Raw genomic sequence first — 72,089 nt, 5'->3', positions numbered from 1 at the left:
GGACCCTGCAGTGGTTCTTCGGCACGAAGCACGAAGACATGTGGAAGCTGCTCTTCAAGAACCATAAGTCATGGCCAGAGACAACCGAAGACCTCGGCTACGACACCACCCACACTGCAACCCCTGTAAGTTCTTTGATAACATTACTTTGTGAGCCCAAGGAGCACACTAAAATCTCCATTTTCTTCTGTAGGGCTGGACAAAGAAAGCGGAACGGATTCACTGTCCGGCTCTGCTGCCCGAAGATGAAGCTAATCCTCTGTTGACGAGGATGCTAGTGCCGGCCATACCAGGCACTTGAAAAGAAGGCTAAGGAGAAGGGCAAGGAGTCCAAGAGTGGCCTCCGCCGTAAAGACGCCTTGGACGTAGTGTCCCAAGACACCAAAACTCTCTCCTCCCCTGATGAAGAGGAAGAGGAGGAGGAAGAGAGCGATCCCCCACCCAAGGGGGAGAAGAAGAAGAGCGCAGCTTCCGCCGATCTAGAGGCAGAGGTGTCCAAGAAAGGGAGGACCTCCGTTACGGATGACTCCGAGTCGGACGCAGATGAGTGGCGCCCCAGGACGAAGCCCCTGGCCGAATCATAAGTACTCAAAGGTATATATATATATGTCCGGCTTTTCTGGCTTATAGTTGTAATGCATTTAAATTGTATGCTGCAGTCCGGTTAAGGTCCTTCCCAAGTGATCCTCCTCTTCCGGGAATTCACTTGTTCCGAACAGGATGGAGAGTGATTTGCCTCCACCAGCTTCCTCCCCAAACATCGCGGATAACACCGAGGTGTCATCCCAAAGGACCCTTCCGGACCAGGGAGAGGTGCCGGAGGATGCCAAGAACATGGGGGGACCGACGCCCATGGAGACTGGAGATGGGGGCCATGTCCAGTTTGGCCCCCAACCAAATGTCATTCTAGAAACCCACACGGTTCTGGAGTCAGAGGAGCAACCCTCTTCGCGAGAAGGGGGTGCGCCTACTATACTCGTGACCTCTGTTAATGCGGAGGCGACGGACACTTTGGTGAGAGCGCTTTAAAGCGCCACCATTGTGGAAGAACATCGTACCCTTATGGATATGGTGATTGAAAAAGTCCAGTCCGTGAAAAGCGGACTCAGTGAAGCCTACACTAGCCTTTTAAGAGGCTTTGAGGTATGTGCTTTGCAGTATCTTTTAACTATATAAAAAGAATGCCTGTGTATAGATAGTAGCCCAGAGAATCTATTCGGTGTTTGGAAACAAGAACCGAACAGAGGATCTAATAACTCACGCAGGAGGTTAACATACATATCTATTTGAACCAACCGGCTACAAAACACGCGTCACCTGCCCATGCCGCCGAAGCATCCGAGCTAAGGCGGAAGTTAGAAGAAAAGCAAGGCATTTAATACCGAAGCACGTCTAAAACGATGCCAGCTATGATGTAGTATCTCAATGAGTTTCATAATTATGTTTATAGCTGACACGTCTGAGGTCGAGGCGTTCAAGAGTGTGCTGGCCGGGGCCAAGAAGGAGGCGGAGGAGGAATGAGCCACCCGCCTTAAACATGAATCGCGTGTGGAGGAAGTCCAGCAAGATCTCAAGGATGTGTAAGTGCATCTAGTGCCCCTTCGTGATTTTGGTGTATTGAAGACATATAGGTTAAGGGACTGATGTGTTTGTGAGTGTACACATGTCTATAAGTCCATGAGGAGTTTGATATTTACAGAGAAAGTCGACCCCTAAAAATGAAGTTCTTCGATTGAAGACTTTTGATTTCTGAAGACTTTCTGGAGACTATGAAAGAGAAGAAATTGGTGGGACCGTGAAGACTTGGTATTCATTCGAGGAACATGAAGTGTGAAGACTTTTGTTTTCATAATTTCTTTTTTCTCTTTCTTGAGTCATAGGAAACACCGTACTGTTAAAGGGGGTCGAGGTAATACTAAGGAGAATTTTCCAAGTGATGTTCAACTCAAAATCCTACACCTACCAATCCCTTCGAGTGAAGCCATTGGAAATGTCATGCAGTTCAGTCAATTTCTTCAGTGACAGTGACGAAGTTCTTCTGGTGTCTGAGGAATTTGTTCTGACTGAGGAGTTAGGAATTCGCCAGTGCGGATTTCCTACAAGTGAGGGACATGATATCCCTGAGGAATTTGATAGTGAAATTTCTGAGCGTTCCTGTGCTACGCGGTAGCTGTCCCAAAATATCTTCCCACCTAACGGTCATATCATTGAAGGGCATTTATGTATTATCATGTTGGGCTGCTCCCTAGTCTATAAATAGCTGCCCCTACAAACACTAGGTGGTTGGCTGCTTCGAGAGAAACTGACAACTGTCATTTGAGAGCATGCCATCCTCCGAGGACTTTGAGCGAAAATCATCAAGTGAGGAAAACCCAAGCCCAAACACCTACAAACCCAAAGTGATTGAGCATCACTGAAGAGATTGATCCTGCATGGATCCGACACTTGTTACCTTTGAAGACGGTGCATCTTCCAGACGGTTAGGCGTCATGGTCTAGAGCATTCAAGAGGAAATTGTGGATAGCTGAGTGACCGAGTTTGTGAAGGTTTAGAAGTCACCTGAAGACTTACCACGAGTGATTGGACGAGGTCTGTGTGACCTTAGTTCAAGGAGAATATGATGAGGACTGTGTGTCCTCAAGTTTAAATACCTAGCCGCTCCAGCCAGATGTACAAGTGTGACAGCAGTTCGAACTGGTCTACCAAATCACTGTCTTCACCAAGCCTACTGGTTCTATTTCTCAACTCTTCCATTTCCTCATTACTGTGTTGTGTGATTGTTCATATCTGTTCGAAGGCTTTGAGTGAAGACTTTCTCAATTTCCTCAGTTCAATTTCTTTAGTCTGTTTGTCTTCATCCCATTTTGTCCTATGCTTACGCTTTCTGTACTCTCTGTCTATTTTCATTTCATCATGATATCCATGTTTATGTTATGTCATGTATGCATCTGAGTATTTATTCCGCCGCAAGTAGTTGTTTTCTTAGCTATTTCCTCACCCTGAAATTCCTCAGGGAAGAATTTATAAATATTGCCTATTCACCCCCCTCTAGTCGACTTAACACACTTTCGATTGGTATCAGAGCAAGGTACTCCCTTGTTCTGTGTGATTTTGGTTTAACCGCTTGGAGTTTTAGTTATGTCGACCGCAGGTATGATCAAGATTTCTGCTTGGTGTCCTACCTTCGATGGGACGGACTACCCCTACTAGAAGAATAAGATGCGCATGCATCTTGAGGAAATTGATAATGATCTCTGGTCGTTGTCAAAAATGGCGTTCCCTCTGTCACTCCTACCTTCGATGGGACGGACTACCCCTACTGGAAGAATAAGAACACTCAAACCAACAATTATGATCACACATGCGCTAGAACCATGAACACAAAGGAAGGTACACGATACACAATCAACTAGGGACGATACAAAGGTAGCCGGTCTTCTCCGTGAGGAGGTCTTGAGTTCTTCTCCAAAAGGGATCTTCTCTGTAGAGGCCGCGATCTCTCTCGTGGAGTAGATCCGATATGGATGAGTGTAGCTCTATCTCTCAGATGAGCTAAACCAATGCTAACCCTAAAACGTAGGTGGAGGGGGAGTATATATAGTCTAAGGGGCGAAGGGGTACATGGGCCTCGGCCCAGAAGCACTGCACGCAGCCAGGGAGGGCCGGATGTCCGGGCGTCGGGCCGGATGTCTAGGGCTTGACAGGGAGCTGGATGTCCGGGCTGACGGAGCTGGTCACGGTGCTCTCTGGAATGGCTTGTCCGGATTTCTGGGGCGAGGCTGGATGTCCAGGTGTTGGCGAGGCGCCGGATATCCGGGGTTGATGCCGGATGTCCGGGGCCTGTAGCACTTCGGCTGCAGGGCTGCTACTGTTGTTGATATCTTCAGGGGCCGGATGTCCGGGCCAGGGTCGGATGTCCGGGTCCTCGGAGATGTCTCCGTCTTCTTCCGCCGTCGCTTCCATGCTTCCCTCGCGGATGGTGTAGTTGTTCCTTGGCGCTTGCACTCCTCCTCGTCGTCCGTAGTGTTACGACAATACCTATGCATGCACACGAGAGGGGTGTCAAGTAGTATACCATCCTCGAAGGGGTCAAGTGAGCATGTGTAAAGGAGATGATTCACCTTTATGTATGTGAAGTAGATGTCGCACGTGTCACTTGCCAAACGGACTCTTGACATGGTGATGTCCATAGAATGCTCCGCATCACCATGTCCGATGGAAGCCATTCCTTGACCACGTTGACCACGCCGCGCCGAGAGCACCAGGGCGTTGGACGACGGCGAGGCCTAGCAAGGGGACGACGCGGAGCCGGGGAAGACGCGGCAGTGGATGCCCACGCGTAGAGTAGTATGAGGGTTCACTGGTTCGCTGCGGTGTGAGGCTGCCGTTGCCGCAGAATAACAGGGGTGTGGTGAGTAGAGGGATGGCTTGGCCAGCGGTGGGAGTAGTAGGGGGCGGTGAGGCCTCCTCCACATCGCAGCCGGCCACGGGAGGAAGGAGCACGAGGCACGACCGGCACTGGTTTGGGCGGCTGGAGCAAGAAGACCAGAGGTTGAAGAAGCACTACGGCCGTTGGATGGACATCCTACGGTCACTGGAGCTAGAATAGTGCATATTGACTAAGTTGACAAAGCCCTCCATCCCCGTCAACTTAGTAGGCCCACAAGTCAGCCTGCCACTATACTGGGTCCCAACTAACAGGGGGAGTATTCATTCTTTTGTGCGTAATAAGGAGGCACTTCCTTGCGTGCCAAGATATAGCTGGTGGGTCCGAACTGTCAGCGGCGGTAACATTTTTTTCACGAAATACAGAGGCCCTTTCGGTGGGTCCCTGATGTCAGGCGGAGGAATCATTATTTTGCGCGTAATAAGGAGGCATTTCCTTGTGTGCGGCCGTGGACCCAGTTGTCGGCCTCTCCACGTATAGTCCACTTCAGATGCATGTCGGTCGTAGACCACGTTGACCAGGCCGTGCCGAGAGCACCAGAGCGGTGGACAACGGCGAGGCCTAGGAAGGGCACGACATGGAGGCATGGAAGACTCGGCAGTTGTTTCCCACGTGGAGGGGAGTATGACTGTACGAGGGTTTACTGGTTCGTCTGCTGTCGCCGGAGAATAACAGCAGGTGTGGGTGAGTAGAAGGATGGCTAGGCCAGCGATGGGAGTACGGTGGGGTGGTGAGGCCTGCACGGCAGCAGAGCCAGCCACGGGGAGGAGGGAGCAGGCAGTCCCGCTGGCGCTTGTTTGAGCGGCTGGAGCACGAAGAGCGGAGATTGAAGAAGCACGACGGCCGTTGGATGGCCATCCAACAGTCACAGCTTGTGTGTCAACCTTTTTTTTAGGAAAGCCTCAAATCTGTGGAAAACAGCATATAGCCCATATGCCATTATTTCTAATAATTTACAGCCCATTTGCTAATTATTAAGTTTTTTTTGGACCCCATATACTTTTTGTTAGCATTACAACCCATATTGTGGCCATGGTTAAAAAATTATATGAAATTTTGCATATTTCGGTGCGGTCCGAACTATTTTTAATCCCGAAATTTCAACTCACATTCAAACTGATTTAAAAAATAAATGTATATCAATATAAAATCCAACAAATTCTCCACGCATAAAAATTAATGTACTCCCTCCGTCCGGAATTACTTGTCGAAGAAATGAATGTATCTAGACATATTTTAGTTTTAGGTACATCCACTTTTATCCATTTGTGCGACAAGTAATTTCGGACGGAGGGAGTAATTTAAAATCTCGAAATGAAAAAAAAGATATTTGAAACTAATTGCCGTTTTAATGTGTTTTAAAAATGTACAACCAATTTCTCATTACCGATGGGCCATTTTCTCAGCCAGCCGAATGAAAGCTCTCCTTGTCTTGAAAGATTTGCAGCCCAACAGGCCTGACAAAGTGACTTACTTGGCAAATAAATAAACTGGGCTGTGGCCATGGACCTAGCTGTCAGCCTCTCCACGTACTGTACTCTTCCGATGGAATGTCGTTGACCCTGTTGACCATGCCGCGCCGAGAGCACCAAGGCGGTGGACGACGGCGATGCCTAGGAAGGGGACAACACGGAGCCGGGGAAGACGCGGCAGTGGATGCCCACGCGGAGAGGAGTACGAGGGTTCACTGGTTCGGCTGCGGTGTGAGGCTTCCGTTGCCGCAGGGCCTGTCTAGCGGTGGGAGTAGTAGGGGCGATGGGGCCCCAACGGCAGCACAGCCGGCCACTGGAGGCAGGAGTATGCGGTCTCCCCGGCGCTGGTTTGGGCGGCTGGTGCAAGAAGAGCAGCGATTGAAGAAGCAGCAGGACCGTTCGATTCAAATCCAACGGTTACTGCTGCTAGAATAGTTTGTTGACTAAGTTGACAAGCCCTGTGTACGCGTCAACTTAGTAGGCCCACAGGTCAGCCTCCCAACCGGTGCACCTGTGATGTCAGTGGGAGGAATCATTTTTTTCGTGTAATAAGGAGGCAGTTGATTGTGTGCGGCCAGGCCAGCGGAGGGAGTAGGGTAGGCCGGGGAAGCCTGCGCAGCATCACAATGGGCCATGATACGTCTCCAACGTATCTATAATTTTTGTTTGGTCCATGCTATATTATCTACTGTTTTGGACTATATTGCGCTTTATTTTCCACTTTTGTATTATTTTTGGGACTAACCTATTAACCGGAGGCCCAACCCAGAATTGCTGTTTTTTGCCTATTCCAGTGTTTCGAAGAAACGGAATATCAAACGGAGTCCAAACGGAATAAAATCTTCGGGAACGTGATTTTCTCACCGAACATGATCCAGGAGACTTGGACCCCGCTCCAAGGAACAAAAGAGGCGGTCACGAGGGTGGGGGGCGCCCCCCCAGGGTGCGCCCCCCTGCCTCGTGGGCCCCTCGTTGCTCCTCCGGCATACTTCTTCCTCCTATATATACACACGTACCCCCAAACGATCAAAACAGGAGCGAAAAACCTAATTCCACCGCCGCAACTTTCTGTATCCACGAGATCCCATCTTCAGGCCTGTTCCGGAGCTCCGCCAGAAGAGGGCTGTCATCACGGAGGGCTTCTACATCATCATAGCCTCTCCGATGAAGTGTGAGTAGTTTACCTCAGACCTTCGGGTCCATAGTTAGTAGCTAGATGGCTTCTTCTCTCTCTTTGAATCTCAATACAAAGTTCTCCCCTCTCTCGTGGAGATCTATTCAATGTAATCTTCTTTTTGCGGTGTGTTTGTTGAGATCGATGAATTGTGGGTTTATGATCAAGTCTATCTATGAATAATATCTGAATCTTCTCTGAATTCTTTTATGTATGATTGGTTATCTTTGCAAGTCTCTTGGACTTATCCGTTTGGTTTGGCCAACTATATTGGTAGTTCTTGCCATGGGAGAAGTGCTTAGCTCTGGGTTCGATCTTGCGGTGTCCTTACCCAGTGACAGAAGGGGCAGCAAGGCACGTATTGTATCGTTGCCATCGAGGATAACAAGATGGGGTTTATTTCATATTGCATGAATTTATCTCTCTACATCATGTCATATTGCTTAAGGCGTTACACTGTTTTTAACTTAATGCTCTAGACGCATGCTGGATAGCGGTCGATGAGTGGAGTAATAGTAGTAGATGCAGAATTGTTTCTATCTACTTGTCACGGACGTGATGCCTATATACATGATCATGCCTAGGTATTCTCATAATTATGCACAATTCTATCAATTGCTCAACAATAATTTGTTCACCCATCGTAGAATACTTATTGTAGGATCTAGAAGTAGATGTGTCTAGAGGGGGGTGATTAGACACTTAATGCCAAAGTTGCAATTTTTAAGCTTTTTCGGTTTAAGTGGAGTTTAGGCACAATTTCAACACACACAATACATATCAAGCAAGCATGCAAAGAGTATATGAGCAGCGGAATGTAAAGCATGCAACTTGCAAGAATGTAAAGGGAAGGGTTTGGAGAATTCAAACGCAATTGGAGACACGAATGTTTTTCCCGTGGTTCGGATAGGTGGTGCTATCCTACATCCACGTTGATGGAGACTTCAACCCACAAAGGGTAACGGTTGCGCGAGTCCACACAGGGATCCACCCAAGGGTAACGGTTGCGCGAGTCGACATAGGGCTCCACCCATGAAGGGTCCACGAAGAAGCAACCACCCACAAAGGGTCCACGAAGAAGCAACCTTGTCTATCCCACCATGGCCATCGCCCACACAGGACTTGCCTCACTAGCGGTAGATCTTCACGAAGTAGGCGATCTCCTTGCCCTTACAAACTCCTTGGTTCAACTCCACAATCTTGTCGGAGGCTCCCAAGTGACACCTAGCCAATCTAGGAGACACCACTCTCTAAGAAGTAACAAATGGTGTGTAGGTAATGAACTCCTTGCTCTTGTGCTTCAAATGATAGTCTCCCCAACACTCAACTCTCTCTCATAGGATTTGGATTTGGTGGAAAGAAGATTTGAGTGGAAAGCAACTTGGGAAGGCTAGAGATCAAGATTCATATGGTAGGAATGGAATATCTTGGTCTCAACACAGGATAGGTGGTGCTATCCTACATCCACGTTGATGGAGACTTCAACCCACAAAGGGTAACGGTTGCGCGAGTCCACACAGGGATCCACCCAAGGGTAACGGTTGCGCGAGTCGACATAGGGCTCCACCCATGAAGGGTCCACGAAGAAGCAACCACCCACAAAGGGTCCACGAAGAAGCAACCTTGTCTATCCCACCATGGCCATCGCCCACACAGGACTTGCCTCACTAGCGGTAGATCTTCACGAAGTAGGCGATCTCCTTGCCCTTACAAACTCCTTGGTTCAACTCCACAATCTTGTCGGAGGCTCCCAAGTGACACCTAGCCAATCTAGGAGACACCACTCTCTAAGAAGTAACAAATGGTGTGTAGGTAATGAACTCCTTGCTCTTGTGCTTCAAATGATAGTCTCCCCAACACTCAACTCTCTCTCATAGGATTTGGATTTGGTGGAAAGAAGATTTGAGTGGAAAGCAACTTGGGAAGGCTAGAGATCAAGATTCATATGGTAGGAATGGAATATCTTGGTCTCAACACAGGAGTAGGTGGTTCTCTCTCAGAACATATGAGTTGGAATGGTGTGTGTGTTCTGATGGCTCTCTCATCGACTGAGAAGGAGGTGGAGGGGTATATATAGCCTCCACACAAAATCCAACCATTCCACACAGTTTTCCAATCTCGGTGGGACCGAATCAATAAACTCGGTCGGACCGAAAATGTAAACCTAGTGACCGTTAGAGATTTCGGTGGGACCGACTGGATCAACTCGATGGGACCGATGTGCTAGGGTTAGGGTAAATCCAAAACTCGGTGGGACCGATTTGGGTAATAAGTGAAACTGAGATTTGGTCAAGCAAACTCAGTGGGACCAATTGCATATCTCGGTGGGACCGAGAATATTGCAATGGGTAACAGAGAGTTTGCAAGCCCATCTCGGAGAGACCGAGATCCCATCGGTGAGACCGAACTGATTAGGGTTTGGCAGTGGCTTATGATAAGTGAAACTCGGTGGCGCCGGATAGGAAGAATCGGTAGGACCGAGTTTGGCTTAGGGTTTAGGTCGCATGTGGAAGTGGGAAAGTAGTTGAGGGTTTTGGAGCATATCACTAAGCACATGAAGTAAGAGGCTCATTAAGCAACACCTCATCCCTCCTTGATAGTATTGGCTTTTCCTATGGACTCAATGTGATCTTGGATCACTAAAATGTAAAATGAAGAGTCTTGAGCTTGAAGCCTTAGCCAATCCTTTGTCCTTAGCATCTTGAAGGAGTTCCCACAACCTTTAATCCATGCCACTCCATTGTTGAACTTATCTGAAACATGCTAGATAGAAATGTTAGTCCAACAAGAGATATGTTGTCATCAATTATCAAAACCACCTAGGGAGCACTTGTGCTTTCAATCTCCCCCTTTTTGGTAATTGATGGCAACATACATCAAAGCTTTAGATAAAGATATAAAGAACAACAAGTAAAGCTTTGGAAGAACATGTAGCAAGCATAGGCTCCCCCTACATGTATGCACTCATGTAAATATGAAATATAGAGGCATGTGAGAGCATAACCATGACAGAGTAGGCAATGTGTTACATGTATCTTGGCCATATGCATCAGAGCAAAAGATTATCAGGAAAATACCTTCATGCTCATGAGTCCTTCTTGCAAACAGTATGTACATAAGCAAGAACTCCTCATACTCATGATTTTGATGCATATACTTACCTTGTGGTCTTGAGTTGGCTTAGGATGGAATGAACCTGCACAAACAAGGTTAGATAACGCAGGTACGTCCACTAGCCAGAGCAAACAAAGGAAACCACAAGAGTACCAAGACTGGGATGACATGTAGAGAGTGAGTACAAGGTACCACATTGGATTCAACATGTCCCCAAGAATAAAGATATGCAATGAATTTGACTGATTTCTTTCCCTTAGGTGTCTTGCTCCCCCTGAATCGTACATGGGATATTGGGAGAAGATAGGAAACAGAAAATCAGAGATGAAAGATATGAATAGAACTTAATTCAAATGAGTTCATACGAACATGTCTTTCCCCCAAAAAGACATGTGGCATCTCTCCTCTTGAACATCGAGCATCTGGGATCCTTGAGTATTCTCTCCCCCTTGGAGATTTCTTTCTCCCCCTTAATATATGGGATCCTTGAGTATTCTCTCCCCCTTAGTACTTTCTCCTTTGTAGGTGATAAGCTTTTGATGTGATCTCTCTCTCCCTGATGATAAGCTTTGATGTGATCTCTCTCTCCCCCTTTGACATCAATTTCCAAGAAGGTTTTTTCTGGAATCCGTCGAATAGGGTTGGTCCTTGAGATGCAGTACAAAGCAGGGAATAAAACTGTGATGCTTATAGAGGACAAGATTCATTGAGTGGAGCTGGATCAGAAGAAATATAGAATATGTGGCAAACCGTTTTTCCTGTTGCGAAATCGGTGGCACCGAGTGGCATGTTTCGGTAGTACCGAAGGGATTCGGTTGGACCTAAAATGACAATTCCGTGAAACCGATTTCATCACAGAGAAAAACACTTGTCACCTCGGCTCACTAGTCAAGTAAGATCTCACAATGATTTGCAATGAATTAGCTGAAAGATTTGCAAGGAATTTGATGCAGAAATATGCATAACAAAAACCAAAAAGAAAAGAGTGAAAGTTTCTAGATGAAGTTTTTTTTTGTTTTAAAGAGAAGGAAACAAATATGCAAGGGACAAATGCAATAACTCAGAAAAGAACACAAGAGAACTTCATCTAGAATTGGGCGGTGACATAGTCACCTATGTTAGAGTATATTGACTTAGGAGTCAAGTGAGAGCACTTGATCATAGGTCATACTCATCGTTTAAGCTCAAAATGGGGTTACCATTTTTCGTTTAAGCATCTTGATGTATTCACATCTTGTTGAGTTGCTTTGACTCATGTCTTGGAGTAAAGCTTCTCTAAGATGGAATAACATACCTTGGGTGGTGGTGTGGTTCTTGATCATGTAGTTGAACTTGTGTGAGTGCTCAAGGTTAATGTAGCTCATCAAGAGTTGGGAGCACCACTTGGAGTTTGAGTTCATCTACCTACATAGGTTAGTTCTTGCAAGGAAGAGCACTTGTGTATCCAAAAATGATAATCATGAAGCTTAACATAGAATTTGTCAAAGGATATGTTTGAATGATTTTGTGCTTCCTTGTCTTCAACCACCATTGTGTAGAGTCTTGGTGATGTAGAGATTGCTCAAGATGTGAGTGAGTCGCAATCTCATGGAATTAGATTCAACCAAGCACCTACATGGGTTAGACAACATGCAAGGTGCAAATATATCCAAGACATAAGATAGTTATCATAAGAGATATATCATGGATTAGTCATAAGCTCATGTCTTGCATGTATCCAATGGAGTTTCTACTCCAAGTTCGAAGCATCAATGATGTTCAATTCTCCTCTCAACCTGCAAAACACTTTCTCATCAAGCGGTTTAGTGAATATATCCGCTAATTGCTTATCGGTGCGAACATGCTTAAGGTTGATGTCACCCTTAGCAACATGACCTCGAATGAAATGATGACGAACTTCAATATGCTTAGTTCGAGAATGTTGTACAGGATTATGACCAATTTTGATAGCACTTTCATTGTCAGAAAGCAGTGGAACATGTTTCACATAAATCCCATAATCTTTAAGAGTTTGGGTCATCCAAAGTAATTGAGCACAACATGAACCAGCGGCAATGTATTCCGCTTTGGCGGTGGATAAGGATACCGAGTTTTGTTTCTTGGAAGACCAAGACACAAGAGATCTACCAAGAAATTGACAAGTACCCGAAGTGGACTTTCTGTCAACCTTGTCTCCGGCATAATCTGAGTCAGAATAGCCAACAAGATCAAAAGAAGACCTCTTAGGATACCAAATGCCAAAATTTGGTGTATGGATTAAATATCTCACTATCCTTTTCACAGCCTTAAGATGACAATCTTTAGGAGCAGCTTGATATCGTGCACACATGCACACACTTAGCATAATATCGGGACGTGAAGCACATAGGTACAACAATGAACCAATCATAGATCGATAAACCTTTTGATCAATAGGTTCACCATCTTTGGTCAAATCATTATGTCCACTAGTAGGCATGGGTGTAGACATACCTTTGCATTTTTGCATATTGAACTTCTTGAATAAGTCCTTGGTGTACTTTGTTTGAGAGACAAATGTTCCTTCCTTAGTTTGCTTGATTTGCAACCCGAGAAAGAATTTAAGTTCACTCATCATAGACATCTCAAACTTCTCTGACATTAGCTTTCCAAACTTTTCACTAAAGAGAGGGTTAGTTGAACCAAATATGATATCATCAACATAAATTAGGCATACAAATAGTTCTCCATTAACCCTTTTAGTAAAAAGAGTAGAATCAATTTTACCAATTTCAAAACCACTTGTAGTAAGGAACTTGGTCAAGCATTTGTAGCATGCTCTAGGAGCTTGTTTAAGACCATAGAGAGCTTTGTGAAGTTTGTAAACATGATTTGGTTTCTTAGGATTGATAAAGCCGCGAGGTTGTTTGACATAAACTTCCTCCTCTATTTCACCATTTAGAAAAGCACTTTTAATGTCCATTTGGTACAAGGTGATATTATGGTGATTAGCATAGGCAAGTAAGATGCGAATGGACTCAAGTCTAGCAACGGGAGCATATGTCTCACCATAGTCCATACCTTCGACTTGTGTGTACCCTTGGGCAACGAGACATGCTTTGTTGCGAACCACTTGTCCATCTTCATCTTGCTTGTTGCGAAACACCCATTTGGTACCAATGATGTTGTGGTTGTTGTCGGGCTTCTCAACCAATGTCCAAACTTGGTTTCTCTCAAAATTATGTAGCTCTTCATGCATAGCGTTTATCCAATCCGGATCTTCCAATGCTTCTTCAACCTTCATTGGTTCAATGCTAGAGATGAATGAATAGTTTTCACAAAAGTTAGCTAAACGAGTTTTTGAGCGAGTGATTCTCCCGGTTTGTATATCATTGAGGATTTGCTCGACGGGATGATCTTTGGCAATTCTTGCTCGAACTCGTGAGAGCTTTTGCTTGGGTCTTCATTTAACATCTTCTTCATCTTGTTCTTCTTCTTGGCCTTCTTCATTGTTGACGTCGTCGTTCTCTTGTCGTGGTGGAGAAGGAGGTTGTTGATGTTCATCTTGACGTACTTCCTCGTTTCCTTCATCTTGGTGTGTCCCACTTGTGGATGCTTCCGTGTCGATTCTTGGTTCACCTTGTCGTGAAGTAGAAGCTTCCACTTGGACGGATGAAGTACTCTCCTTCACCTCCGTTGGACGAATTTTGCCAATGGACAAGTCTTGAATTGCTTCTGAAGGGTCTTTGTCTCCTACATCAATTGGCAATTGCTCTACTTGCGAGGCATTAGATTCATCAAACTTCACATCTACCGTCTCTTCAACCTTTCGGGTGAAATTGTTGTAGACACGGTAAGTGTGAGAGTTTGAGCCATAACCAAGTAGAAAACCTTCATGAGATTTAGGAGCAAACTTTGAATGATGATGCTTATCAAGAATGTAGCACTTTGAGCCGAATACTCGAAAGTATCCAACTTGAGTCTTGTTACCGTTGAGGAGCTCGTATGCCGTCTTGCCGAGTAGCTTGTGAAGATATAAGCGATTTGTTGCGTGACAAGCTGTCACAACCGCTTCTGCCCAAAAGTGTTTTGGCGTCTTGTATTCATCAAGCATCGTTCTTGCCATTTCGATGAGCATCCGGTTCTTCCTCTCAACAACTCCATTTTGTTGAGGTGTGTATGTAGCCGAGAACTCGTGTGAAATCCCTTCTTCGTCAAGAAAGGTGTCCACATTTGCGTTCTTGAACTCCGTTCCGTTGTCACTCCGAACCTTCTTGATCTTCACATCAAACTGATTTTGGGCCTTCCTAGCGAAGTTTCTGAAGATCTTCTGGACCTGCGACTTGTCATTAAGAAAGAACACCCACGTAAATCTTGAAAAGTCATCAACTATAACTAGACCAAAAGAATTTCCACCCAGACTCTTGTAGGCGTTGGGACCAAAAAGATCCATGTGAAGTAGCTCGAGTGGCCTCCTTGTGGTCATGACGTTCTTCACGGGATGTCTTCCTCCAACCTGTTTACCTGCTTGACAAGCACTGCAAAGTCTATCCTTATCAAATATGACATCGTTAACTCCAAGGATATGATTTCCTTTAATAAGCTTGTCAAGGTTTCTCATGCCAACGTGACCTAGTCGTCTATGCCACAACCAACCTTTTGAGGATTTAGCAACAAAGCAAGTTTTAGGTTGTGCCTTTTTAGAGAAATCGACAATGTAAAGATCACCTCTACGCATACCCGTAAAGACCATTTTATGATTGTCTCGACAAAATACTTGGCAATCTACCTCAGTAAATAGGACATTCAAACCGAAATCAGCAAGTCTAGATACTGAAAGTAAGTTGTAGACAAGAGATTCAACGAGCATGACATTTTGAATGGAACTATCATGTGAGATGGCCACCTTACCAAGGCCAACCACTTTACCCTTTGAATTATCACCAAAGGTGACATATTTTCGAGGGCCGTCATTTTCAGCAAGCTCACGAAACATCTCTTCATCTCCGGTCATATGATCAGTACATCCAATATCAAGAACCCATGCCTTTCCTCCTGATTCATATCCCCGAAGATTTGCCATAAGACCAAAGTGTCTCATTGCATCATCAAGATCGAAGTCACTATCATCATCATCATAATATTCGTGTTCATCATGATCTTGTGACTCATCATTTCCTAGAGAGGGTAATTCATTAGATAAACGACCATCAAGGTGGTTACTTTTATGAATTCTTATAGCTTTGAATATGATATCATTAATGATTCCAACATCTCCTTTAGCATGCTTAAGATTGGTATGTTCAAAAAGACATTTACCAAAACTAGGATCACTAGAGTTCATATTACTCAAGACAATAGATTTATGGAGAATTTCATCCAAAGTTTTGAAGGAATAATCGGGAAATTCTTCCTCAAGAAATTTCCATATGGTATAGGCACAATTGTGAGCAGGCAAACTAGCAATCAAATTTTTGGGCAATCCTCTAATGATGAGCTCAATAGTTCTAAGATTGCGAATCATGTCAATATCTTCATCTAGGGTAGGATGCAAAGGATCAATATGAGGTGCACAAGGGTTAGCAATATACTTTTTCAAATGATATTGATTGAAGATTACAAGCATCTCATTTTTCCACTCATGGAAATACTCTCCATCAAGAATAGGCACTCTATATCTAAGACTCCCTAATGTAGACACATCCATCTTCCTCCAATGGTGATTAAACCAAGGCAATGGAGACCAAAGCTCTGATACCACTTGTAGGATCTAGAAGTAGATGTGTCTAGAGGGGGGTGATTAGACACTTAATGCCAAAGTTGCAATTTTTAAGCTTTTTCGGTTTAAGTGGAGTTTAGGCACAAATTCAACACACACAATACATATCAAGCAAGCATGCAAAGAGTATATGAGCAGTGGAATGTAAAGCATGCAACTTGCAACAATGTAAAGGGAAGGGTTTGGAGAATTCAAACGCAATTGGAGACACGAATGTTTTTCCCGTGGTTCGTATAGGTGGTGCTATCCTACATCCATGTTGATGGAGACTTCAACCCACAAATGGTAACGGTTGCGCGAGTCCACACAGGGCTCCACCCAAGGGTAACGGTTGCGCGAGTCCACACAGGCTCCACCCACGAAGGGTCCACGAAGAAGCAACCACCCACAAAGGGTCCACGAAGAAGCAACCTTGTCTATCCCACCATGGCCATCGCCCACACAGGACTTGCCTCACTAGCGGTAGATCTTCACGAAGTAGGCGATCTCCTTGCCCTTACAAACTCCTTGGATCAACTCCACAATCTTGTCAGAGGCTCCCAAGTGACACCTAGCCAATCTAGGAGACACCACTCTCCAAGAAGTAACAAATGGTGTGTAGGTAATGAACTCCTTGCTCTTGTGCTTCAAATGATAGTCTCCCCAACACTCAACTCTCTCTCATAGGATTTGGATTTGGTGGAAAGAAGATTTGAGTGGAAAGCAACTTGGGAAGGCTAGAGATCAAGATTCATATGGTAGGAATGGAATATCTTGGTCTCAACACATGAGTAGGTGGTTCTCTCTCAGAACATATGAGTTGGAATGGTGTGTGTGTGTGTGTTCTGATGGCTCTCTCATCGAATGAGAAGGAGGTGGAGGGGTATATATAGCCTCCACACAAAATCCAACCGTTACACACAGTTTTCCAATCTCGATGGGACGGAATCAATAAACTCGGTCGGACCGAAAATGTAAACCTAGTGACCGTTAGAGATTTCGGTGGGACCGATTGGATCAACTCGGTGGGACCGATGTGCTAGGGTTAGGGTAAATCCAAAACTCGGTTTGACCGATTGGGACCGATATGCTAGGGTTAGGGTAAATCCAAAACTCGGTTTGACCGATTACTCAAACTCGGTGGGGCCGATTTGGGTAATAAGTGAAACAGAGAGTTGGCCAAGCAAACTCGGTGAGGCCGATTGCATATCTCGGTGGGACCGAAAATATTGCAATAGGTAACAGAGAGTTTGCAAGCCCATCTCGGTGAGACCGAGATCCCATCGGTGAGATCGAACTGATTAGGGTTTCTGGCAGTGGCTATGACAGGTGAAACTCGGTGGCACCAGATAGGAATAATCGGTAGGTCCGAGTTTGGCTTTGGGTTTAGGTCATATGTGGAAGTGGGAAAGTAGCTGAGGATTTTGGAGCATATCATTAAGCACATGAAGCAAGAGGCTCATTAAGCAAAACCTCATCCCTCCTTGATAGTATTGGCTTTTCCTATGGACTCAACGTGATCTTGGATCACTAAAATGTAAAATGAAGAGTCTTGAGCTTGAAGCTTTAGCCAATCCTTTGTCCTTAGCATCTTGAAGGAGTTCCCACAACCTTTAATTGTTGAACTTATCTGAAACATGCTAGATAGAAATGTTAGTCCAACAAGAGATATGTTGTCATCAATTATCAAAACCACCTAGGGAGCACTTGTGCTTTCACTTATGCTGTTGAGAGAAGCCACTAGTGAAACCTATGGCCCCCAGGTCTATTCTCATTGTATCAATCTTGATCACTTTTATATTGTTTTCCAATTTACTTTTCCTTTACTTTTTATCTTGCATCTTTATATCAAAAATACCAAAAATACTCTATCTATCAGATTTCACTCTCGTAAGTGACCGTGAAGGGCTTGACAACCCTTAACCGCGTTGGTTGCGAGTAGCTATCGTTTTGTGCAGATACGAGGGACTTGAGCGTAGCCTCCTACTTGATTGATACCTTGGTTCTCAAAAACTGAGGGAAATACTTACGCTACTCTGCTGCATCATCCCTTCCTCTTCGGGGAAAACCAACGCAAGCTCAAGACGTATCAAGAAGGATTTCTGGCACCGTTGCCGGGGAGTCTACGGAAAAAGTCAATATACCAAGTACCCATCACAATCCCTATCTCCCGCGTTACATTATTTGCCTCCCGTTTTCCTCTCCCCCCAATTCACCCTTGCCGTTTTATTTGCCCTCTCTCTCTATCCTCCCTCTTTGTTTGCCTCTTTGTTTGCTCGTGTGTTAGTTTGTTTGCTTGTTTGTCGCGATGGCTCAAGCAAGATTTGCTGATCTTCACCTTAAAAGGTTAGAGGAGATCGAAAACAACGTTAGGAAGTTTATGGTTTTGCAATTTGAGCATAATAATTTCTTTAGAAATGAGCTTAAGGAACAAAAAAGCTTTATGAGTTATATGAATAAAGAGCTTGATGATATGTCTAAAGAAGTTGAGGGTATAAGATCCCAAATTGCTCGTCTAGAAAAGATGACTGCTGAAATTTCGGATATGCAAGCCACCTTAGTCAACAGGATGGCCGCTAAACCAAATACTTATGAAAATCAAGATGAAGATCTAAAAGTTATTGATGTGTCTCCAATTAAATCTTTGTTTTGCAATATGAATCTTGATGAAACTGATAATGATCTTCCTTTACCTAGAAGGCGTTCTAAAAATTCGGAGTGTTTAGATCTTAATGATGAAATTGATGAAAGTGGGATGGAAAGAAATAAAAATTTAGATGTTGCTAAACCCACTATATTGGATTTCAAGGAATTTAATTATGAAAATTGCTCTTTGATTGATTGCATTTCCTTGTTGCAATCCGTGCTAAATTCTCCACATGCTTATAGTCGAAATAAAGCCTTTACCGAACATATTGTTGATGCCTTGATGCAATCCTATGAAGAAAAACTTGAGTTGAAAGTTTCTATCCCTAGAAAACTCTATGATGAGTGGGAACCAACTATTAAAATTAAAATTAAAGATTATGAGTTTTATGATTTGTGTGATTTGGGTGCTAGTGTCTCTACTATTCCCAAGACTTTGTGTGATCTACTAGATTTCCATAATTTTGATGATTGCTCTCTAAACTTGCATCTTGCGGATTCCACTATTAAGAAACCTATGGGAAGAATTAATGATGTTCTTATTGTTGCAAATAGGAATTATGTGCCTGTAGATTTCATTGTTCTTGATATAGATTGCAATCCTTCTTGCCCTATTATTCTTGGTAGACCTTTCCTTAGAACGGTTGGTGCGATTATTGATATGAAGGAAGGGAATATTAGATTTCAATTTCCATTAAAAAAGGGAATGGAACACTTTCCAAGAAAGAAAATGAAATTACCATATGAAACTATCATGAGGGCCACTTATGGATTGCCTACCAAAGATGGCAATACCTAGATCTATTCTTGCTTGTCATGTCTAGCTAGGGGCGTTAAACGATAGCGGTTGTTGGGAGGCAACCCAATTTTAGTTTTATTCCTTGATATTTGCTCCTGTTTAGTAATAAATAAATTATTTAGCCGCTGTTTAGATTGTGTTTTTTTGTGTTTAATTAGTGTTTGTGCCAAGTAGAACCGTTGGGAAGACTTGGGGAAAGTCTCGTTGAACTTGCTGTAAAAAAACAGAAACTTTGGCGCTCACGAGAACTGCTGTCATTTTTATTTGAAGAGCGATATTTAGTTAATTATTTTTGCAGATGATTAATAGATAAATTCCTCACTTCCATAAATTTATTTTATAATTTTTTGGGTTCCAGATCTTGCGCTAGCTACAGATTACTACAGACTGTTCTGTTTTTGACAGATTCTGTTTTTCGTGTGTTGTTTGCTTATTTTGATGAATCTATGGCTAGTAAAATAGTTTATAATCCATAGAGAAGTTGGAATACAGTAGGTTTAACACCAATATAAATAAATAATGAGTTTATTACAGTACCTTGAAGTGGTCTTTTGTTTTCTTTCGCTAACGGAGCTCACGAGTTTTCTATTTTGAGTTTTGTGTTGTGAAGTTTTCAAGTTTTGGGTGAATTCTTTTGATGGATCATGGAACAAGGAGTGTGATGTAGGGTGAGACCCTAGATGCCCGATCTTTCACGAAAGGAGAGGATCCCAAAGAGAAACATGAAGAACACGAGGGGATTCACGAGGGAAAACACGAGAGAAACACTCAAACCAACAAGATTCGATTACACATGTGGTAGATCCTCGAAACACAAAGAGATACACGATGATCCAAGGTCAACAAAGGACGATACAAGTAACCGGTTCTTCTCCTAAAAGGAGCTCTTGATGGGGCCGCCCAAGAGGGGGTCTTGAATCCAAGTTGATCTTCTCCGAAGAGGGGCCGCGGTCTCTCTCGAGGAGGAGATCGGGATGGATGAGCGAAGCTCTATCTCAAAGTATGAGCTAATCCAACGCTAACCCTAGCTAGGATGAATGGGGGGTCTATTTATAGTCTAAGAGCAAAAGGGGGCGAAGTGAAGGAGTACATGGGCCTCGGGCCCGAATCTGGACGCTGCCAGGTACCGGACGTCCGCTTGGGACCGGTCGTCCGGTGTCTCAGGAGCTGCCGGACGTCCGGTGACCTCCGGTCGTCCGCTCGTTCTGCTCTGTGATGGGGGTGCCGGACGTCCGGTAGCTCCGGACTTCCGCTGATATTGGCTCGGGTGCTGGTGCACCGGTCGTCCGATCCGGACCGGACGTCCGCTCGTTCGCTTCGGGTGCAGGGGCACCGGTCGTCCAGTCTGGGCGGGAAGTCCGCTTGCTGGGGTTCGGCTGAGGCTTCAGGCGCTGGACGTCCGGTCCCGGCCGGTCGTCCGGTGGTTGGGACTTTTCCTGCATCCCTTCTTCTTCTCTGTCTTCTCGTCCATCTTCCTCTTCTTCTTGTCCTTGCTCCTTAGTTTCTCCATTTGTACCTGAGTATGCACAAAGTATCCATATGAGGTAGTAGCCATGCTTCATGCGCATCGAAGTGGAATTGTGAGAGGAGAGATGTCACCTCGGTTTCAAGGGCTCTTGCACGTGATTGAGTCATGGGTCTGGTAGGCAATTGATGAGACGATGGTAGGTCCATGGGGATGACCTTGGGATGCTCCGCATCATCTCCCCTCCCTTGGGGAAGATCCGTCCTTGGATCAAAATCTTCATCACCATGGAAAGGAGAGAGATCTTTGACATTGAAGATGTTGCTCACGTTGTACTTGTCGCGTGGAAGGTCGATCTTGTAAGCGTTGTCGTTGTAGCGTGCAAGCACCTTGAAGGGTCCATCCGCTCATGGATGAAGCTTGGATTTGCGTTCTTGTGGGAAGCGGTCCTTGTGAAGGTGTAGCCACACTTGATCACCAATGTTGAAGACCATAGGTTGCTTGTTGAAGTTGAGCTTGGTCGCAAGGCGTTGAACTTGGCGCGCGATGGTGTTTCTTGTATATTCATGCATCTTCTTGAGATGTGTCACACGCGCACTTGCATCCAAATTTATGCGCTCTTGGAGTGGTAGAGGAAGAATATCCAATGGTGACAAAGGGTTGAATCCGTAGACGACCTCGAAAGGGGACTTGACGGTTGTTGAGTGTCTTGCTCGGTTGTATGCGAACTCGGCGATGGGTAGACACTCCTCCCACTCCTTGATGTTCTTCTTGATGAGTACTCGAAGTAGAGCGGAGAGTGTGCGGTTTTTCACCTCCGTTTGTCCATTGGTTTGAGGATGGTATGCCGTGGAGAAGAGTAGCTTGATTCCGAGCTTGGCGCATATAGTCTTCCGAAAGTAGCTAAGGAACTTGACGTCGCGGTCCGAGACGATAGTCTTTGGCACTCCATGAAGGCGCAAGATTTCCCTACAAAACAAATTTGCAATATGTGAAGCATCGTCTATCTTGTTGCAAGGAACGAAATGAGCCATTTTGGAGAAACGGTCCACGACAACAAAAACGGAATCCTTGCCATTTCGAGTTCTAGGCAAACCAAGCACAAAGTCCATGCTAATATCTTCCCATGGTTGGTATGGAATCGGTAGAGGCATATAGAGGCCATGAGATTGAGCTTTGGACTTAGCTTTGCGGCATGTCGAACATTGGTTGGTGAAGCGATTGACGTCCTGAAACATCTTTGGCCAAAAGTAGCTCTTCGAGAGCGTGGCGAACGTCTTATCGCGTCCAAAGTGTCCCATTAATCCTCCTCCATGCGATTCCTGCAAAAGCAATAAACGAAGGGACGGCTTGGGGATGCAAAGTTTGTTAGCTCGCATAAGGTAGCCGTCTTTGATGTAATAGCTCTCCCACGATGTATTCGACAAACACTTGGCATAAGGGGTGGCAAAAGTTTCATCATGCACATACAAATATTTGATATGCTCGAAGCCAATGACATCTAACTCGAGTTGCGTGACTAGCATGCATATGCGGGAAAGAGCATCCGCGACGATGTTTTCTTTACCCTTGATGTACTTGATGACATAGGGAAAAGACTCAACGAATTCACTCCATTTAGCATGAAGCTTGTTCAACTTAGTTTGACCATTGAGATACTTGAGGGTCTCATGATCGGTATGAATGATAAACTCGTGGGGACGAAGGTAATGTTCCCATTCATGTAAAATGCGGACTAAAGCATATAGCTCTTTGTCATAGATGGGATAGTTGAGTTGCGCTCCGGAAAGTTTCTCACTAAAGTAAGCTATGGGGCGCTTCTCTTGCGTTAACACACCTCCTATGCCATTACTACTAGCATCACAATGAATCTCAAAAGGCTTGTCGAAGTTGGGTAAAGCAAGAACGGGAGCATGAGTAAGCAAATTCTTAAGCTCATTGAAAGCAATATCTTGAGATGGTCCCCAAACAAAAGGCGCGTTCTTCTTGCTCAAAGCATGCAAAGGTGAAGAAATGGTGCTAAAATCCTTCACAAATCTACGGTAGAAACCGGCTAAACCAAGTAAACTACGGACTTGTTGCAAATTGGTTGGTTGGGGCCAAGTTTTAATAGCATTGATCTTGGAATCATCTACATGAACACCCTTAGAAGAGACAAAAAATCCTAAGAAAACTAGCTTATCAACACCAAAAAGGCATTTCTCCATATTAGCATAGAGACGCTCTTTCCTAAGAGTTTGCAAAATGGTGCGGACATGGGTGACATGCTCTTGGATAGATTTGCTAAACACAAGAATGTCATTGAAGTAAACCACAACAAATATACCAATGTAAGGGCGAAAGACATGATTCATAAGGCGCATAGAAGTGCCCGGTGCTTCCGAGAGACCCATAGGCATGACTAACCACTCATACAAACCAAACTTGGTTTTGAATGCGGTTTTCCATTCATCACCCTCTTGTATGCGGATTTGATAGTAACCACTCTTAAGATCGATTTTGGAAAATATAGTGGCACCACTAATATCATCTAGCATATCATCTAGGCGTGGAATGGGGTACCTATATCTAACGGTGATAGCATTGATAGGTCTACAATCGGAGCACATGCGAAAGCTACCGTCATGTTTTGGCACAAGATGACCGGTATGGCACAAGGACTCAAACTTTCACGCACATGTCCATGGTCTATGAGATGCTTTACTTGCCTTTGTATTTCTTTGGTTTCTTCGGGGTTGATGCGGTATGGAGCTTTGTTGGGAAGCGGCGCTCCGGGGATGAGATCAATTCAGTGCTCAATGCCTCGTAGTGGAGGTAGACCCGGAGGTAGCTCATCGGGAAAAACATCTTGGAATTCCTACAATAGAAAAGATAACACCAAAGGTAGATCGTGAGAGTTGTTAGTTTGTGTGACCTCGTCCTTGCACAATAGGACATAGTGTAGGACACTTGATGGGTTCTCACACACTTCTCTCATCTCACGTTTGGTGGCAAAGAGAACTAAGGTTTTCTTGTCGCTCATCGTGGAGTCACTCAATTTGGGCTTGTGGCGCTCACTCTCTTTTTGGTGGGTCGCTCTCTCACTATTTTCTCCACGATGGGTGGCTTGCTTGTCGGCGAGCACTTGGCTTGGAGATATAGGACGTAGCACGAACTCTTTCCCTTTCATCTTGAAGCTATAGTGATTTATACGCCCATTGTGAATGACACCTCGGTCAAATTGCCATGGCCGTCCAAGGAGGAGGTGGCAAACGGTCATCGGAAGGACATCACATTCCAATGTGTCTTCATAGGCGCCGATCTTGAAAGAGACTTGTACTCTATACTCGACTTGTATGGTGCCGGTGTCGCTTAGCCATTGAACCTTGTAGTGTTGAGGGTGCTTCATCTTGACCAACTGGAGCTCGGAGCATAGTTCTTCACTTTCTAAGTTGTGGCAACTCCCTCCATCGATGATGACCTTGACGGATCGTCCATTGATGTCGGCCTTGGTGTGAAAGATATGGCATCTTTGATCTTCGTCTTGTTGATTTTGAAGAGTCAAGACCTTGGAGACAAAAAGAGCGGGGCTTGAATCTTCATCGCAAAAGACTTGGTCATCTTCATCTTCATTGTGCACTTGTTTGTGCATGGCCACTTGCTCAAAAGCTTCCATTTCTCCTTCACTCATGGAGTCATAGGTTCCGTCGTCGTTGAGGATCATGGTGCGCTTGTTTGTGCACTCGAAGGACTTGTGGCCTCGGCCGTTGCATGTGAAGCATTTGATAGAACTTGTCTTGATGGTCTCATCGGGTGGAGTAGATGATGATGGAGCTTTCTTGAAGTTTTTTGTAGTAGGTGGACGACTTGAGCCTGTCGAAGCTTTCTTGTAACTTGACTTGTCGCCGTTGCTTGTAGAAGGCTTGGTTGAGGTAGAAGGTGTTGGAGTCGTTCAAGCTTGATTGTTGGAGAGGCCATAGGACTTGGATGAGAACTTGGCATACTTGAAGTCGTCTTGTACTTGCCATTCCGCTTTGGTAGCTTGATGCACTAGCTCGATGAGGTTCGAGTATGGTTGGAAGTCGGCGATCTTATTGATAGGATGATTGAGTCCATTCAAGAACCTTGCCATAGTTTGCTCATCATCTTCTTTGACATTGGCTCGTATCATGGCAATCTCCATTTCCTTGTAGTACTCTTCAATGCTCTTGGTGCCTTGCTTGAGTTGTTGAAGTTTCTTGAAGAGGTCGTGGTTGTAGTAGTTTGGCACGAATCATGCTCTCATGACATCCTTCATTTGTGCCCAAGTGGTGATGGGTGGTTCACCTCTTGCCTCGCGGCGCTCAATGACTTGTTCCCACCAAATGAGGACATAGTTTTGGAACTCAAGGGATGCCATCGCGATCTTCTTCTCTTCTTCATAATTGTGCAAATGGAAGATCTTGTCAACTTTCAATGCCCATGAAAGGTATTCTTCGGGATCGTTGCTTCCGTTGACTTGGGCATGGTGAACTTGAGCTTGTCGTAGCGTTGCTCTTCATTGTGTTGGGGTCGGGGATGATGACGCCCATGTTGTAGATGATTGTCCAACTCGTGGTGCTCTTGACGAAGTTGGAAGTCTTCCTCATGTTGCTCTTGGCGAGGATTGGGTCCACTGTCTTCTTGTTCTCGATGGACTTGAGGGGGAGCTTGTCTATCTTGACGAGGCTCTTGTCTATCTGGACGAGGAGCTTGTTGACGCACACGTCTTTGGAAAATTCTTTCTTGAGCTTCATCGCGAAGTGCTCTTGATGTAGTCGAGCTTGTCGGCCTCGGTCGGCTACGGCACGACTTGATTCATGAAGGGCACGTTGCGCTTCTAGTGCTTGAGCTTAACGTAGTTGTTGTTCTTGGCGTTCCGCCTCGGCGTCTTGTGCATCTTGATGTTGTCACGCTCGCTCCTCTTGTTCGTGTTGACGTTGGCGTTGCCGCTCTCAAGCTAGCACAAAGGCTTGTTCGCCTTGATGTCGTCAATGTTCTTCCGAGTCGGTGTCTCGAAGTGGATTGAGGTTTGCTTGACGCTCGTTGCGCGCGGCTCGTCGAAGAGTGTTCGATGTCGGTGTACTTGAACCGGAGATGGTGTCATCGGAGTGTCGACTTGAACGGCTCCTTCTTGAAGTGGAAGAAGAGCTGTTGAGCAACAAAGCGTGAATCTCGTCCATCCTTGCGTCATTCTCTTGCTTGTGATCATCGAGATTGTTGTCAAAGTAATCCCTTGTACGTTGCTCGGTAAGTCGCAAGTCAGCGGCAAGGTTGTCGATGCGTTCACTCATAGCTTGTTGCTCTTGATGCAAAGCACGCTGTGCACCAAAGAGGTGACTCTTGGTGATGAAGGAGTTCATGTCGTCGTCTTGCTCCATGAAGAGCGGGTTCATAGAAGTACTTGGCCTATCCATCATTCCAAGACAAGTATGAGTGGAATAAAGGGAAGAACCAATATGAAATGTACCTTGACCGATGTTGACAATGGATCAAAGATGACTCCAATGTGTAACAAGGAAATAGCACAATTGGTACCAATTCTTGTCGGTTCTCACACCTACACAAGTAAAAGCTTATGGTGGAGCTTGGTTAGGATGGTGGCACAATTTTTAATGTGAATGTAAGAAAGATTGAATAATGTTGGAGAAGATTCGCAAGATGCAATGTAACAAGTAGACCAAGCATATATGGTACACAGAAACACACACACAAAAAGATAAGTGGGCTTGTGCAACCAAGGGTGAGCCAAAATGTGGAATCCACAAAAATGCTCTTGTTGCACAACACTAGAGATACGCTAGCACGATTGCACGATAGGAGGATACAAGAACTTGTGCACAACCTACTTAGAAAAAATGCAACGACTTCTATCCCAAATATGTTTTATGCATGGTGTTGCTATGATATGATCCAACATGATCGAGTATGACAATCTTAATGTTGTATGATGCTATGGTTCTTGCTTAAAATCTCTTTGCTTATCTTTCCTCTTTGCTTAAAAGCTTGGTTGGCTCTTTGATGTTTGAGCTCTTTTCTCATGCAATGCTTGACGAACCAATATAGCAAGTGAGTATGCGATGACAGTTTTGTGACACAAGAGATGATACCAATATAGGCAACAATGATGTATGTATGTATTCTATGGGAAGTATGATCACTAATGTGCACAAGTCTCGTTGCCGGCAATACTCAATGGCTAGTCTCGATGGGTAAGCAATGCAAAGGAGTAAGGCGATGATGGCTAACAATGTGATGGCAAGAGTGATATGTCCAATACCAAGATGAGGTTACCGGTCTTGCTTCCGGTATGGTGTCAAAATGGTGGAACGAATATCAAGTCGTTGTCGAGGTGGTCGTTGTTGATGACCGGTATTGATGACGCGTCCGTGGCGAAAATGAGCGGCGGTGATGTCGATGTCGGACCGTACCTAGATAGCCAAAACACAAAAGGATATGGTACCGCAACTCAAATTCTCAAAACCAAGGGCGACCAGAATCGTCGGAGTAGGTGGCGGTTAGGTGGTGGTGTGGGTAGGGATATTGGGATGGTTTCGTGGAAGTTGGAGGTGGTGTAGCGGATGATGTTGTGGAAGTAGCGGTTGTCCGGGCATGGACGGATGTCCGGTCGCCGGTCGTCCGGTAACATCGGACGTCCGGTGCTTCCTGGGTCGCCGGACGTCCGATGATGTCACGGTCGTCTAGTGGTCGGGGTCAACGCGAGATTTTAGATCCGGGAGGTGATTTTGGGGGGAATTTGGGAGGGATTTCAAGGTGGAGATGGTGGGGGAAGGCTAGATCTACTTGCAACGCAACAAATTCACAGATCAAAACCAACAAAACATCATCAAAACACACAAAACACAAGAAAAATTTATGGGGCTATTTTTGTGGGGATTTTAGGATTAGGAGGAAAAACAACAAAATCAAGCTAGAAAAACGAAGAGGGGGCTCCGAAATCGTGATCAACCTTGCTCATGATACCAAGATGATGGTATCAAGAGACAACCTGGCTCTGATCCAAGATGATGTTGGGTGAGACCCTAGATGCCCGATCTTTCACGAAAGGAGCGGATCCCAAAGAGAAACACGAAGAACACGAGGGGATTCACGAGGGAAAACACGAGAGAAACACTCAAACCAACAAGATTCAATTACACATGTGCTAGATCCTCTAAACACAAAGAGATACACGATGATCCAAGGTCAACAAAGAATGATACAAGTAACCGGTCCTTCTCCTAGAAGGAGGTCTTGATGGGGCCGCCCAAGAGGGGGTCTAGAATCCAAGTTGATCATCTCCGAAGAGGGGCCGCAGTCTCTCTCGAGGAGGAGATCAGGATGGATGACCGAAGCTCTATCTCAAAGTATGAGCTAAACCAATGCTAACCCTAGCTAGGATGAATGGGGGGTCTATTTATAGTCTAAGAGCAAAAGGGGGCGACGTGAAGGGATACATGGGCCTCGGGCCCGAATCTGGACACAGCCAGATACCAGACGCCCGCTGGGGACCGGTCGTCCGATGTCTCAGGAGCTGCCGGACGTCCGGTGACCTCCGGTCGTCTGCTGGTTCTGCTCTGTGATGGGGGTGCCGGACGTTCGGTTGCTCTGGACTTCCGCTGATGTTGGCTCGGGTGCTGGTGCGCCGGTCGTCCGGTCCGGACCGGACGTCCGCTCGTTCACTTCCGGTGCTGGGCCCCAGTCGTCCGGTCTGGGCCGGACGTCCGCTCGCTGTGGTTCGGCTGAGGCTTCAGGCGCCGGACGTCCGGTCCCGGCCGGTCGTCCGGTGGCTGGGACTTTTCCTGCATCCCTTCTTCTTCTCCGTCTTCTCGTCCATCTTCCCCTTCTTCTTGTCCTTGCTCCTTAGTTTCTCCATTGTACCTGAGTATGCACAAAGTATCCATATGAGGTAGTAGCCATGCTTCATGCGCATCGAAGTGGAATTGTGAGAGGAGAGATGTCACCTCGGTTTCAAGGGCTCTTGCACGTGATCGAGTCATGGGTCCGGTAGGCACTTGATGAGACGATGGTAGGTCCATGGGGATGACCTTGGGATGCTCTACTTCAGAGTGGAAGAGCCTAAGTTTTGGGATGCCCATGGCACCCCCAAAATAATCCAAGGACACCAAAAAGTTAAAGCTTGGGGATGCCCCGGAAGGCATCCCCTCTTTTCGTCCACTTCCATCGGTAATTTACTTGGAGCTATATTTTTTTTCACCAACATGATATGTGTTTTCCTTGGAGCGTCTTGTATTATTTGTGTCTTTGTTTGCTAGTACTTGCTGTACACACCTTTTGAGAGAGACATAAATGAATTAAAATTTGATAGAATACTGTATGTGCTTCACTTATATCTTTTGAGCTAGATAATTTTGCTCTATGTCCTTCACTTATATCTTTCGAGCTAGATAATTTTGCTCTATGTCCTTCACTTATATATTTTGAGCTAGATAATTTTGCTCTATGTGCTTCACTTAGGTCTTTTAGAGCACGGTGGTGGATTCGTTTTAAAGAAACTATTGATCTCTCATGCTTCACTTAAATTAATTTGAGAGTCTCATAATAGCATGGTAATTTGCCTAATAATAATATGCTTGGTATTCAAGATTTGTGAAACTTTCTTTTGAGTGTGTTGAGTACTAAGAAAAGATTGAAGCATGATAATTTTTTTGAGATATGGAGGTGATATTATTAAAGTCATGCTAGTTGAGTAGTTGTGAATTTAAAGAATACTTGTGTTGCAGTTTGTGATTCCCGTAGCATGCACGTATGGTGAACCGTTATGTGATGAAGTCGGAGCATGATTTATTTAATGATTGTCTTCCTTATGAGTGCGGTCAGGGACGAGCGATGGTCTTTTCCTACCAATCTATCCCCCTAGGAGCATGCGCGTAGTACTTTGCTTTGAGAGCTTCTAAATTTTTGCAATAAGTATATGAGTTCTTTATGACTAATGTTGAGTCCATGGATTATACACACTCTCACCCTTCCGCCTTTGCTAGCCTCTCTAATACCGCACAACTTTCGCCGGTATCATACACCTACCATATACCTTCCTTAAAACAGCCACCATACCTACCTATTATGGCATTTCCATAGCCATTCCGAGATATATTGCCATGCAACTTTCCACCAAGTAGTTCATCATGACACATCCATCATTGTCATATTGCATATCCCGGTACACCGCCGGATGCATTCACATAGAGTCATATTTTGTTCTAAGTATCGAGTTGTAATTGTTGAGTTGTAAGAAAAATAAAAGTGTGATGATCATCATTATTAGAGCATTGTCCCAGTGAGGAAAGAATGACGGAGACTATGATTCCCCCACAAGTCGGGATGAGACTCCGGACGAAAAATAAAAAAAAGGCCAAAGAAGACCAAATAAAAAAAAGAGAAAGGCCATATAAAAAAATAAAAAAATGAGAGAAAAAGAGAGAAGGGACAATGTTACTATCCTTTTACCACACTTGTGCTTCAAAGTAGCACCATGATCTTCATAGTAGAGAGTCTCTCATGTTATCACTTTCATATACTAGTGGGAATCTTTCATTATAGAACTTGGCTCGTATGTTCCAATGATGGGCTTCCTCAAATTGACCTAGGTCTTCATGAGCAAGCAAGTTGGATGCACACCCACTAGTTTCTTTTGTTGAGCTTTCATATACTTATAGCTCTAGTGCATCCGTTGCATGGCAATCCCTACTCACTCACATTGATATCTATTGATGGACATCTCCATAGCCCGTTGATACGCCTAGTTGATGTGAGACTATCTTCTCCCTTTTTGTCTTCTCCACAACCACCATTCTATTGCACCCATAGTGCTATATCCATGGCTTACGCTCATGTATTGCGTGAAGATTGAAAAAGTTTTGAAAAAGTTAGAGTATGAAACAATTGCTTGGCTTGTCATCGGGGTTGTGCATGATTTAAATACTTTGTGTGGGGAAGATGGAGCATAGCCAGACAATATGATTTTGTAGGGATAACTTTATTTAGCCATGTTATTTTGAGAAGACATAATTGCTTTGTTAGTATGCCTGAAGTATTATTATTTTCTATCTCAATATAAACCTTTGTCTTGAATCTTTCTAATCTGAATATTCATATCACAATTAAGAAGATTTGCATTGAAATTATGCCAAGTAGCACTCCGCATCAATTTTTTTTTGTCATTTACCTACTCGAGGACAAGCAGGAATTAAGCTTGGGGATGCCTGATACGTCTCCAACGTATCTATAATTTTTGATTGCTCCATGCTATATTATCTACTGTCTTGGACTATATTGGGCTTTATTTTCCACTTTTATATTATTTTTGTGACTAACCTATTAACCGGAGGCCCAGCCCAGAATTGTTGTTTTTTTTGCCTCTTTCAGTGTTTCGAAGAAACAGAATATCAAACAGAGTCCAATCGGAATAAAATCTTCGAGAACGTGATTTTCTCACCGAACGTGATCCAGGAGACTTGGACCCTACTCCAAGGAACAAAAGAGGTGGTCACGAGGGTGGGGGCGCCCCCCCTCCCCAGGGCGCGCCCCCTGCCTCGTGGGCCCCTCGTTGCTCCTCCGGCATACTTATTCCTCCTATATATACACACGTACCCCCAAACGATCAGAATAGGAGCCAAAAACCTAATTCCACCGCCGCAACTTTCTGTATCCATGAGATCCCATCTTGGGGCCTGTTCCGGAGCTCCGCCGGAAGAGGATGTCATCCTGGAGGGCTTCTACATCATCATAGCCTCTCCGATGAAGTGTGAGTAGTTTACCTCAGACCTTCGGGTCCATAGTTAGTAGCTAGATGGCTTCTTCTCTCTCTTTGAATCTCAATACAAAGTTCTCCCCCTCTCTCGTGGAGATCTATTCGATGTAATCTTGTTTTTGCGGTGTGTTTGTTGAGACCGATGAATTGTGGGTTTATGATCAAGTCTATCTATGAATAATATTTGAATCTTCTCTGAATTCTTTATGTATGATTGGTTATATTTGCAAGTCTCTTCGAATTATCCGTTTGGTTTGGCCAACTAGATTGGTAGTTGTTGCCATGGGAGAAGTGCTTAGGTTTGATCTTGCGGTGTCCTTACCCAGTGACAGAAGGGGCAGCAAGGCACGTATTGTATCATTGCCATCGAGGATAACAAGATGGGGTTTATTTCATATTGCATGAATTTATCTCTCTACATCATGTCATCTTGCTTAAGGCATTACTCTGTTTTTAACTTAATACTCTAGATGCATGCTGGATAGCGGTCGATGAGTGGAGTAATAGTAGTAGATGCAGAATCGTTTTGATCTACTTTTCACAGACGTGATGCCTATATACATGATCATGCCTAGATATTCTCATAATTATGCACAATTCTATCAATTGCTCAACAGTAATTTGTTCACCCACCGTAGAATACTTATGCTCTTGAGAGAAGCCACTAGTGAAACCTATGGCCCCCGGGTCTATTCTCATCATATTAATCTCCATCACTTTTATATTGTTTTGCTATTTACATTGCCTTTACTTTTTACCTTGCATCTTTATATAAAAAATACCAAAAATATTCTATCTATCAGATCTCACTCTCGTAAGTGACCGTGAAGGGCTTGACAACCCCTAATCGCGTTGGTTGCGAGTAGCCTCCTACTAGATTGATACCTTTGGTTCTCAAGAACTGAGGGAAACACTTACGCTACTCTGTTGCATCATCCCTTCCTCTTTTGGGAAAACCAACGCAAGCTCAAGACGTAGCAGGCCACAAGAGGAGGGAGCAGGCAGTCCCGTCGGCGCTAGTTTAGGCGGCTGGTGCAGGAAGATCAGAGATTGAAGAAGCACGTCGGCCGTTGGATGGACATCCAACAGTCACTGCTGCTAGAATCGTGTGTTCACTAACAAAGCCTTGCGTAAACAAGTCAGCCTCGAAATCTGTGACGTGTACAGCCCATTTGCTATTATTTTTATAATTTTTACTGATTTGCTAATTCATATGGAATTTATTGTAGCCCGTTTTCCATTTTTAGAATTGCTGGCCATTTTCTGGTCAGTACCAGGGTCAAAAAATTAACTAAATATGTGGGAAATTTTGAAAATTCACAAATTTTTGCTCGAGAACGAAATATTCTTAATCCAAAAATTAATAGCCATTCTAAAACATATTTAAAAATAAATTAGTACTATGTCATGTTAAATCCAATGAAATACGTATAAGATATTAGTGAAGAATAAAAACAAAAAAAAAAGAAACTTATATCCCATTTGCTATAATTTTTTTGGAATTTTCAACCCCTTTTGATATTACTTTTAATAGACATTGACCATACTCGTAAGCCAGGCCAGAATGCATCCCTCCTCATCTTGAAAGATTTGCAGCCCAGTAATTCGGAGAAAACAAATAGGCCTAGCTTGGGTATTCTTCAAAAAGAAATACTGGGCTACCTATTTTCCCAAAGAACTGGTGCATGATCATTTAGGTTTATTTATTTACTTATTTATGTTTAGGGGACCATGAGCATGTACCTGGGCCGGATTCATGTGAGAGCCTCCCTTCCAGTTAATTATGGGCTTCTCTATTGGGCCTTCATCAGTGGGCTACACGTTATCAACAAGTGGAAAATGTGTTCCGTACGAAAAATAGTATGCGCTACGTACGGTACGGGGCACTAAAGGATCGAACCATGCAACGACTTCCAAAACATTGTGTTTGTCGTTCTAACAATATATTTATTCAACCAACAGTCGAAATATACTACTGATTGTACATTGAAAACAGCAGCAGTAGCAACAACCATGGCTGGGGGTGCAACAGAAGCAGTAAGCAGGCCAGAAGAGTGAAGACGCAGCTCTCTCTTCCAAACCAAACATCAGCCATCATTACAAAAGGGCTACCAAAAAATAATAAGTGTATGCATCAAACTAAATAAAGATCCTACTACACCAAGTGTATGCATCTAACTAACTGGCTCAGTTAGACGTTACTATTTGTTAAGCTGTGGAGATTGGCTGACGGCTTGAACCAGATGGGTGCCTAACGGGGGAAACTCCAGCCAGCAGGTTGAAGTCTGATACTTGCGACCCTCTCTCCTACTTTGGGCTGCAGAGCGTGGCGGCACATATTAGGGTATGGTGCATGCAGAGACGCATGGTACGCTGTGTACACACAGTTTTGCCTGATGAACGAAACCGCGCTGCCATCATGATCCTTGTCATTGGTTATCTCCTGGTTAATCATATAATTCAGTCCGACAAACAGAGAGCATCTCTAGTTACCAGCCTCCAGTCAAAAATTCTTGAAGGCCCAGGGAAGCTGGGATCATGCTCAAAGACCTTGCAGTGACTGTGATTGTATTCTGCGAAATAACACGTCCGGTACGTGCGAACAATCACCAATCTTTCGCCATCGTCTGATTGAGCCAGGAACCACCTGCAACTGCCATGCCGCTTTTCTTTGAAAGGTTCTGGAATTAGGAAGGGTAGGGACACCAGGCGGCCTACAACATCATATCAAGTTGGAGTCAAATAAAAAAGGGATCTTGATTTAGTCAATCTTAAGAACAACATGTTATGAGCATGAATATTTTTTCAGCAAATGTTGACAGTAATATAAGCAAGCCACCATGATATCATAGGAAACTAACATACTGCTATAACAGCCGTTTGTAGCGATGAATGGAGTAGGCCAGCAATACGTCCAGCCATAGAAGGAGTCGACAGCGTAAATGAAGCCCTTGTGTTCAATGGCATCAGAGAACCATGGAGGATGTATGATCCTGCGATGCACGTGCAGATTTATCCACTTACCACAGTGACCTATCAGATAGGCGAGACCGCGGTTGAAGAACGCAATTAGCCTGAATTTATAATTCGCAGATCTTGTGGGCACTTGGCAGATTACAACCTTGAGCAAATCAAACTTGGTATCATGTTGGCTACTGTAAGATTCCGAGTATTCTGGGCCGCGGTGCCGAAGTAGTGCAGTGTTAATCGAAGGAAGGGGGATCAATCACCGGGTGTAGACCTCCACGAGCATCTAGCTGTGGCAACCGTCGACGAGCACCATCCAAGACGTGTTCATGCCGACCAGTACCGTTAATGTAGTTGAGGCTGACGGGGATCGGATCGCAGTCAAGGGGGTTAATGCTCGCTACCCTAAGATCGTTATGTTGCGTGACACGCCGTTTCTGAAGATCAGGCGGAATCAGCAAGCAAGTAGCTGGCTTAAAAAGCTCCGGCCTGAGGGTTTTGAGTAAACGGTACAGCCCCGACGAGCACGTGGCGAGCGGCATGGTACTGAGATTGTCCACACGCGAAACAATGAGCTTGATTACCTCTGTGGGGAGCGAATTCCAGCCACTCTTTTGGCGGATGCTGCTCGGTTCTGCCATTGTTAGTGCTTGGGTTTCGGACGAGGGGGGAGGCGCCTTAGCGGGTATGGAAGATTGGACGAGATTATATACGGACAAAGATGGAGAAGCAAATATGTGCTGCGGGAAGTGGACAGGTGATGATGACTACAACACGTCGCTTGACTTACGAGACACACACCAGCACCGTAGGGTCATGTCGATGCCAGACAACTTGCTTGAGTGATCACAGTACTGGTACTCCCTACAGTGTCATGCCCTAACTTGCTTGAGTAGAGTAGTTGAGTAGTAGAGGAGTAGTATATTCTAAGCTAAAATAGTTACAAACTTCAATGCCCGAGCATGGAATGACTATGAACCATGCTCAAAAACCATATCTACGTGGTGTTTGGACATGGGCGACAACCTCAATGGCAACGGTGCTGCTCCCGTTGCATCGTATGTGTTTCTGTCCTTCCTGTTCAAAATCGTGGTAGAATTCATGATTTATTTTGTGCTTATTCGGATTAAATCTCGTAGTAACTTGCTCATATATTCAACTAGTGCAACGTCCCCTATAGCCACTCCCGTTTCATGGAGAGCCTGGTCGATGCCTCCAAGGAGCACTTCGTCCACTGCTATGAGTGCCCGATGCCCTTTTGTGGCTCGCCGGCGGACATGGTGCACACCTCACGGATGCGTGCAACGGTCACTGCTGGCCCTTGGCAGAGAACATCAAGTACGAGACATGCTACCCGTTCACCATGTCGTAGTCGCTGGAGGATCACCGCCGCGTGCTAGTCTCAGAGGAGGATGGAGCGTCCTCCTCTTGATCATGGGCACCGGCGAGGCCCGCGCAGGCCGCCGCCCCGTCTCTGTAATGTGCGTCAGGGGCGACGCCACTAACACTGACACTGACACGAGGCCGATGTACAGGTGCGTGGCCAGTGTTACTACCCCTCCGAGTTGCGTGGGCGGCGACACCGGCCTCATCGAACGGACTTGGACTCTGGGGAGCTGGGACTATCCCGCCAATGTGTACTTACAAAACCCATGGCATCCTTTACCCGTCGACGCGTTGCACGGGGACTCCAAGGAGGTTCACCTGGACATACGCGTTATCAAGTTAAATGTTGATCATTAGTCATGTAATCCGCTGTCTAAGCATGTGGAGACTTCCATGCAGGATCTTGCTCTATTGGAGTATCGCACATGAATAAAAGTGTATCCGTTTATGGTTTAGTCTAGAATCTTCCATGTATGAATTTTTACTGCAGTACTGGTGAGAGACTTACGATGAACCATTTCTTACATCTCCTCTGCCCGCTTGCAAGTCATCCTGATTTAATCCCTCCGTCTAGGTGTATAAGGGCATGGTTAATATTACTTAATAGTATAGCCAACTGTTGACTATAAGAAAGTGCCATGTCATCTATAGCTAACATGTATAACAATCGATACTCAAAAACTAATTCTTAAAGATCATTTCTTGCAAAGCACAATAAGTGTTATTTCTTCACAAGTTTTGGACGCAGGTTGAACAGTTGAACGCTTTTGTTTGCAAAAGATACCTTTTTATCTACTTGACCCGGATGTTTGTGAGCTCTAGAGATGAATAATATCCGAAGAAACCTATCGATACCCGTTACACATGAGATGACCCCCACATCCTTTGTCAAAATAAACAACTCCCCAATCAATGCATTTCACTCTTCGGTGCAATGCACGGGCACCTTACTACTATAGATTAGTACGACCAAAAATTGAACTAACATTATATATAGTACGATAAATGTTGATGCATGTCACCTAAAATTATATCATTCAAAAACTATGTTCAAATACGAATCCAACGATATAGTTTTTGTTGAGATGCACTAACATTTTGTCAGTTAAATCTTCAGTCAAATTCAATGGGGGACTAATAAACCACGACCGATGTAGTACAAGTGTAGAGGGCGGCGTTGCACGGGAGTCTCACCTCTCACCCCACGCGTGGCGTGGCAGTAAAGCCGTCATATCACAAAACCCAACCACTCCCAGTAATAAGTGGCCTGGTAAAATAAACGGACAAGCAACCATCACATCCCTCCATCTTTTTTGCATTTCATCTCTCTGCATTTACTTTCTCTGGTTCATCTTGCACACTCGATCCCTAGATACTACTCCTAGGGCCAGTTCTTTTGGCGGCTTCCCCAGCTTTTCCCACAAGACTAGTCACAGTGGAGAGTAACAATAAGGCGCCTCACCCATTTATTTGGGCTTCTAAACTACTACTCCATCCTAGTTTATTCATCACCATTGTAATTTGTGCTAAATTTTGACCAAAGATTTAACTGGTTTGTTCCTCACCATTGTAATCCCTCCGTCTAGGTGTGTAAGTCATCTTACGAAAACCAAATAATCCCAAAACACTTAGGCGCAGTTATGGGATTACTAATCTAGAAGCCTAAAAGAACTGGCCCCTGGTACTCCTACTAGTAGTAGTACTCAAGTTGGAATTCCAATTGCACGGCACAACTTGTTAGGCAAAAAATTCGATACAGGGTGTAGGAAGCGGTTTGGGAATTTGCATGCCTTTCCAACCAGTGAGATACTCCGTACAAAGTACGACAGAGAAATAACCATAGAGAAGGAAGCTAAAATTAAACAATCAAACGAGCATTTTTGCATTTGTTTTGCATAGAATCGTTTCACAAGCTTGACTAGTGTTGTTTTTCTACTTTTACAAAAACCGCATAGTAATGTTAAAACGTGCATTTGCACGTACTAAGTAATAGTAGTACTCCCTCCGTCTAGGTGTATAAGTCTTCCCTCCTTCTTGGTCACGGTGCACAACCAAAGATGACTTATTGACCTGGATGGAGGGAGTAGCACAGTCTGCAAGCATATATCGAGAGAGACGTGTAGTGCGATAGTATATAGGAAAGTTTGTGCTATATGCACGTACTTGCAAAATTCGTACGAATACACAAGGTTTCCAAACTTTCCCTTTTACATACCTAATTAAGGACGCTAAAAATTCCTGAACGTTCAGGATTTATGATTTGCTTCCAAAAACTAATGAGATCGCCTTACGAAACAAAAATTATACTCCTCCTAAAAGCCACAGCGCTCGCAGGAGCGCTTGCAGCGCGCCACGAGTGCCTTGGTGCGCGGCCGTTTCCCAGTGCGCCGACACAACGCCTCTTCCTCATCCTCGCAACTCGCGAGGTGCTGATTGGCGGCTTGCCGGCGGGCGAGCGCAATCTCACCGGTGTGGTGATCCGGCGCCAACAGGTACTCCTCCTCACTGGAAGCGTGCACCCGGTCCACGTACTGCACTCAGGGCGTCGGCACAGGCGTCTTTCGCCACCCTCACGGCCCTCGCACGAGCCTGACTCTCTTGGACGCAACAAAGGCCTCCTAGGCAGCTTGTTCCGCGGTGCGCTTCTCTTCCTCGGCCTTCTTCTCCACCTCTATTTTGGCGCGCTCTGTTGGAGGCAAAGCCTCCCACAGGGCGACATCCATTTCTTTCCAAAGCTCCTCAAGGCTGGGGGGCTCGGCCGGCGGCGCGGTGTTCTCCTCGTAGCGGGGAGCCGACGCATCCTCCGGCACACGTGCTGGCGAGATTGGGAACTCCAACACGTCCACCTCGACATGTCGCGGCGAGGAGCGGAACGCCGGCGCGTCCTCCTCGACTAGTGGCGGCGAGGAACGGAACGGCGACGCGTGACCGTCCGCGCGGTGGAGCGAGGGGCTCCTAGGGCTTGGGAGGGGCGATGCCATGGTGGTCGACGTGAGAGGGAGGGGGAGGAGATAGCGATGAACGTGAACGTGAGGGGGAGGCGATAGCGATCTCGTGGGAGGCGCAATATTTATAGAGAGCAACGGCACATGTACGTAAGATATGGACTGAGCTGCACTCACTTAACTGCAGGTCCAGTTGCGTCACTGACATGTGGGCCAGACCCCTTTTGGGCCCATATGTCACTGACCCAATGCACCTGCAGTTAAGTAAGAGCTACGTGGGCATATTTGTTGGAGTAAATTACGGGGGAGCGAAGGGGTGGAAATATTGCTGGTCACAACGGATTGGACGAGCGTGGGGGAAGGAGAGTCATGCATGCAAATTTTTTCACACGGGCTTCCTACAAGTATGGGGAACGGTGCATAATAAGTCATCTTGCATGCCGGGCTAGGTATAGTCTCAAGTCATTAAAAACATACACGCCCCACACATGTTCATATTTCAAGGTGCACTAAATTATTGCATGCAATGATTAAGGCTGGCCATAATGGTGGTATCTTAGCTGGTATCATGCACACGGGAATAGCAAACATGCTGATGTGGTAAAGAATTAAAGAAGAGAGGGGGTTAGAGTAACTAGTGTTCATGCATGCATTGGTAAACACATTTTTTTGAAGAACAATAGCACTAGTTGTGTACTTTTGCAAACTTCAAAAACTATTCCACCGCCTCTACTATGTTGCTAAGAGTAGGCGAAATTTTTGAATCGAGCCCTTTAAACTAGAAGGGAGGTAGTGGTAGTCTAATAGCTAACCTTGTTGTGATGACAAGATAGGACATGGCACGCACCTGGACAGAGGAACTAGTCTGCATTGTGCATTTAAGTTTTGTCTGAAGTCAATGTACCTCTACTTTCACCAGACTTATAGAAAAATGTGTCAACATTCACAATGTCTAATCAATATTTTTACACTCATTATAAAACGTAGTTCTTATACTCATTATAATCAGTAGTGTAGATATTGATATTTTTAGTATAAATTTGGTCATGGGATTTCATTGATGCTTGTCAAAGCATGGAGGAAGCGGAGCTTAGGGCTTCCATTGACGGTCTCTACATAGGTATTTCTCTTCATAATCCTGTAATTTTAGAGACTGATTGCGCTTTTGTGGTAGCATCTCTTGCATCGGGGGACTATGACAGGTCTGCTATGCGTGACCTGAAGATGAAAGCGTTGAGCATCTCGAAGTTGATCAACAATATTCAATTGTCAAAGATTAGCCGTTCGGCCAATAAGGTGGCACACTTAATCGCTAAGTATAGCTTTGACAATAGATTAGATGGTATTCTTGTAAATAACGTACCGCCCTGTGTGGCGAATATTGTATCGAATGAGTGTACTGGTGTGGCTGGTTAATTAATATAAGGTGGTGTTAAAAAAGTATAAATTTGGTCAAACACTTTGCAAATGGTTGACGGGAGTAGAAAGGACCAGAGGGAGTATCATGCATGCGGAGTAGGCAAAAAAAATTTGCTTGTCTAAAGAAAGGCAAAAAAATTGCTCATTTATAGCCGGTCGAAGTCTCAAAGGGCGCGACCGCTTGAGGGAGGCGAAGGTCGTGGGAGTCACGACGTTTGACGGAATTAAGTGAAGTTACATCCACGCGCCGGCATGGCGTGCGAACAGGCAGAAGCTATACCGTCAGGCCTACAATATGGGTCTAGTAGACATGACATCTAGTGGGTCCTGCATAGTTCTCGAGAACTCTTTGGGGGCTTGCAGCCATTTATCCACCGGGCAAGCCAGCAACCCCACGCCGTTCGCACGCCCTACTTGTCCCTGTCTTCTACCTTACAATAGTTCGCTCCCAGTCGTCCCGTCCTTTCACATTAGTTCGCTCCCAGTTTTTTTTGCGGGGTACAATAGTTCAACTTCTCCTAACCCTCCTCCAAAATCCATGGCCTCCCAAATCTCCATGGTCGCCGCTGAGTACCAGGTTAGAGCCATCACCGGTGATCAGTTCATCGTCATCTACACACATGGATCCAATACGGTGAAAGCATGGCTTGCTCGCTTCCTACGCATGTTCAACAGTTCAACGGATGAGTGGGTCGCTGGGCCAGATGTTGAGTACACCACAGTTCTGGGACGATAGAAGGATCTAAAGGACGAAGAGAGGAAGAAGCCCGCCGTGATCCAGGTTTCCGTACATAACGTTTGCTTGGTCTACCACATATGCCAGTCCGACGTTGAGTGCCAGGATTTTAAGAACTTCCTCAAGGACAAAAGAGTGAAATTCGTTAATATAGGCTTTAAGAACAACAGGGATGTCCTGTGTCGGATAGGTCTCGTTGTAGGCCAGCCCTTCGATCTCCAGAAGGCAAGCTTGGTGTCCTCCTCTCAACCTTCAATGCTGATCCTGGCAGCAACCATGATTGATCCTTCGACGCTAAACTGAAGAAACCTCATCACGAGTTTCATCATGCATGGGAGTCGAAGACATTAGATGAAGATCACATCCTGTACACAGCAATGGATGCCTACCTTTGTTTAAATATCTACAAGGGTTGGATCAAGAAGCAGAGCCCAGTGTCCGTTTCAAGTAAAGAAGCGTCGGCCAAGAGGAAGAGGAAGAGGGACGAGGACGAAGTCGAGGACGTGGACTCGGACTCCGACTAGGTGGCAGTGTCGTCGCTCATGCTGGTTCTACTGAAGTGTCAAGCAGACTAGTTGCTTAGTTTATTTTCAAGGGTGTGTTGTGCTGAGGACCCAGCAGAACTATGTTTATGTTCTTTCTCATTATTTGAACTCTTTAGTACGTACAGTAGTACTAGTACTATGTCTTACTACCGTTCTTCTTGTAGTTGGTACTACTGCTCGTATCTTTGTGTTCCTACTGTACTTAATACGTTCGTACTAGTAGTATAATTTGGGTCAGTCCATTTGTGAAAGAAGTTCGATGGAGCGAAGGAAGAAAACGGCAGAAGAGGTGGAAGAAGCCCTTCTAGCCATCCATGTTGCATCAAACGGATCACATGAGTCGACTGACCCAAATTGCTCCTTCAGATTGCAGGATCCACGTGGCATTCAAGGTCTCGAAGGTAGATTCCGCGTCCACACCCGGTTTGAGATTTTTAAAGCGTCGCGCGTTGCGATTCTGTTGGAGATGCTCTAACATGGCAGACGAGTGCTTTAATGTTTCCCACAAGATGCACGAGTATTACTAGTAGTATATTTTTCTTGCTATGTTGAGATTTTAAAACCACGAGTGCGAACATGCAGAGGAGCAATGAAGGCCAAACACGGGATATTAGGGACATCTTCAAGGAGCGTGGCAAGTTAAAGAGGAGCTGCACCGAACCTGTAAAACGAGCTTTGGTAAGTAACACCCTTTCAATTACTTTCGTGTAGCCGTGTGTTCTTCGTTGTGTATATGTTGTAGTTTTTGTTTCTCTTAAGCGTGGTGTTCTTCGATGTGTAATAAGAAGAGTCTTAATCATCCTAATGCTTTCGTTTTTAGCTTGATGTAGGAAGTGGGTGTTCTCACCTTGTAGTCTTTTTTTATTTTTTTCCTTTTGAATTCACTTCTCCGAGTTCTGTTTATCTGGCTTCTACTAAATGGATCTAGGTTGCTCTAAGTATTGATCTAAAAAAGAAGTAACCTCATGTCAGGATGCAGGTCCTGCGAGGAGGGAAGTATGGTCAACCTCGAGATCATGTTTCCAAAATGAGACTAGATTACACACAAGGTGCGAGTACCCTAATGATGGTGGATTAGACACAAGGTGCAAATTCCCAAATGATGCTGGATTACACACAAGCCAGGTGGAGTCATCAGCTGTTCGTGTCGTCGTGGCATTATTAAAGGCTGAAACAAAGCGTGCAGCAGCCCTTGCGAATGTAGCTGAGTTCCTGAAGAAGCGAAAAGAGCAATCAGATGCTCTCTTCACCCAAGCCAAAGAAGAGATGGAAGAAGCCAGAAATAAGCTAGAGAGGCAGAGCAGGCTAGGCGTCTCCTGCTATCTAAAATTGTTGTCAATACAAAATTTCCTTCATAATATCTAGGTTCAAATGTTTCTCCAGTCAGCATGCCTTTTATGATGTCCGTGCATCTACTGATGTGGCACAAAATGTTTTTTCGGGTCATGTAATAACAGCTATTACTTTCCAAACAATAACAGACGAAGCATTGGACATGGTATAGTTCACGCGCAAGCCCGACATTCCAAGTTCAACTTCCACATCAAACTCATGTTCACAGATATCTGCACATTCATACATAATGTCCACAACCATGATTCACTTCAAAGCCAAAAAAATGTGAGGAGAGTTATAAATAAAGAAAATCCTCTACTAGTTCCTGCTACCAGTGCGAGCACAACAAGTCAAGACCATGTGTAAATTAATTATATTTTAGTCATTTTTTGTGTTCTAAAATGCCTGCCGGCTCGCGGAAGGACGCGTTGCCGGCACACGCGCGGATTCAATGAAGGCAGGCGGGGCAGTCTTAAGATGGTTGCACGCGGCGAGGAGGCGTGCTCAGCCGGGCCTGTAGCGAGTGCGGCCCTCTTGGCCGGCGCGCCGGTTCAATGCCTACGCTATGAGAGGTCGCATACGTGTCAGAGCAATCACTCCCTCCAGTCCTTTTTTGTTTGGGTATAACAAAATCTCGTTTTCCATTCACATTTTACAAGTAAAATTCGTGGACAAACTTTGACCGAAAGTACGATGGGGACTAGTAAACCAGAATGGAGGTAGTAGTTTTTTTAATCAAAGAAGGGTTTCCCCTTCTGATTTTCATTACTGAAAACCAGCATGTAAATCTAAACCATATTATTTTCCCTAGAACTACCAGGTTCAACATCTCGCAACAAAAACCCATACAACCTCCATCGCAAAAAAAAACCATACAACCATACGCCAAAGAGGTACGTTGTACTATGAATTCCATTTTCGCTCCATACCAATCGTTCTAAAAACTACTTATTACTTATAACGCGCCATTGAAAATCAGAACTCTTAACCCCGCTAAAAATGATATTTTAAACATGGCTACTCGATCTGTGGCAACTGGTGATCCACCGCGCTCCAAGTCGTTCACCTGTGGTCCCGACCATCAACTCCTACGGATCAAATTATCACGCGAGCTGACTATTCCTACAAAGGTGCTCCACCACGTACCTGGTACCTACGAATGCAGCAATTGTGCACCTAGGGTTTTAGGGTTTATTTGTTAATGTCACCTTTACGTAACACTCATTTGTGCGAGACAGCAAGAGGCCGACTGCGTGTGTGCGCCTCTTCTCTTCGTATATGTACTCCACCGTTTGTCTGGTGTCCAAAAAATTATAATAACTACTCGCAATGTGCCAATGCGTTGCCACATGATCAAAGTAGATTAATACATATTCACCGATTTGATAGAAAAAAAGTCTAGTTTTGAAATACGTATATCACTAAAAATATGTTATGTTCACTCAAAATATATTCCTTTGGCGGTTTTGATGAGATAAGGGAGGAATGTTGTTGGTTTCAAGATTCGAGAAGTGGTATGTGTCTAATTTCTACTCTTACTAGCAAGATGCCCATGCATTGCACGGAACATCAAGATCTTGTGGGAGAAAAGGATGAACGAGGGAAGGCCTTATCTGCAAATGTGGTGAAGAGTGCGGGTAAATTGCCATATTTTCCTTCCTATCCGTTAGATATAAATCGGACGACCTACATTGTAGGATGGCAGGCCCACCATCAGCACCAACTCTATTTCTTATCCCTACTCTTATAAAAAGCATTGTTGGTGATGATCGTGTGAATGCCATCCTGCAATATAGGCCGTCCGATCTATATCTGACAGATAGGAAGGAAACTATGGAAATTTTGCAAAAAGATACCCACACCCTCTCCACATTTGCAAATAAGGCCTTCCCTCGTTCATCCTTTTCCCCCACAAGATAAACTACTCATACAAATGCAACTTGATGTTCCGTGCAACGCATAGGCATCTTGCTAGTCGTTGCAAAAAGCCCATGTGTGTGTGAGAGAGAGGGAGAGTGGAGGAGGACGGAGTGCATGTGTGACAAAGACAAAAGGACTGTGTGTGCGATAGGTATTAGCTTAAAATGAGGCGGTAGTGTGTCTGTGCACGATCGAGAGGGCGTGTCTCAAGAAGGGAAGAAAAATCTACATAGGTACATGGAGCGGGAGAGAGACATGTATGCGATGGTGGAAGCACGAGTGTGCGGGTGTATAAACCTATCTAGAGGCTAGCTAGTCGATAAATGTTTGTGAGAGAAATACGAGTCGGGGTGCGAAAGCGAGAGTTTTGTGTGTGAGAGAGAGAGACTGTAGTCCGGAAGGGGAGTGGAAGCAGGAGTTGTGTGTGTGTGTGTCTGCAAGAGAGAGAGAGGAGACGGTAGTCGGGGTTGTCTGATCGGTAAACAAATGAATAATGTCAGTCTGGGATGTAGACGAAAAGGAGACCGCAAAATGTTGTGTCTATAGGAGAGAGAGAGAGAGAGAGAGAGAGAGAGAGTAATTTTAGTGGTATGAGTCATATGTAGAGACATATAGGGTGTGTGAGAGAATCCCATAGAGAGAAAGACAAAGTGAAAGACGAGTGGAGACTGTGCGTGTGTTGGTGAAAAAGAAAGCTTAGGTACCGAGTGATACCAGAGAACAGTAGAGACGTGAGAGATAATGAAAACCGTGTAATGTATAATGATAGGGAGAGTGTGATACTTCTCAAGGGAGACGTCGAGAGACCATGTTTGTGAGGATAGGAGAAACATGAAGTGAGCATGCGGGTGAGCTGGAGAAAAGAGAGTGATAGCTACCTGAAGGAGCATGCATGCGAGAGAGATGGGCGTGAAAGGAGTGAACAAAAAAGGGATTCAAATATTTGAATTCGAGATGATGATACATGTAATCCATACTCGAACCAAAATTGATCTATCAAACATGCATATTCGTATGAATTCACGCACATCTATGTTATTTAATATGTAGATATTACTAATCCATACATTTTAGTAGAACATAATTTGGTTAAAAAATTTCGAATTCAACCTTAAGATTTCGAGATCGTTGTATTTGTAAATCATATTATACATATAAAGGAGCAGAATTCTTTGTTGTGCTTTTGAAAGTATCTATATAGAATGTAATTCCAATTGAAAATGTATCCCGCCTGAAAAAAATAGAATACAAACGGGATTCGAATTGAGTTGGCACAGTAAACGTGCACTCTGCAAAATTTGAACGAAGCGGGGAAAGTCGCAGTAATCGCCCGAAACCAAAATCTGCGAGATGGAAATCACTACTGCCTATCCCTGCCACGCAAAGCCTAGCTGCTAGATTTCTATAGGTTTTGATAGGGGTAGGTTTGTAATTTCACCCAAACGTGACGTAACTGCCTCTCACCCGGATTCATACACGGTGGGCGCCAAAAACAAACTCTCGTCGGCAAATATTTGGTGTATGCGAGATTACCGTCCTATCCCCAACCGACTAATGTTGCTGTGATGTAGTAGAAATTTGAAAAGGGGCTAAGTTTGTAAATTTCCTCACATTTGAGACAAGCGCGCCCTGAATACATGGTTCCCCCCTTCCTCTCTACCTCCCTTTTCCCCATTCATACTCCGTGGGCGCCAAAACACCCTCTCCACCCCACCCTCCTCCGTCCGCCACCGTATGCCACCCCATCCACCGCCGTCCTCCTCCACCATGCCGGAGCTGATACCCTAACGCCGCCGTCCATTACAAGAGATCGACCTCTCTCATCCACGGCTTCGGAACGGGATCCTTGCATCCCGTTCTCTTGCTTCATCCCTGCCATCGTCCACCTTGCCGGCGCCGCTCCTACGACCATCTCGTCCACCACGCCCCACCGCCACCGTCTACCCTCCTAGATATGCTTCCACGCCGCTGACAACCATCGCTACCGTAGCACCATCAAATTCTCAGCAGATGCGTACACGGCGCCGCACCAGGGGCGGTACTCTTTCGTATCTGGTCAACTTATTTATCGCGGCAAGAAAATAGATCACCAGTGCTTTGCTCTGATTTCTTGTCTTGGTTGCGAAGTTGCCTCTGTCCGGTTTGCACATTCAGATCCTCCATGGCACGCTCAACACTATACTCCCAATGCTTATGGTTTTCCCCTTTTATATTCCACACTAATTAAATCACAGTAGACTAAATTTCAAAATTGGGTCAGTCAATTTTTCAGAGCTTGCCGGAGTTCGCCGGTGCGATCGAAGGGGCTCGGGTGGTTGTGGGGCCTCGCCGAACGAAGAAAACTCGACGCGGATGGGGATTGGGGCGGGGGTGGGGGTGGGGGTGGCGGAGGAACACATGCGGTGCGGGCCGGTGGTCCGGCCGGCGGCCCGTGTAGTGTTCTGTATGGGAAGAATCAGAGACGAGGAAGAAGAAGGGTTGGGAGACGTAGGATGTTCATCCAATTGCCTGAAATGGTCAAGAGACAGCTGGGAGTTGCATTCTTAATGCGCTCTGGTTCATCATGTGTGGGCACTACGCAACCAACATTTTATTATCCAAAACCTGCTTGCTCTTCTTTACCATGTTCCTCTTCCGTTCTTCTTTAATATGTACTCTCTCCGTTCCTAAATACAAGTCTTTGTATAGATTCCACCATGGACTACATATGGACCAAAATGAGTGAATCGACACTCTAAAATGTATCTGGATACATCTGTATGTGATCCTTAGTGGAAATCTCTACCAAGACATATATTTTGGAATGGAGGGAGTATGATAGTAGTATAGTATGTTCCTTGTACTGAAGATGAGCAGGGATGTAACGCTCTCGATGCGGCTATATCTCCCACATGTCGAAGCACGACTTAGAGGCATAACCGCATTGAAAGCAATGTCGCAAGTGAGGTAATCTTCACACAACCCATGTAATACATAAGGGAAAGAGATACATAGTTGGCTTACAATCGCCACTTCACACAATACATGAATAAAGCAATACATCATCTAGATACAATCAAGGTCCGACTACGGAACCAAAATAAAGAAGACTACCCCAAAAGCTACACAGATCCCCGATCGACCCCAACTGGCTCAACTACTGATGAACTTGAAAACGGAACAACATAAAGAACATGATCTTCATAGAGCTCCTCCTTGAGCTTGGTTGCGTCATCTGCACGGTTCAACGGTACCTGCAAGCTGGTTGTTGGAAGTATCTGTGAGTCACGGAGACTTAGCAATCTCACACCCTCGCGATCAAGACTATTTAAGCTTATAGGAAGGGTAAAAGTTATGTGGTGGAGCTGCAGCAAGTGACTAGCATATATGGTGGCTAAACATACACAAATGAGAGCGAGAAGAGAAGGCAAAAGCACGGTCGAACAACTATGACCAAGAAGTGATCCTAGAACAACCTACGTCAAGCATAACTCCAACACCATGTTCACTTCACAGACTCCACCGAGAAGAGACCATCACGGTTACACACGCGATTGATGTATTTTAATTAAGATCAACTTCAGGTTTTCTACAACCGGACATTAACAAATTCCCATCTGCCCATAACCGCGGGCACAGCTTTCGAAAGTTCAAATCCCTGCAGGGGTGTCCCAACTTAGCCCATCACAAGCTCTCACAGTCAACGAAGGATATTCCTTCTCCCAGGAAGACCCAATCAGACTGGGCATCCCGGTTACAAGACATCCTCGACAATGGTAAAACAAGTCCAGTTACACCGCCCGAATGTGCCGACAAATCCCAATGGGAGCTGCACATATCTCGTTCTCAGGGCACACTCAGATGAGCGCTCCATACAACTAAAACCAAACATCGAGTTTCCCCGAGGGGGCGCTGCACAGGGTTCTAGTTTGGACCAACACTCAGAGGAGCACTAGCCCAGGGGGGTTTAATAAGGATGACCCTTGAGTCCGCGGAACCCAAGGGAAAAAGAGGCTAGGTGGCAAATGGTAAAACCAATGTTGGGCATTGCTGTAGGAGTTTTATTCAAGGCGAACTGTCAAGGGGTTCCCATTATAACCCAATCGTGTAAGGAACGCAAAATACAGGAACATAACACCGATATGATGGAAACTAGGGCGGCAAGAGTGGAACAAAACACCAGGCATAAACCCGAGCCTTCCACCCTTTAGCAAGTATATAGATGCAGTAATTAAATAAGAGATATTGTGATATCCCAACAATAATATCCATGTTCGAACAAGGAACAAACTCCAATCTTCACCTGCAACTAACAACGCTATAAGAGGGGCTGAGCAAAGCGGTAACATAGCCAAACAACGGTTTGCTAGGACAAGGTGGGTTAGAGTCTTGGCTCAACAATATGGGAGGCATGATAAGCAAGTGGTAGTTATCGCAGCATAGGCATAGCAAAAGAGCGAGCAACTAGCAAGCAAAGATAGAAGTGATTTCGAGGGTATGGTCATCTTGCCTGAGATCCCGAAAGGAAGAAGAACGAGTCCATGAAGAAGACAAACGGACATAGTCAAATGGTTCCTCAGAAACACGACGTTAACGGAACCAACCCGAAGAAGCAACACCGGAAAGAAGCACACAACATAGTAAACAACCAACACATGAACATGGCATGATATGCGGGATGCGGTATGTGATGCATATGCATGATTTGGAAAGGAATGATTGAACCTGGACTCAACCTAGAAATCCAAGAGTGCCGCTTGAAAGGTGAGTTGATTTTGGTCGAAATCGATATAAACATCACCAGAATCGGATGCACGGTTTGGAAATGGCAAGCAAAACAAATATGGCACCGGTCTGCGATAAACAGCAAGTAGCCTCCTAAATGCATCACGATAAATATGCTACAACTCTCAACCATGGCAACAAAATACATGGCAGGGACCCACTCATGATGCTTGACAAAATATGAACACTGAGCTACGGCTAATGCATCCATTAACAAGTTCAAACAAGCATGGCAAAAGTGCAAATGATAATAGGATTCAGACTTAGTGAAATTAACAGCATGTCAGGAATTTATCATCAGGAAGCAATGTTTAGAGCATGATAACTATATGCTACAGGAACATATCATGGCAAAGAAAGGCATGGCAGGAAGCTACTCTAAGCTCATAACAAAAGTCCCTTAGTGACCTTGAGCCAAAAGGGATCAGAAAATACAATTGCATGGAAAACATAAACAGATTCAGACTTAGTGAAAAACTGGAGCATGGAAAACAGATTAACGAGTAGGCATGTTTACAAGCTCGATGCACTCACTACAGATCATGGCATGAGAAACTAAGCATACGCCCATCAAGAAGACATGGCATAGAAGCTAGACATGGCAAGAACAATAACATAGCATGCACAGATCACTGGCAACATCCTCAGCAAAATCGCTAAACATGTCAACAATCTGCCAGGATCATTTTATAGCAAAAGTAGAGCTTGATTGACTCAAGCTAGGGTACTCCAAAAATGCAAACAAAGACAGGGATGGATAAAGCATCAAAATATTAACAAAACATCCTTACTGATCATCCTCAAAAGAGGCACGGATCACTAGGAAACAACATGAACATATGGCACAAAAATAAATACAGGACAAGGACTTAGTGAAATTCTAAGTCCCTGAAATCAGCATCATTGAGTAAGCTACTTTGCATGCTTGTGCTAGTCAGCAGAAAGATCACAAAAATACATGACATACACCCCTCTAAAGATGGCATGGTATATAACAAAACACATGTAGAGCTCAGGGTCATAGCATGCACACATTAATGATGGCCAAAGTGACAAAAGGCCATTTGCTGAAATAGATCTAACATAATCATCACATAGCCCTCTTCCCACAGCATTTCGGGCATCAAGATGAGCTCAAATGAAAATGATGCAGTGAGGTGAAACGATGTACTCGTCGAGACGAACATTTTGATATGCTACACACACGAATCGGAGCTACGAGTGCAGAGTTATTGCATGATGAAAATGGGCACATTAATTTGGAAACTTCGGGGACTTAGTGGAATTTTTACCTCTGCGAAAGTCAATGCGGGACGGAGGGATCCTGGATGGAGCGGATCGGGACATGGGGAGGCCATTTGGCTCGATGCGTTGGTGGATCTGGTCCAGCCTCACCAGATCCGGGCGGCGGATCTCTCTGGCGAGCTCGCAACTTTAGAGATGACCGGAGAAGATGGAGGAGGGCGCAAGGCGGCGCGAGGAGGTCGGGGATGGCCGGGCGGCGCAGTTGCCGCCGAGAAGCGGCGGTGAGGGAGCTCGGCGGCCGCGCGAGCGATGCGGCGGAGATGTCGGCGCTGCCGAATGAGGCGGCCGGCGGCGATCAGTGGCGGCGGCGAGCGACGACGGGCGGTGGCACGCGGCAGCCGGCGACGAAGGCGCGCGGTGGCCTGCGCGTACTCCAGGGAAGGGCGACGAGCTGCGGTGTAGGCACGCACCCGTGGGCGTGCGGCGACGGCGACCGGGCCCGCGCGGGCCGGATCTGGGCCCTGCGGGCCGCACGGTGGTGGAAGGTGGCGGTGACACTTGGCGCTGCGGGATTGGGCGCGGCAAACGGCGGTGATGATGTGTTGCCTCCCGGTTGGTCGGGGCGACGTGGCGGCGGGGTGGACGCGTCCGCCGGCGACACGGACATGTCCGGCGGCGCTGAGGGAGGAGTTTTAGGGTTTCGGGGAAAAGATCCAAAAACGATAATGAAGGGGTCTATTTATAGAGGTAGAGGGAGCTAGGAAGCTCCAAATGAGGTGCGGTTTTTGGTCGCGCAATCGTGATCGAACGGCTGAGAAGATGGACGGGGTTTAGGTGGGTTTTGGGCCACTTTGGAGGGGTGTTGGGCTGCAACACACACGAGGCCTTTTCGGTCCCTGGGTTAACCGTTGGAGTATCAAACGAAGTCCAAATAGCACGAAACTTGACAGGCGGTCTACCGGTAGTAAACCAAGGCCGCATGACAAGTCTCGGTACAATCCGAAAACGTTTAATACCCGCACACAAAAAGAGGTAGAAAGGGACACCAGATGACATAGGAGCGCTGGATTGCAAAACGGACAACGGGGAAAATGCTCGAATGCATGAGATGAACACGTATGCAAATGAAATGCACATGATGACATGATATGCAATGCATGACACACAAGCAATGACAAGGCAACAACAGCGAATAACTGGAGGACACCTGGCACATCGGTCTCGGGGCGTTACAAGGGACATTTGAAGTGTAGAGGTCTATACGGTCGGTTGTGATGGACACTTTGAGCCTCTTTGATTCATAGGATCTTGTAAACATAGAAATAGGATTTGTAGTGGCCTGCCCACTTGAATCCTATAAGAATAGGAAGGAAATGCGGGGAGCTGTGTCGCCTCAAGAGTTACACTGATATAACAGTACCGCACCTTCACTGGAAGAGAGCTAGTATCTGAAGCCTGTCTAGCCGTACTGGCAATACTAGCACATATATTCTAGCAAGTTCCACTTTGCGGATTTTACTCTGATGCTTAAGGTTTTCCCGTTATATCTACACTATGATCTATGTAGCTGCTTTGTGTCGCACTAGCGGCAGTCCACTTATGAAGCTCAACAGTGCAATGACTTACAAAATTGGCACCAAGGCATTGAGTGCCATTCTGGATGCATTGAAACTGATATGCTCCCCACCTGTTGAGTCTTGTTCAGAATATGATCCTAATGACTATTCTAACCTCGAGGAGTCAAAGGCAGTTGGCCTGTCCTGTTCACCCATCAAGGTGCCTGTTCTAATTTGCCAATGTTTTATTGATTGCGGGTATCTTGCATATGTTGTCTTACATTTCTTCTACTTTGTTGCACCGCCATCTGCTTAGTTTACTCATCATATATGTCGAGATGCCATTCCCATCCATTATCAACACATATTCCATATGTCATCATACCATGTTTTTCCACAAAAATGTTGTTCTTGTGCATCATACGTCAAAAAGGAAGAGGGTGATTGCCGAACCGGAAGGAGCACCAGCAAAGTCGTTGAAAAATGTGGTGGTGCCGGAGAAATCAGACAGCACCCCACTTATATTGGTTGTACAACCAGTGACACAAAACGTAGGACCGACTCCAGCAGACTGTACCCATACTTCACTAGCCACACCACTAGCCCCACCACATAGGATGTGCACTCCAGAAAAAGTTATACCGATTTCATTTGCCATAGCACCAGCTGTACCATAGAAAAATCCCACTCCAGCAAAAAGTACAGCAAGTCCACCGGCCGAAGACCTATCCCAACTGTAGAGACGACCAATTACTGCAGATTGGAACCCCATTCCATTTATTCCCAGTTTAAAAGACAATGCTTTCAATGTTGTTAGGGACTATGTGCATATATTCCCATCATGGGAAGATTATTGTGAAGACAAACACCATTTTCACATCTTCCTATCCAACTTACATGTAACTGCTATTATTCATGGTTATTATTTTCCTGTTATCTGCTGATTGAAAACATCAATGATTTACATTACTTTGTTGTAACTAGGCGAGGGTCAATCTTGATAGTCATGAGGAGTAAAGCCTGCTTGTGCTTTTCAAGGAAGCATTGCAGCAGTATCGGTGTTACCTGAGGAAATCACACTTTGATGGCAAGTCTATAAATGAATTTCCGGTGAAGTCTCCTGTGCTAAATTTAGAAGACATTGAATGGAAAAAACTTGTTATGCACTGGTCTCGTTCCCAGGATGAGGTACTGTCTATGAAATCACATGACAATTTGAACTTCTACTTTTCCGCATGTGCCTTACTGATCTTTTTTGCAGGAAATCTGCTCGAAGAAAAATTCTGGTTTGACAAGAACGACAGGATATCGCAAATATGTTGCCCACTGCTTTGCTCTTGTTAGTACGTGTGGTCCTGTATCACTGTACTTGCATACGTACCTGGTTCATTATGTGACAGATGTATGCATGATAGCTTGCTTATCAATTGTTCGCTCCAAATTATCTAATCTGTATGAATGGTTACTTTAGTGTAGAATATATCCAATGCCAATGTTTTTTTAGCTCTGCATTGTTCTTGTACGTACATGCTGTCCTTTATCAGTGTACTTATAATGACAGGTAGTTGTTCATGTACCATCACTCTGCAGCTTATTTTCCTTTCCCCTCCATTTTCTACACATCAGATCTATATTTACTCTTACCATAAGGTTGGTACTGAAGAAGTTTAGCTGTGAATTGCTCTTGGCTATACCTTTTGCCTGTATCGCTGCACTTACATTTATAGCTACTTGGTTATGTAGCATCACTCTTCATCTTATTTTAAATATTCTCCATTTTTCGTATATTATCACATCTATATTTACTCTTAACAAAATATAAACTAAAGGCAATGCTTTTGAAGAAGATTTTGTGGTAAACTTCTTGAATTGCCCCCCCATCAGCATGGACAAGGCCTTTATGGAGCCTGTATTCACCAATAATGTAAGTTTGTCCATCTCAAGCCTTCAAACATTGTTGTATATATTTGGTTAGGCATGACTGCAACAGCTATTTATTTTTGGTGTTTGCACCAAATTGCTTGTTTAAAGTTTATTATGTAGTTCATAAACAAAAGTTTTTCCTTTCTCAATTTAAGTTTTCAGTTGTACAACGAAGTTCCTTCTTCATACCATGTAAATTAAACTATACAGAGCAAGTGATCTTCTTTTGCACTGCATGTATGCTTCTGTTCTTCATCTGTAATCCAGTGGTGTGGTGAACCTACCGACTACAACACAATGTCATATTCTGCAATGTCTTAATGAACAATGTCATATCATTCTACTATTATTTAAACCGTCTCTTTATTTGCCGATCTGAAATGGTATAAATTGACAACACACTAACCATTGATACTTATGAGTTCTTGATCTGTAATCTAGTGGTGTCGTGAAGCTGCCAACTTCTTCACAATGTTATTTCCTGCCATGTCTTGACCTGAACAATACCATATTGTGTTAATGCAATTTTAAACTGTGTCACTTTATTCATCAGTAAGAAATGTGATGAATTGTCAGCAATGATACTTTTATGTGCAAAACATGTCATCTGTTTGCTTGTTTATCTTTCACACTGAGGAAGATATAAGTGTTGAACAAGCGCAGTCTCATCATCTTGCTCAGCTGCTTGCGCTGCAGCTCCCCAGTAGGGCTAACCTTTCTTGAACTCTATTGAAGTGCTGTCGGTTTTGTATATTATTTTGTCGGCGTGTTTATTTGCACTGGTGGCGATCTTTGATGCCCAGTGTATGTAATCTGCTGTCTGCTTGTGCTTTATTATCATAGTGGCGAACTTTGATGCCTATTGGATGTAATATGCCATAATTTCTTTATTGTATAGTCTAGGTTTTTTCTTATTCACCATCCTGCAGTTATTTTACTGTATATATATCCTGTCTTCCCAGTAAACCGGCCAAACCGTAAAATTACGGTACATAATTGGGCCGTCATGCAATCACGATGTAGGTTGGGCCTGAAACATGCTGAACAGCTCACGGGCTGGCAGCAGCCCGAAATGAACCCCGGCCCATGATTGTGCGAATCAAATCACGGGCTTTTAACAGGCCAAAATTGTCTCGGTCCTTGTTTTGCCCAATCAGATATCGGCTGCGAGCAGGCCGGATGCAAACCGGGCCGTAGTTAGGCCCAACTATATGACGGGCTTTTAACCGGCCGAAATTAATATAGGGCCGAAATGTTAAACGGGCCCTTAACAGGCCAAAACTTATATCAGGCCGAATTACTAAGTGGGCCTTTAGCAAGTGGGCCCAAAAGCATAGTGTCCAGTTGACGGGCCGAATCTGATATGGGCCATAATTGAGCCCAAAGCCTCTTAAAGGGCAGGACCTGATCTGGACCGTAATTTGGCCCAGAACATGGTAAGCTTTTAACGGGTCGGATCTCATATGGGCCACTATTAGGCTCGAAGCGTGGCAGCCATTAATGGATCAGATCAAATATGGGCCGACATTTGGCCCAAGACATGGCAGCTAGTTAATGGGCCGGCCTACTAGGGTCCTCAAAATCTTGTGGGCCTATAGCTGGGTCGGCCCATTAATGTTGGTGAAATCTCGTGGGCCTTTAGCTGGGCCGGCCCATTATGATCTGCAAGAATCTTGTGGGGATTTACCTGGGCCGGCCCATTATGGCACACAAAAATCTTGTGGGCCTTTACCTAGGCCGGCCCATTATGGCCCGCAAAATCTTGTGGGCCTTTAGCTCGGCCAGCCCATTATGGTCCGCAAAATCTCGTGGGCCTTGAGCTGGGCCGGCCCATTATGGTTGCAAAATCTTGTGGGCCTTCAGTTGGGCCGGCCCATTTAAACTTGGTGGGCCAGTCCACGTGTCACATATCATAGGCGCGTTTCACCCATTGGATGAGTGACACCTGTGCCAACGCGGACCTGACATGTGTCTCCTCCAGCCAATGATGATTTTACACATGGAAAATCCCCATTGGCTGGGGCTGTTAACGGGTTATCGGATCCAAAACCCGACCAGATAGCTTAACGGCGTTCTGTTACGGTAGATGCCATGTGTCGGTCACCCTTGACGAAAGCACTTCTGTGACGCACGATTTATCATCATGGAAGTGGACACTTCCATGATGATAATTTTGGTAATGTCATGGAACACTTCTACGACAGCACAAGTATGACTATCTTGATTCTGTCATAAAATCGTCATGGATGTACATGCATGATAGAAAACGCGACCTACTGTGACAAACACGTATCATCACGAAAGTGTATTTTTTGTAGTGTTGCTTCATGGAAAAGGGTTCAAAGGTACTCAAATATCCCTCCTCTGAACCAAGTGAGGATGAATCTGATGAAAACATCAAACCTAGCTATTCTAAACTTTCTAAGATTGCTGTAATACTGCAAAAGGCTCTTGAAAAAGTTCAAAACATGCTAGATAAAAGCGATGATATGGTGGGGGAAGAAATGGATCGCACGAAAATTTTGACTGAAAATCTTCAGAGACTTCAGTCCAAGTTTGACAATCTTCAGAGTCATCACAACACTCTCTTATCTGACCATGAGAAGCTTTCTTATGAATTTATTCAAAGAAAGCAAGATCTTGAACAGTTGAGAGTGAGTTATGAAGATCTTCAGAAGGAGCGTCATTCATTACTTGCTCAACAAATCAGTGCTACTCAGGATGAATTTATTCCTCCATGTTTGAAATGCATTGAACGTGAAACTGCTAATTCTTCACCTGAATGTTCAAATGCTTCTATTGCTGCAAATTCTTCAATTGTCTGTGCTATCACTAATTCCTCATCTGAGGATGCTGCTAGTATCACTGACCATGCAGGGCTGAAGGAAATGTATGCGACAGGCATGTACAAAAGCCTCAAAGGGCATCAGGCTCTTTGTGATGTGCTTAAGAAGAAGATCCTGAACAGGAACCCTAGGAAAGAGAGTATTGCCTTTGAGAGAAAACTCAACGCGGATGGGACCTACTGGCAACCTAAGCAGTATCCCAAAACCTCATGGGTTGTTGCAAAGGCACATTCAGTGGATCCATCTACTTTATCTGGCTTTACATCTGAATCTTCATATTTTTCTGATGAATCATTTGACTCCAACTATAAAATGTTCAAAAATCAGAATGGTGAAGTATTTGCTAGATATGTTGGCACTCAGGCCCTAGCCCCCCAGCGCATCTTTAATCAGTTCTCCCGCGAAGTGAATGCATCCCTCCCCAAGCTCGAGGCTACGCACCCGCTGAGGTGGTCCAAGTACGCCATCACCATTAGCTCGGCGGACCAGCTCAAATGCGCGACAACCACTGGAGTCCTCCCGATGATCTATTCACCCGTCATTAGCAATGTTCAAGTCACCAAGACCCTCATCGACGGTGGCGCGGGACTCAGTGTCCTGTCCGTCAAGACGTTCAAAAGCCTCCAAGTACCATACGGTTAGCTCCTGCCCACCAAGCATTTCTTGGGGGTGACTGACGGCTCCACCATCCCGATAGGGCAAGTTCGCCTCCCTATCACCTTCGGTTAGCGCGAGAACTACCACACTGAGCTCATCGACTTCGATGTCACCCACATGCGCCTGCCGTACAATGCCATCCTCGGGTACCCAGCACTGGCCATATTCATGCCAGTCACCCACCATGGCTACAACGTGCTTAAGATGCCGGGAAGCGGCGGAATCACCACGGTCCCTTGCGAAGAAAGAGACACGGTGTGCTCCCTCGAGCGCGCCTTCCAAGCTGCATCAATCGAAGACCCTGACAGCGCGAGTGCACAGTACCCTCCTGAGGCCAACCCCAAGAAGAAGAAGCAGCTACTCCGCACTGGGCCTCAAGGGAGCGGCACCTCCAGCAGCGCCATTTCAGGATCCGCGCCAGCGCCTAGGGTGCCTCCCTCCCTTGCATAGGGAGGCGCGCCCGACGCCCTCCTCGAGAAGGGCTCGGGGGCTCTCTTCTTGAGGGTCTCGTTCCTAGCCAACATCACGAGGGAAGCGCTCAGGCACCATGTGGAGGCATGCTTCACGGCACGTTTCCCTCGGGAGGACGCTGGGCGAGGAGCGCCCGGCGCTCAGGAGTTCATCAACAAGGCATCTCAGGAGCTTCAGGAAGCAAGAGCAATACGCGGCGACCGCCGCCCACCTAGCGTTGCTCCCCACCCAGGCAAGGGTGGTGAGCTACGCATATGCATCGACATCCCAGGGCTCAACAGGGCCGCATCTCAAGAGCGCTTCTGGCCTTCACGTGCTCGCCGGTGTGAGGTCCCACCTTATAGCTACGTTCGCCTGCCGTTCGGCCTGCCGAGCATGGCTGCCACCTTCCAGCGCAATCTGCGGAGCATTCTGGCGTGTCAGGAGGCAAGGCACCATGCGGTCCTGGCGGAGATGGAGACGGTCCTCCTGAGGCCAATTGAGCTTCTAGAGCCTCCTGAGGCTCAGGGTCTCGGCAGCTCGTGAGAAGCGAATTCTTCGCTACGTGTGTTCAGCTACCCCAACACTCCTTCGGCAACCAAACCAGGTGACATTTTTCCAAGTTCATTCAGCTGGGAGGGCCCCCTGTGCTGCATCATCCCCAGGCTGCATGGGTCCGTCCCTGCGGCATGTATCCGCTTGCATCTTTAGTTCACTCTGCTGGGAGTGCCCCTCGGGCTGCATCAACCCCAGGCCGCTCGGGTTCAACCCAGTGGCATGTATCGTTCTCGCATTTCCCTTAGCTAGTTGCTTTTCATGCATAATCTATCTATCGTTATTACCTGCTTGATTATCACCCACCATGGGAGCCACGCCCCGATTGTCTTTCTTCATGACCCTTCGTATAAGAAGGCTAGGCACGGCGTCGGTGCTCGGGCCCGTCCCTCCAGCGTCAATAAATCCAACAACTGAGCTCTGTCTGGCGGGCCGGCCCCGTTCATGTCATATCCTGGGGTCGTTGGTTCTTGGCCTTCTCGCGCGATAGCCTAAGGAAATCCACTCAGTGCAGGTTGTCTAACCATCTCGCAGGAACGCCACAGTCATCAAGAACCAAGACTAGGCGCAACCCGTCTTGAGGTAGGGCCTCGTGAGTCTTGCGCTGGCACATGAGCACCCAGATACACCTCGTCTAGCCCTATCGTGCAAGCCACATGTCAGGGCGGGGATGTACACGCCCCGGGGGCTCTCCGCAGTAGGGAGTCCCCTCCCACAAGCCAGCGACGGACCAGCAATCACCATGGCGATTTGCGCCCCTCCTCGCGCGAACTAGCAGGAACTTCATGAGGACTATAGCGGGCAGTACCATGGACTCTCTCTCTTCTCCCATGTAATTCGCATGCGCGTTAAAAGGGGGGCTCGCTAGCATCGCGACTCAGGAGCTCTTACTGGCTCTCCAGCCCTCACCCCCTAGCCTTGACCATGGAATCGCGACCTGGCATACCAGCGGCTACTTAGCTCGCTCGAGGGCCGGGACCTGAGGACGTAGAGAACCAGGAAGAGCATGGAGAAGAGGGGGAGGCCTGCATGGTCCTAACCTAGCTACCCAGCAGCTGCCGACGCTTAAGTCCAGTGCGACACAAGAAACCGGCTCTAGAATGCCAAAGATAAGTCTTGTACCTGGACCAACCCAGCGCTACGACATAAGATTCTCGCCTTTTCGCTGCCCTGGTGCGGCAATGTCGCCTCCCTTTCCCATCATCAGGTGGCTACTTGCGCGCTAAAGGGGACCTCTTGAGCATCACGCCTCAGGAGCTCTTACTGGACCTTGGGCCGCTCAACTCCTAGCCTTGACCACGGCATCACGACCTGGCATAGCAACGACGACTGCAGCCTTCCTTGGTACCAGGACCTGTCAGTGTAGATCACCAAGCTGCCTTCAGGATTGGAAAGGGGAGAGCGAGCCTCAACAGGACGTGCGCTCGCAAATTTTCACAATAAGGATAATATCGACAAAAGACATTATAGACGCTTTACACACCCCCGCGGGGTCCATTTTGATTCCTTGCAGGGAACAAAAAGAAGGGAATTCCTAGGTGCTCTATCTACATGCGCTAGACATCACCGACGCCATCATCAACAGTGGGCCACTAGGGGCAGGCGCCAACCCCATCCAGATCAACGACGGCGGCGGCCGGACGCGGCGGCCTTGCTCCGGGCCCGGCAATAGCTTGGGGGCACGTAGCTGTCATCGCTCGTCTTCGGAGACTCGACGAGCTCGGGAGAGTCGCTGGACCACCAGGAGATCACCGCTGTCGTTGGAGGAGCTGCGGGCAAGGCCAGCGGCAGGCCCGTTGCCAGCCGCTGCGTCGTCCTGGCGACCCCCTTCTGGGAAGCACTCCAAGCTATAGCCTTCCTCGTTGAAGACCTTGAAGAGTAGTGTGGTGGTGTTGTCATACTCGAAGTGGATGGCGAGGGTTCCTTCGGCACGGCAGACTCGGGCGACCTCGCCCCAGCCTCGAGTCATGAAGATCCTCCCGGAGGCGCCGGCTTCAACCTCCGCTCCAGTCGCCGGGGCGTTGCAGTCAGCATGGTGCAGCCAAAGCTCGAGAGGACCCCTCGGCGCAATCTTGGCGGTGAAGAACTGCAGGAAGCGAATCCAAGTGCTCGGAGGCATCCCCGCCCATAGCACGAACTCGCGCGAGGAGTTCGCGGCATGGACCCCTGGGGCGACGGCGTGCGTCTCCATGGCACGGCGACCGCGGCATTGGCGTAGGCGGCGGCGCTCATCGCTCTTCCCTCCGGAACCGTCAGCGCGAGCGTACAAAGGCAACGGGTACCCAGGAGCTTGCCTCTCCTACCACGGCCTCGACACTACCGGCCTCATGACCATCTCACGATGATGGGACCTCCTCTTCTTCGGCGGGAGTAGCTCGGCTCGTTGAGGGGAGTCTTGCCCTTCTCCGCGGCTGAGAACCTCCATATCGGCGCCATGACTACACAATCGAGAAGTGGATCAAGGAAGAAGAAGAAGCAGGAGAAGCAATCTAGAGATGGGTGACGGGGGCTCCACCCCCACTTCCCATTTATAGCCAAGGGGAGGCCAACCGCCAGCCTCCACGATCTAAGGTAATAATGATCTTTTTCTGCATGCAGCAAGGACCCGTCAAGTCGGGCAGTTGCCGAGGCAGCGTGGGGAAGCGGAGACGCCCACGTCCAATCGGTCGCCACGCGCCAACCGTGGCCAAAGGCTGATGGGGCCCGCGGCGCTCCACGCTTGCCCTTTGGCTTCTCCTCGAAGCCAAGCCCAAGCGCTCCTTGGGCATGGGGGCTACTGTCGGCGTTCTGGGAACGGGGGTCCCCAGACTTGCCTGCCTGTGGCCCGTGGCGTGGCTCCACCAGCGGCCCTGTACGGCCCATCTTCACCAGCAAATATTCAAGACCCTCGCGAGGGGCCAAGCCTCTCGAGGCGGACGATGGAAGACCTCCTCAGGGGCGGCCATACCAGGCTGGCTCGGGAGGGTCGGAGAGATCAAGGTGAAGGGCACCTCACAAGGTTTCTGTGATGCAAGCCATGACGCCTGGAGATAGGCGGGTGCCAGCGCGTGCAGCGTCCTCGTTTCCTCTTTGGTGCTAAAGGGGCAAGCGCATATGAGGAGTACCGAGGCATCAGGCAAAGATTTCCGTATCGGTGCAACAAGACCAACACCAGCAGGACGGCAGGACGGAGGTCCCTGTGGAGCCCAAGACGGCGTCACCACTAGAGCCTTTGGCAGGCGAAGACTACTTTTGTCAGGATAGCTTTTACTAGTTGTCTCCCTTCGAATTTGGCCGTTGTGGGATCCCTTCCCGCTCAATATTTGGGAAGAGGACCAGGGCCTCTATAAATAAGACTAGCCACTACCATAGAGTCAAAGGGATTGGGACCTACATAGAATCCATATCACCCCAACCATTCAAGTTCACCAAGCACAAGAACACCTCTCCTCGTGAGGCTGTTCTTCCTCTGTAACTGTTCATCCTCAGCCCAAGAGGCAATCCACCACACCAAACTAGAGTAGGGTATTACACCACAATGGTGGCCTGAACTAGTATAAATCTTGTGTCTCATGTTCTTAGGGTTCATCGAGCTAGGCCGTGAGATCATACAATGTGTGAGCTAGGGAGGGGGAGAGATTTTCGTGCGCACCCCAGTGTTCGAACCTCAAGGGTTTTGCCGGAACCCGAAATTCGACAAATATTTTTCTTCAAGATTCCTCAATTGCGTGGATTTTCAAATCTGTACAACTCTGGAACCTAAATCAAAGAACGCTTAGTGAAATTCCTCAAGACTCAGCTAGTCAAATTCTGTCGGCGTTCTGGGAACGGGGGTCCCCAAACTTGCCTGCCTGCAGCCTGCGGCGTGGCTCAGTAAGAGCAATGGTCAGTAAGAGCAACAGAAGGATCGGGAGCTGGGAAAGGAGAAGGCTTACTCATCAGTGGCGAAGTACTTCCTACACTTCAGCAGGCGACAAGGGTAATCGTCGCCCAGGGCCTCCCTTCTCTTCCGGAGGGCCTCAAAGTCCACGCGGAAGCGGCCTAAGAGTCGGGTGCAGGGATCAACTGCGACGAAGATGCAGCGTCAAGGCGATCTGCGTCAGGGGCGCCTGCCTGATGTGCGCCGCCAATCGCCTCGCCAAGAGAAGCCACTGGAGCCTCAGTGGCCCCGGTCGTAGGCGTAGAGGGAAGCTGCTTGTCACCCGCAGCCTCAGCGGCATGGGCCCCGATAACTGCTTCCTCATGAGCATCGCCCGGCGCTGGCGCCCCGCCGGTAGCCCCCTCGGCCACCGGCGCCTCGTGCCTCCCTGCTCCGCCACTTGAGGAAGAGCCACCTTGGCCGACTGGAAGGGCGGTCACCACCACTAGGTTCTCGTGAGGCCCCTGGAGGCCGGCGGGGCGCGGCCCCCACTCATCGAAGATAGGCATCTGCCTCACAAAATTGCCCCCGCTCTAGCAGAGGTACAGCAAGGCCCCTCCCTGCTGGATGCTGCCAGGGTTGGGGTCCCCCGTCAGGGTCAAGAGCGCCGTCCTCAGCACTTCAGGCGTCAGGTCCTCTTCCTGGAGCCTCATACGATCATCGCGCCCGCTGAAGGACCAATTCCGGCGGGAGTGGTGCTGGAGAGGAGCAACGCGGCGTAGCAGGAACTCCTTCACCACCTTGGGCGCTGTCGCGCCGAGTGACCTCAAGAACGCGAAGCGGTGCCAGACGAAGACGAGCCGGGGGCTCTCAAGCGTCTCCTGGCCCCAACCCGAATTGGGGACAGTAGGTGAAGTTGGCTCCGACAGTAGGGGCTGGGCACCCCAGCATCCACATACAGCCACCGCTCGTGGAACCCAGCCGCGGGCAGAGGGAGCTTGAAGTCAAACCCAGAGGCCGCCGACTCAGGCGCGGCAACGAAGCTCACACACGCCCAGCATTGGGCAGGGTCAACAAGGCGCAGCGAGAAGAAGTGGCGCAACAAGGCAACCGAAGGAAGGATGCCCATCATAGCCTCGCAAACAAAGGCGAAGACCGAAATGAGAGTGATGGATTCAGGACCCAGATGCATCATGTGGATCTGATAATGGGAAAGCACGGCATTGAAGAAATCATAAAAGGGAGGAACCAGACCCGCCCACAGGGCGTCGGCAAAATACGGGACCTCGGTGGCTATCCTGTCGATGGAGAAGTGGGACGCGGGCCAGGCCGTCGTCCTCCCGCATTCATTGAAGATGGTGGCCAGAGCCAAGCCGACCTTGCCCAAGCCCTCGGCGGGGGCCGCCAACGGCGGCGGGAAAGGCGGAGACACGGGTTTCTTCCCTCTTCCCTTCTTCGTCGGAGCCATGGTCACGGGAAGGGGGGGGAAGGTTCAAGATTGAGTTGAAAACAGAAACCAGAGTTCGAGCGGAGGAAGGACAGAGGGCGCTCGAGCAACCAAACAGGGGAATGGTTGTGTACGACTACGGGTCCGCCTAGCATGGCGCAAAATAAGGAGGGCGTGGGGGAACAGTGCCGCCCACGTCCAATCAACCGCCACGCGGCGCCCAAGGCCACAGGCTGTTAGGGCCCGCGGAGCTTCGCTCTTGCCCTTCCGCCTCCCTGCACGGCCAAGTCCGGGCGCGCCTTGGGCCCGGGGGCTACTGTCGGCGTTCTGGGAACGGGGGTCCCCATACTTGCCTGCCTGCGGCCTGCGGCGTGGCTCAAAGGGGGGCACAGTGCGGCCCATCTTCACCAACACAAAACCAAGACCCTCGCGAGGGGCCAAGCCTCGTGGGGCAGACGACGCGGAGCTTCCTCAGGCACGGCCTCGTCAGGCTGGCTCACGAGGAGGCGGAGAGACCAAGGCGGGGTACCTCATGAGGTGCCCGTGACGCAAGCCATGATGACCAAGGGCGCCAGGCGGGTGCCAGCCCGCGTGGTGTCCTCCTTTCGTCTTTGGTGCAAAGGTGGCAAGTGCAGCCGCGGAGTACCGAGGCATCAGGCAAAGGTTGCCATTTCGGTGCAATGAGACCAAGACCATGAGGACTATGAGACAGAGGTCATCGTGGAGCCCGAGACGGTGTCATCACCAGAGCTTTGTGCAGGCGAAGACTACTTTTGTCAGGATAGCTGATACTAGCTGTCCCCCTTCAAATTAGCCCGCCATTGTTGGCTCCCTTCCCACTCGATATTTGGGAAGAGGACCAGGGCCTCTATAAATAGGACCAGCCACCCACAGAGCAAAGGGGGGTTTTTTGGAAGGAAATAGGGGGAACGGAGGAGAGAAAAAGAAAGGATCAGAGAGAGAGAGAAGTGTGACTGAACTCCTCCCCGCAGTTCATCGCCCCAGCCAAGATCAGCCCAAGAGGCAATCCACCACACCACACACTGGAGTAGGGTATTACACCACAACAGTGGCCCGAACCAGTATAAACCCTGTGTCTCCTGTGTTGTTCTTTCCGTAGTTTAGATCCTAGCAAGGAGGAGGAGTGCAGGTAGGTAGTAGGTGAAATCTCCACGCGCACCCCAGTGTTCGAACATCAAGGGTCTGCCGGAACCCGAAATCCGACAAATTCCTCGAACTTGTTCTTTTTGCAAAAACTTCTGAGAATGCATATGACCTCTCCAAATTCTTCGCAACTATACTCTGTTCACAGGTACACATGTCCGCTGCTGAATCTCTAGGTTCTCATCAACTTAACTCATTTGAAGCGTTCCTCGAAGAAAAGTTGCATACCTCTTCAGAGAACTCAATAGTTCAAAATCCTTAGCTGAAGAAAATGGCAGATGGCAAGAAACCTCGGAAGGGAGGTAAGAAATTGGAAGTCAACACAGCGTTTGAAATCCCTGAGGATATCTATGATGAATATTGCACTCCTGATGAGGCCAAACATGGCAAGGTGACCAAAAATCAGCGCAAGGTGCGCATACAAAAGATAGAGAGGAGATGGGCACGGGAATGGAGGGAATATCGCTACATTACACCCAAGTACATGAAGAAATTCGATGTACACCCTCCATGCCCAAGACCTCCGTTAGCACCTGGCCAAGTTGTTGATCCCTCTAGCATCAGAAGAGGTGAGGAATTTCCCAAGGAATGGGCCAAGTGTCAAGCTAAGCTGGCCAAAATGGCAAAAGAAGCAGTGAAGAAATTTAATGAAGATTCTGCGGCTGCCACTGCTGAGGCCTCTACTAGAAAGCCTAAAAAGGCTATGCCCAAGAAGCCTGCTCACAGGTCCAGTGCTTCAACTCCTATGCCCTCATGGACAAGCTCCTCAGCAATGCCCTCACGGCCAAGTTCTGTAAAGCCCTCACGGCCAATTCCTCATGCTGCACCAGATCCTCCAAAATCCTCAGCTCCTCCTTCCAAATCATCAGCACCTGCGCATCTCGCCTCGTGCCAAAGGACAACAGGCATCTATAATGCCTCAGGAGCCTCTACAAGTCCTTCTGCTCCTCCGCATTCCTCAACTGGCCCACCTTGCTGAAGAAAAAGGCCACTGCTGGACGAGGTTCTCGACCAAGTCCTCACAAGAAGCAGGTCGCCTTCCAAGTACCGTATGATGACAACGAAGCTGATGATGAAGAACTCGCTGAAACCATCAGAGACAGGCAGCACAGGTCCGCTAGAGCCAAAGGCAGTAATGTGCCATTGATGCTGGATCCAGAGTTGATCCTCGACTTCATCGACTTGTGGCACATGGACCCCAACACACCTCTGCCTGAGATGAACCTCACTCCTAGTCAAAGTCATGTGGTGACTGCCTTCATTAACAAAGAGAAATGGAAATATGAACAGGGGAGGAAGGTGAAGAAAGCGCGGTACAAGAAAGCGCATTTTCTGAAGCAAAACTTCTTGAAGCTTTCACCTGAAGAACTTGTAGCTATGCAATCAGAGATCAAGAATCTGAGTGATGAATTTGATCGCTACTACGCTAACTGGCTTGGAGCCAAGGTCAGATTTGTGAAGATAACTGAGAAGTTGACTACCAATGTTGCAGCCCAATGCAAGAAGAAATTCCTCAGGTTGAGGTATCTGCTCAGCCTACAGAAGATCATGCCAGCACCGCTGATGAAAATCAGGTTGCTGATGAATCTGCTAGTACCAGGGCTGATGACTGCGTTCGAGCCGCTAATGAAACTGCCAGGGCAACCACTAGTGTTGCGCCTGAAGAAATTGTCAGGACAGCTGAAGCTTCAACCGTTTTGCCTAAAGAAACTGATCATGCCAGGGCAACTGCATCAGTTGTGCCTGAAGAAACTGAACCAATTTCATCTGCTCCTCCTACACCTACACCAAGTCATATTCTTCCTTGTCCCTCAAAAGCGAAGAAGATCAAGGCTGTGAAGCATGCAGCTGTGAAGAAAAGGAAAGCATCAACTTCATCATAATCTTCAGCTCCAAAGAAGATGAAGAAATTGACCAGCTCTTTTGATAATATGATAGATGTTGTTCCAGTCTCAAGCATGCCATCAAAGGAACTCGTTCCTTTTGATGAAGAATATGTGATCCCAGGCGGATCCGATGAAGATATTCCTTCTACTGTTTCTTCAGAGTAGTTGGATGAAGAAATTGAAGTGGATGCAATCCCTTCAACCCCAGTTGTCAAATCGCCCACGCCTTAGTTCACTAGTGACGAGGCCGGCGTTGAAGAAATGAGTGATGAATATGAGGATGTGGACATTGGGTGCACAACGCCTGTGATGAATGATGACTTTTGGGAAAGTCAACACCCCAATTCTCCTTTGTTCACTCCCCTGCAACAAATTCCTCAGTCCCAAGTGTGAACTGAAGTTCAAATGGGTTGTAAAGAAACTCACCCCACTCCGTCTATTCATGACGAGATTCCAGCCACTAGTGCTGATGTTCAAGTTGATGAAGAATTGCAGACCCAGGCTACAACTGATGAAGGCACTAAAATTCCTCAGCCTGTGGATCCTGAGATTGCGATTCCTGATGTTGTGATGCAATTAACTGATACTCCTCAGCCCAAACTAAGGGATCCTTTCTGAAAGAAGCAAAAATTTAAGGACGATGAGTTCTTCCACGAGCACGTATTCTTCACGGATTACAACCCATATGACTCTGCTTGTCTTAGGAGGAAGCGTTTCTGGACTGCCAGCCAAGCCAAGTTCTATTCTTCGCTGCTTTTCAACAAAGACAATGTCTTCGACCATGAGCATATTCCTCATGTGGACACGGAATCACTGCCTTGCTTCATGCCAGTCCTCAGTGTTCTTCATGACGCTGGACTGCTCAACTTTTGCACTGATATTGTTGATTGAAATGAAGAGCTAATTCTTCAGTTCTATGCAACGCTACACATCACAGGAGATGCTTATGATGTGAACTCTTGGGTAATGGACTGGATGACAGAGAATACTCACTTCAAAGTACCGGCCTCTGAATTGCTTCATGCCCTGCCTGTCAGTCCTCCCGTTGAAGGCGCTCGTTGCCTATACCATGAACCTGAACTTACCGCTCACTACATGCAAGTGTTGATGAAGCCGCTGAAGCCTGGTCAAGCCTCAAGAACTGTCTATTGCATTCTGTCGAAGACATTGAGTCCAATAAAAGGCCATGACTCGAATGATGAAGAAGTCATTGGCATCATGAAGAATCTGCTACTCTAGATGATGTATGTTTAACTTGTTATTTGTGTGAAGTGGCGATTGTAAGACAACTCTTTATCCCTTTCTTATTCGGTACATGGGATTGTGTGAAGATTACCCCTCTTGCGACAACACCACCATGCAGCTATGCCTGTAAGTCTTGCCCTGATATGTGAGAGATATAGCCGCATTATGGGTGTTACAGCGTGTGTGTAGAAGTACACCCCTGTAGGGTTAATATGATCTATTTGATTAGCCGCGTCCGCGGTAAAGGACCTCTGGGTTGCCTATATAGTTCATAGACAAGTGAAAGTGGATACTCTAAAATGCACAAGATAAGCGTGAGTGCTATGGATGGCGTTCTCATAGGGAGACGGGAGAAGATCCATAGAGGTGTATTGATTGGTGAATATGTGGACTCGTGTGCGCCACCTAAAAAGAGTTACTTGCAGACGTAGTCAGGATAGCCATTGAGTTGAAGCTGGCTTGCTACAGTTAAACCCCACCATCCCTTTGTTGATACTGATGCATATGTAGATAGTTCTGATGTACGTCTTGCTGGGTACATTTGTACTCACGTTTTCTTAATTTATGTTTTTGCAGAGAGACTTCAGTCTCACTAGTAGTTCCGCATGGACTTCGACGTTTAGCTTGTTACCTCAGCTATGTTCTTGTACCCTTGGGAGGGTCTTGTAGATAGTCAGGCTTCTTAGGCTTTTTCATTTGTAGTTTCCTATACTCAGACATGTTTATGCTTCCGTTTGTTGCTTGTATGCTCTGTATGTTGGGTCATGAGACCCATGTTTGTATTACTTGGCTCCTCGGAGCCTAATGAATAAATTCTTTGAGTTGTAGAGTTTTGTTGTGAAGCCATGTTGTATTTGCACATATCGAGCATATTGTGTGTACAATTTGAAATGCTTGGTATGTGTGGGATCCGACAACCTAGTTGTTTACCCTTGGTAGCCTCTCTCACCGAGAAATGTCTCCTAGTGCTTCCACTGAGCCTTGGTAGATTGCTACTGCTCTGGAACACTTAGGCTGGCTAGCATGTGTCCTTCTTCGTTCCTGTGTCTGTCCCTTCGGGGAAATGTCACGTGGTGTCTACCAGAGTCCTGTTAGCCCGGCTGCTACAGCTAGGATTCACTCGCTGATGACCGACACGTTCGTTGCTGGGTCATGTATGCCTGTCCCTGTAAGTTAATGCCACTTTGGGTTTACGACTAGTCATGTCGGACCGGGTTCTTTGTCATATGGATGCTAGCCACACTATCATATACGTGAGCCAAAAGGCGCAAATAGTCCCGGGCTAAGTAAGGTGGCACCCGAGGGACTACCGTGCGTGAGGCCACAAAGTGATATGATGTGTTACATGCTAGATCGGTGTGACATAGGATTGGGGTCCTGACATGTACTTAGCGGCAACCAACCAGGTGGTCAGTGCAACCTTGCTAGCGCAGCAAGAAGTGGATGAGGCAGCGAGTGAGCACGGACCGGCAGAGTCAGAGAAGGATCAGGACAGCAATAAGCACTTCAATGAGAGCAACCGCAAGGACGCAGGAAGGAAGAAGGTGGTGCAGCGCCCAGTGTACTTTGTTAGCTCCCTGTTACAAGTGGCTAGATCAAGGTACTTTGGCGTGCAAAAGATGATCTTTGGTCTCATCATGGCCTCATGGAAACTGCGCCACTACTTCCAACCCCATGAGGTCACGGTTATCACTCGTTTCCCATTGCAGAGGATACTCCAAAACCCTAAGGCTACCGGCAGAATAGTGGAGTGGGCTTTGGAGTTATCCAAATTTGGTTTGAAGTTTGAGAGCACATCAACTATTCAGAGTAGTGCATTGGCAGAGTTTATTGCAGAATGGACGCCAACCCCTGATGAGGAAGTGACAGAGATAGTTATCCCCAGCAAGGAATCGCCCAAAGAATGGATTATGTAGTCTGATGGTGCTTTTTCCCTACAAGGTGCAGGAGCTGGCATGCTACTTGTCGCCCCCTCCGGGGAGAACTTGAAGTACATCGTCCAAATCCGTTTTACCCGGGAAAAAGCTATGAACAATACAGCTGAGTATGAAGGGCACCTTGTCAGGCTCAAGATTGCAGCTGAATTGGGAATTAAGAAACTGATCATTCGACGAGATTCAAAGCTTGTGGTGAGACAAGTCAACAAGGATTACCAAAGCCCATTGATGGAGGCATAGTTGATCATCTGTCAACGTCTGTTGCGCAGAAGCTTCCCATGGAACCGGGGACTTTTGTTCTCCATCTCACTCAGCACTCCATATCCGCAGCAACAATGGACCAGAAGAGGAGAAAGTTGGACTCCGGTAAGCCTCTCTGAGTAGAGCCGTCCGCTCCTAGTAGACACCCTGCCGGAAACAACTCCTCACAGCCTGCCGGACCACACCCTCCAGCCGGGCACATGGACCCCACGAACGAGGCATGTGCTCCCGCAGCAGAGGATGTGCCTCTAGTCCTTGTTGCCGAGCCCTAGGCTCCAACTTGGGCAAGGCGCATTGTCCACTTCCTCCAAACCAAAGAGCTTCCGGGCGACCAAGATGAAGCTGCAAAAGTAGCCCAGAGGGCCAATATGTATCATTTTTTTATGAAACTATGTACAAGGAGGCCCGATGGTGTGAAATTGAAGTGTGTCTGTCGAGAAGAAGGAAATGAACTGCTGGCTGAGATACACAAAGGCATGTGCGGCTCCCACATTGGATCAAGGGAATTAGTTGCGAAGCATTCCGACAAGGATTCTATTGGCCCATAGCCCTCCAAGATGCGGTCGATCTAGTCACCAAATGTGAAGCCTGCTAGTTCCATTCCAAGAAAACCCACCTGCCTGCCCAAGCTCTTCAAACTATCCCTCTATGATGGCCATTTTTGGTCTGGGGGCTTGATATCCTCGGCCCCTTCACCCGAGCAATCGAGCGCTTTGAATTCTTGTTTGTTGCTATCGATAAGTTTACAAAGTGGCCAGAAGTGACTGTCGTGAGAAACGTCACTGCTCAGTCAGCTATCAAGTTCTTGAAAGAACTGGTGTGTCGTTTTGGAGTTCCGGCAAGGATCATTACTGACAACGGCACCTAGTTCACGAGCCGTGCTTTCATGCAATATGTTCATGCCCTCGGATGCAAGATTCCATTTGCCTCAGTGGCACACCCCCGGAGCATTGGACAAGCTGAGAGGGCGAACGCTGAAGTGTTGGGCGGACTCAAGACGAGAGCCTTTGATACACTGCAGAAGCACGGCAGGCGGTGCATCGAGGAGCTGCTGGTAGTTCTATAGTCCCTCAGAACGACACCCAACCAAGCTACCGGGCAAACTCCCTTCTTCCTAGTCTATGGGGCAGAAGCAGTTATCCCCGCAGAACTCATTTATGGGTCGCCTCGACTACTTGCCTACGATGAAGTAGCGCAAAATCAGCACCGGCGTGACGATGCTGTGCTACTCGAGGAGAACCGTCTCTAGGATGCTACGCGTGCTGCACGCTATCAGCAAGCCCTGCGTCGCTATCATAGCCACAGGGTTAATGCCCGGTGTTTTGAGGAAGGTGACATTGTCCTAAGGCGCGTTCAGTCTGCCTATGGTATAAACAGGTTGTCACCAAAGTGGGAAGGCCCTTACAGGGTAGTACAAGTCACCAGACCTGGCGCAGTCTGTTTGGAAACTGGAGATGGAAC

This window comes from Triticum urartu, chromosome 1 (genome assembly GCF_003073215.2).
Source record: "Triticum urartu cultivar G1812 chromosome 1, Tu2.1, whole genome shotgun sequence".
Taxonomy (NCBI): Eukaryota; Viridiplantae; Streptophyta; class Magnoliopsida; order Poales; family Poaceae; genus Triticum; species Triticum urartu.
This window is presented reverse-complemented; position numbering follows the sequence as displayed.